Genomic DNA, 70,368 nt, shown 5'->3' on the forward strand with positions numbered 1-70,368 from the left:
AGGCGGAGGGGGTGAAATTCCTCCCTCAGTTGAGAAGGGTTGGGGTGGGGGGAGTGGGACAGGCGGAGTCTGGGACTCTGCCTGAAGGGGTAGTAGAGAGAGAAAAAACATTCTTTTCATTAATAAAAACAAACACACTTTAGGTAACAGAAACATAGGGACCTGGATGAAGAAAGTGGGGATGAAACTGTACCTTGGTTAGCACCGACACGAGGGGCCGAATGGCTTCCTTACACACTGATAAATGTTGGTGAACCTCAGGAGTGTTTAAATTTGAATTGTGTTGGGGAGGTGCAGGAACAGAGACAAACTATTAGACAATGTATTATTGCAGAGAGGGGGTTTTGAGGATAAAATAAAATCCTCTTAAGTTCCGGAGTTTTTTTTGAATTTGATGACCTTCAATCGCAAGAGAAGGCGGAGGTGACATCAAATTGAAAGTGAAAGACTTTCTGATTTCCCCTCCCTGCTTGTCCCGAGTGAGAGCTGGAGGGGCTCCGGTCCCTTTATCCATTCCAGTCGGTGAGTCTCTTGTTTATTTCAGCCCGTGTTAATTTCAGTCGGTGCAGAGAGAGCGGCTGTAACTCAGACTGAGACAGAGGGGGGGGGATTTATATCCCACAGACTGGGAAAAGCACCACACACACACACACACACACAGGCATCGGCAGGAGGTTAGGGAGGGGCTGGATTGCTCCATGAAAATTTAGAGTCTTTTATTGAAGCAAGGGCTCTCTCATATCCCACTCTTCCCGAGAGGAGGATCTGGGGTATCAGTGAGGGGGTAAGAAGGACCTGATCGGGGTGTAGGGTAAGTAGGAAGGAGCTGACTCAAAACAACAGCTTCTTCTCTGTTGCTTTTGCGTGGACCTGTGGCTCATTTCCTACATCCTGTAGCACTACATTCTGCACTCTCTCCTTCTCTGTACACCGTTTTCTTTGTATACCCACCAAAAAAAAACTTTTCACTGTATCCCAATACCTGTGACAATTATAAATCAAATCAATTTGGGCATAGATTCAAGGAGGAGGGGATTTGAGGAAACATTTATTCACTCAGAGGGTGCTGGGAATCCAGAACTCACTGCCTGAAAGCACGGGTGAGATGGAAACCTTCACAACATTTAAGAAGCGTTTAGGTGAGTGTTTGTAATGCTGCGGTGTACACAGCTACAGACTAAATACTGAAAAATGGGATTAGAATCGATAAGTGCTGGATGGCTAGCATAGACATGATGGGCTGAAGGGCCTTTTTTGTGCCACAAAGCTTTGTCTTCTCATTAGGACCAGGCTGACCCCCCCCCCACCCCAACGTGGGATATTCTCCCGGTCTTTCCCAGACTTTTCCTTAAAAAAATTGCTACTGCCTCTGAGAGCGGAGGTTGTGAGAAGGGCAACTTATCAGGAATATTGAACAGCTGAGGAAAGGCAAAGTGGTGGCTGCTACCTCAGAAAATTGTGGATTCAAAGTCCCACTCCAACACAAAAAAAAATCTAGACCAAACATCTCACTGAGCAGAAGCTGAACTGGACTAGCCGTATAAATACTGTGGCTACCAGAGCAGGTCAGAGGCTAGGGATACTGTGACTCTTCTGACTCCTCCAAGCCTGCTCACACCTACAAGGCACAAGTCAGGGGAGTGATGGATCAGTGTAGCTCCAACACTCAAGATGCTCAACACCATCCAGGACAAAGCAGCTTGATTGCTACTCCCTCCACACAAGCCCTCAGCCGTGTGTACTGTCTACAAGATGCACTGCAGGAACTCACCGAGGTTTCTTAGGCAGCACCTTCTAAACCCATGTCTAGAAAGATAAGAGCAGCAGATACCTGGGAACACCAGCACTTAGAGATTCTCTTCCAAGCCACGCGCCGTAGATAAAGAATCGGAAAGAAAAAACAGAAACTGCTGGAAAATCTCAGCAGGTCTGACAGCGGGAGAAAGAATAGAGCCAGTCTTTCAAGTCAAGGTGAGCTCAAGTCACTCACCATCCTGACTTGGGAATATATTACTGTTCCTTCACTGTGTCAAAATCCTCAACCTCCTTCCCTACAGCAGTACCTACACCTCGGTGACTGCAGCAGGTTGAAGGAGGCACCTCACCACCACCTTCACAGGGGGAAATTAGGGATGAATAATCAGTGCTGGCCTAACCAGTGACACCCACATCCATAAATGAACTGAGGGAGTGTGCACTGTCATTGATGCTGTTTTTCAGTTGAGGCATTTAGACCAGGTCCGACTTCCCTCCTGGGGGTGGATATAAACAATGACATAGCCACTTTTTCAGAAGAAGGGGAGTTAGATCCTAATGTCCTGGACAACATTCAGCCCTCAATCAAATTCCCAAAGAATAGATGACCTGCTCACGATCACACTGCTGATTGTGGGAGCCTGGTGTGTGCGCATTGGCTGCCGTGTTTAAACGTGACAACATTGGTTAAGGACGGTTTGGCATGGTGTGAAAGGTGCTATATAAAGGCAAGGCTGGAATTTTCCAGAACCCCCCCCTGCAAGATGTTATAAATCCAATCCTGCCACTAACAAATCCAGTTGGAAATACAGGTGAGAACTTGGAACTTACTGACACGAGAGGGTCGATGAATGTCAGGTGGAGTATAATTTAGATAAATGTGAGGTTAATGCATTTTGGTAGATGGAATCGGGGCGGGAGTTATTCAGTTAATGGTAGGGCATTGGGGAGAGTTACAGAACAGAAAGATCTCAGACGACAGGTTCATAGCTCCTTGAAAGTGGAGTCACCGGTGGACAGAGTGGTGAAGAAGGCATTTGGCATGCTTGGTTTCATCGGTCAGAACATTGTCTACAGAGTTGGGACGTCTTGTTGAAGTTGTACAAGACATTGGTAAGGCCACACTTGGAATATTGTTCTAGTTACCCTATTACAGAAATGATATTATTAAACTAGAAAGAGTGCAGGAAGGATTTACTAGGATGCTACCAGGACTTGATGGTTTGAGTTATAAAGAGAGGCTGGGTAGATTAGGACCTTTTTCCCTGGAGGGTAGGAAGCTTAGGGGTGATCTTATAGAGGTCTATAAAATAATGAGGCACATAGGCTTGTACTCGTTAGAGTTTAGAAGAATGAGGGGAGATCTCATTGAGACATATAAGATGATGAATGGGATGGATAGGATAGAGGTGGAGAGACTCTTCCCGCTCAGAAAGGACAGTAGGACTAGAGGGCACAGCCTCAAGATAAAGGGGGGGGCAGTTTAGAGCAGAGTTGAGGAGGAACTTCTTCACTCAAAGGGTGGTGAATCTCTGGAATTCTCTGCCCGTTGAAGTGGTGGAGGCTGCCTCGCTAAATATTTTTAAGACGCAGGTTGATGGGTTTTTGATGAGAGAGGGGATTAAGGGTTATGGGGAGAGGGCGGGAATGCGGAACTGAGCCACGACAGATCAGCCATGATCTTATTGAATGGCGGGGCAGGCTCGAAGGGCTAGATGGCCTACTCCTGCTCCTATTTCTTATGTTCTTATGTTCATAGATGAGGTAGATAGTCAACATCTTTTCCCAAAGGTAGTGGAGTCTAAAACTAGACGGTATAGGTTTAAGGTGAGAGGGGAGAGATACAAAAGGGTGTTGAGGGGCATCTTTTTCACACAGAGGGTGGTGAGTGTCTGGAACAAGCTGTCAGAGGCAGTTTAGAGATGGGTAAAATTTTGTCTTTTGTACAACATTTAGACAGCTACGTGGGTGAGATAGGTATAGAGGGATACGAGGCAATTGGGACAAGCTTAGTCGTTAAAAACTGGGCAGCATGGACAAGTTTCCACGCTGTGAACCTCTATGACTATGAGAGTGGCTGTGGTGCGTTGTACAGAGAACATTAAGGGGGAATGAATGGTGATTGGGCTGAATGAAGAGAAGTTGGACTAAATTCTCTGTCCCTGTGCTACTTTGATCTCGTACTGCCCACAGTTTTACACTACTAATCCTTGCTCTCACTATTCCGTTTCTCCAGCAATTGCTGCAGCTTTTACCATTTCCGCTCGTACCTGTCTGTGTGTCTGTCTGTGTCTTTAAATTTATTTATTACTATCACAAATAGGCTTACAGTAACACTGTAACAAAGTTACTGTGAAAATCCCCTAGTCGCCACACTCAGCGCCTGTTCAGTTACGTGGAGGGAGAATTTAGCATGGCCAATATACCTAACCAGCGCGTATTTTGGACTGTGGGAGGGAACCGGAGCACCCGGAGAAAACCCACGCAGACATGGGGAGAATGTGCAGATTCCACATAGTCAGGAATCGAACCCGGGTCCCTGGCGCTGTGAGGTAGCAATGCTAACCACCGTGCCACCATGTCGCACTAGTGTGTTAGTGATGTCAAACGTCTGGGATATTTTAGGATGTATAACCCCTGTGAGAGAAGGTGTGCAAGTGTCTGTACCTTACTGATCTCAGATATCTGGGCATATTTCAGATAAGGACAATGCATCGTATCCTGCAAGTGCTGGATATCCGGATTTCCAAAATATTTCTCCTGCTTCAGATTCTTCTTTGGATCTTTCATGGTAAGAATGAAAAGTCTTGTACATTTCATGATAAGTAATGACTTGTTTTGCATTTTGCCTGGTGGGGTGGATCGGTAACTTGTCCAACTCTGAACTGCTAAATAATCAAGGAGCAGAAAGGTGGGGGGAGGAAATAAATCAGTAAGAATCACTGGAGAAAAAGGAACCAAGTAAATAATGTGGCTAAAGTCCCCTGGAACTGATGGATTACATCCTGGGATATTAAATACCATTTATATATTATATATATAGTATATATATTGATATTATATACCATTTATATAGATGATCTGGAGGAGGGAACTGAGTGTGTAGTGTCGAAATTTGCTGATGACACCAAGATTGGTGGAACGGCAAATTGCACGGAGGGTGTGGAGAGTCTACAGAAGGATCTAGATAGGCTGGGCGAATGGGCCAGGAACTGGCAAATGGAATTTAATGTTGGCAAGTGCGAGGTGGTCCACTTTGGTAGGAAGAATGGTAGGAAGGACTATTACTTACGTGGCGAAAAACTGCAGCAGGCGACGGTGCAGAGGGACCTCGGGGTCCTTGTGCATGAGTCGCAAAAACCCAGCTTGCAGGTGCAGCAGGTGGTCAGGAAGGCGAATGGGATGCTGGCCTTCATAGCGAAGGGGATTGAATATAAAAGTAGGGAGGTCTTGCTGCAGCTGTATAGGGCATTGGTGAGGCCGCAGCTGGAGTACTGTGTGCAGTTTTGGGCGCCGCACCTGCGCAAAGATATTTTGGCCTTGGAGGGAGTGCACAGGAGGTTTACTAGGCTGATACCGGAGTTGAGGGGGTTGAGCTATGAGGAGAGGCTGAATAAACTAGGCTTGTACTCGTTAGAGTTTAGAAGAATGAGGGGAGATCTCATTGAGACGTATAAGATGATGAATGGGATGGATAGGATAGAGGTGGAGAGACTCTTCCCGCTCAAAAAAGACAGTAGGACTAGGGGGCACAGCCTCAAGATAAAGGGGGGGCGGTTTAGAACGGAGTTGAGGAGGAACTTCTTCACTCAAAGGGTGGTGAATCTCTGGAATTCTCTGCCCGTTGAAGTGGTGGAGGCTGCCTCGCTAAATATTTTTAAGACGCGGGTTGATGGGTTCTTGATAAGAGAGGGGATTAAGGGTTATGGGGAGAGGGCGGGAAAGTGGAACTGAGCCACGACAGATCAGCCATGATCTTATTGAATGGCGGGGCAGGCTCGAAGGGCTAGATGGCCTACTCCTGCTCCTATTTCTTATGTTCTTATGTTCTTAAAGGGTGTAGCTTCAGTGGATGCACTGGTTGGAATCTTCTAGTAATCCTTAAATTCTGGAAAAGTTCCAAAGGCTTGGAAAGCTGCCAATGGAACACTTTTATTCAAAAATGGATTGAGAGGAAAAATCAAGTAACTATTGGCCAGTTAGCTGAACTAAATTAAGTGTGGAAATGTTAGAAGCCATTGTAAAGGGTATAATGGTGTGGAGATGCCGGCGTTGGACTGGGATGGGCACAGTAAGAAGTCTCACAACACCAGGTTAAAGTCCAACAGGGTTACTTAGCAGCACGAGCTTTCGGAGCGCTGCCCCTTCTTCAGGTAAGTGCAGGATTTGGTTCACAAACAGGGCATATATAGACACAAACTCAATCGCACGATAAAGATTGGAATGCGAGTCTTTACAGGTATAGACAATGTGAGTGGAGAGAGGGTTAAGTACAGGTTAAAGAGGTATGAATTGTCAGGACAGTTAGCGAGATCTTGCAAGCCCAGGCCAAATGGTGAGTGTGACATGAACCCAAGATCCCGTTCCTCGTGTGCGGAATTTGGCTATCGGTTTCTGCTCGTCCATTCTGCATTGTCATGTGTCTTGAAGGCCACCTTGGAGAACGCTTCCCTGAGACTGAATGCCCGTGACTGCTGAAGTGTTCCCCAACAGGAACGGAACACCCCTGTCTGGTGATTGTTGAGTGGTGTTCATTCATCCGTTGTCGTAGCGTCTGTATGGTCTCCCCAGTGTACCATGCCTCAGGACATCCTTTCCCTGCAGCGTATCAAGTTGGCGGAGTTGTACGAGTATGTACCGTGTACCTGGTGGATGGTCACATGAGATGATGGCATCCATGTCGATGATCCGGCATGTCTTGCAGAGGTTGCTGGGGCAAGGCTGTGTGGTGGATATAACGGCAGAGCATTTAAAAATGCCTAACATAACCAAGCAGCGTCAGCATGGCTTCACAACTATTAGAATTCTTCGAGGTAGTAACACAAGCAGGATAGATGAAGGGGAACCAGTAGATGTAATATACTTAGATTTTCAATAAGTGTTCAGTAAGGTGACACATAAAAGCCTACTTAAGAAGAAGAGCCAATGGTATTGGAGTGATATATTTGCATGTTTAGAGGATTGGCTAACTGATAGAAGACAGAAAGTTGGGATAAGAGAGGTATTTTCAGAATGGCAGCCTGTAATTAGTAAAGTGCCTCAGGGACCAGTGTTTGGGCCACAGTTATTTACAATATATATTATTAACTCGGGAAAAGGGAGTGAATGTACTATTCCCAAGTTTTTGGGTGACGTAAAAATAGGTGGGAGTGCAAGTGCTGAGGATGACACAGAGGGCCTCACTCGTCACGGTGGTTAGTGCTGCTGTCTCCCAGCACCAGGAATGTGGAGTTTGCATGTTCTCCCCATGTCTGCGTGGGTTTCCTCCGGGTGCTCCGGTTTCTTCCCACATTCAGAAAGATGTGCTGGTTAGGGTGCATTGACCCGAACAGGTGGCCGGAGAGTGGCGACGAGGGGAATTTCGCAGTAACTTCATTGCCGTGTTAATGTAAGCCTTACTTGTGACGAAGAAATAAATTTAAAAACACACCATAAAATCCCAAGATCTTCCCGTTGTTTTGTCTCTCGCCCGATCCGATTCCCGTGGTGGGTGGGGTGGTAGAATTCCAGCCAGAGAGTCTACGGAGGGATATAAGCAGGATAAGCGAGTGAGCAAAACCTTGGCAGATGTAACATAATGTTGGAAATGTGAAATGATGTAAATTGGTGGGAAGAATAAAGGAGCTGGGTATTATTTAAGTGGAGAAAGACTGCAGAAAGCTGCAGCGCAGAGGGATCTGGGATCCTTAAATCGCAAAAAACTGCCATGCAAATTCAGCAAGTGTTAGGGAAGACAAATAGAATACTGACCTCTCTCTCTCTCTTACTTTCTCCCCCATCTTCCCTTCCTCCCTCTCTCGCCCACCTTCCCTCCCTCGGGCTTCTCTCTCCCGGACGCCACAGAATCCCTGCTGTGCAGAAGGAGGCCATTCGGCCCATCAAGTCTGCACTGACAACAATGCCACCCAGGCTCTATCCCCGTTACACCCCATATATTTACCCTAGCTAGTCTCCCTGACGCCAAGGGGCAATTTAGCCCGGCCAATCCACCTAACCAGTACATCTTTGGAGTGTGGGAGGAAACCGGAGGAAACCCACGCAGACACGGGGAGAATGTGCAAACTCCGCACAGACAGTGACTCGAGCCAGGAATCGAAGACGGTGCCAACCACCGTGCCACTGTGTCGATGTAATAATCTGAGTGATGGATCTGATTCTCTCTCTCTGTGTTGGTTGTTATAGATACGGCAGCGGATTTTGTGGTAACGGCACCACCGGAGCCAGTTGTGGTGGCGGTTGGCAGGGACGTGGTCCTGGACTGCCAGTTGGTGCCAGCCAAAGATTTGGGCAGGATGGAAATCCGCTGGATCAGCAAATTCGGCTACGCTTCCCCGGTCCACATGTACAAGAACGGGATGGAGGATCTGACGCACCAACCCCCGGAGTACCGAGACCGCACCGAACTGTTCCTCGACCAGATCGGACGGGGGAACCTCTCCCTCAAACTCAGGAATGTCCGTGTCTCCGACAAGGACGTGTACAAGTGCTTCGTGGCGTTTGCCAGCAAGCACGACGAAGTCAAAATAACCCTCAACGTGGCAGGTCAGTGGCCGTTTTGAAAGGGTGGTCTCAGGCTGAGGGGTTTCGGGCAGAGATCTTTGGAATTCTCCACGTGAGAAGACAGGAAAGTGAGGCACGAGTGGGCCATTCGGCCCATCAGGCTAGTCCACCATTCAGTGAAATCGTGGCTGATCTCGGACAGCAGCTTTACTTGTTCCTGGTTTTATAAAGCGGAGGTAGATCTCTCCCTCCTGAGAACTGACATTGAAATACCCAGAGAGGAGTAGCTCACCCGATCATCGTGTCTGAAGTGATGTGGTTAAATACTAAATAAATCCCTGACACTCGCTGTAAAATCAACACATCACAATTTACTTATCGAACTGACACTAAACTATTGACAAAGCGAGTAAAAGAAGATTCTGATGGAATGCTGTTGAGATAAATACAGTTTCCACTCATTAACAAAATGGAATGTAATCACTCTCACAATTACAACCAGGTTTTGCGCCTTCCAGGATATTCTGGGCCTTCTCTGTTGATCCTTTTGTCTCGAGCTTCTTTCTTCTTTGGTACCTTCGCTATCAAAATAGTGCTTTCTCTAAGATACAAGTAAAGCTATGAAAGCCAGCAGCTAGCTAACTATCTCCCCCTCTCTTTCTATCTCTCTCTTTCGCTATCTCTTTCTCTTGTTCACACACTCTGTGTGTGTGTGTGTGTGTGTGTGTGTGTGTGTGTGTGTGTGTGTGTGTGTCTCTCTCTCTCTCTCTCTGTGCCTGTGTGTCTCTCTTTTTCTCTCTCTGTATCTCTCTCTCTCTCTGTGTCTCTCACTCTCTGTGTCTCTCACTCTCTGTGTCTCTCACACTCTCTCTGCCTCTCTCTCTCATCCTTTCTCTCTCTCATCCTCTCTCTCTCTCATCCTCTCTCTCTCTCATCCTCTCTCTCTCTCTGCCTCTCTCTCTCTCTCTGCCTCTCTCCCTCTGTGTCTCTCTCCCTCTGTGTCTCTCTCCCTCTGTGTGTCTCTCCCTCTGTGTGTCTCTCCCTCTGTGTGTCTCTCCCTCTGTGTGTCTCTCTCTCTGTGTCTCTCTCTCTCTCTGTGTCTCTCTCTCTCTGTGTCTCTCTCTCTCTGTGTATCTCACTTTCTCTCTGTGTCTCTCACTCACTCTCTCTCTGTGTCTCTCACTCACTCTCTCTGTGTCTCTCTCTGTCTCTGTCTCTCTCTCTCTATCTACCTGTCTGTCTCTCTCTCTGTCTGTCTCTCTCTCTGTCTGTCTCTCTCGCTGTCTCTCTGTCTGTCTGTCTCTCTGTCTCTCTGTCTGTCTGTGTCTCTCTGTCTGTCTGTCTCTCTCTCTGTCTCTCTCGCTCTCTGTCCCTCTCGCTCTCTGTCTCTGTGTCTCTGTCTGTCTGTCTCTCTCTCCCTAATGCCCCCTTTCTTTTATATCCCTGATCACATATCAATATTTCCCACAATACGATTGGTCCAAGGTGATCAATCTTTTTTGGCAAAACCATTGAAGTAAATCAGATGAACTGAGGGGACCTCAAAAGGGGCAGTGCCCCCCCCCCCCAAAAAAACAAGGAAATCGCCCAAAACAAAACCCAAAGTAGAAAGGAAACTTAAAATATCAAATTAAAATGTAACTAAAAGGGTCAGGAATACACAGCAGCCCCTGCGGTGCCCAGCGGGCTTGGAAGGTGTCCAAGGTCGTCAAAACCATCAGACTTAAATTTTATAGGTTCTTGGTATCTAAGCACCTGATTGGCTAAATTCAAAAGCCTGTTGTCTTGGTAACATTGCTGCTTGGCCTTTCGATAATAATGTTTCAGTTTGGGCTCTCTGCATACTTGCATTTTTTTAACACAGAGAAAAAGACCATCTTTTAACAGACTGTGCAATCCTTCACCCTTACCATTTTACAATTTAGAAACACCGGTTCGAACTTTCAACTTCTGAATCTCCAATTACTCGACTCAACTTTGCAACACCGGCCATTCCTAATTCCCTTCAAAAATCTGTGGCGCTCTGAGTTGAATGTAGTGGATCCCCATCCCTCTGGGATAGAGAATTCCAACAATTCACAGCCCTTGTGAATGAAGAAATGCTCCCTCAAAATGGGCAACTCATCCTGACAGTGTGACCCCCTCCCTTGTATTCTGGATCCTCAATCCTGGGGCGGGGGGGTGGTATGGGCTCACCTCTTATCCCCCCAAACGCCAGGCAGCCCCACTCAGCTTTTCCTTGTGGGATAATCCCCTCATTCCTGGATCATTCGACTGAATGAACTTTTCCGGAACTCCCTTTTTGTTCTGGCTGGATAATTTCCGTCCCTCAGGGACCTGTGTACGCTCGGTTGTTGGGAATGTTCAAGGAGGAGGTGGATAGAATCTTGGATACTGGGGTGGGGGTTCGAGATGGGCGAGGGGTAAGGGGTGTTGTGGAAAGTGCAGGAAGGCAGGTTGGTTATGAACCCAGTGACCACCAGAACAGGCTTGAGAGGCGGAAGGGCCACTTCCTGTTTCTATTTGACTCTCCTTGTGATGTACGGGACTGGTGGAACTTTCTAGTAGTTTTCTGTCTCTCTCCCCGTTGGCGTTTTGAACTCTCTCGGTGTGGCTGGGCTGAGGACGATGCCAAATCCTTTGCCGGCGAGCGGCCAAGTTGAACTATTTCTGGGAATTTGGGGGAATCGGGTTCAGGGATTTATCCCTTTTCCCGCTGGGTTTGCCACCTCCCCTCTCAAAAACCTCGGGATGGAGTTGTTTCTGTGCCAGGAGCGACACTGTCAATCCGGTCGCGATAAATTGTCCTAAAACTGGGCTTGGTGTCTGAGTTGACTGATTGTGGGCCTGGTTCCTGCTTCGACTCCCTCACTCAGTGTGAAATAAGTGACCAGGCCTGCCCAGCGAGGAACACATCCGCCACCAGGAATAAGAACTTCCAGCCAGAGAGCGGGGCTCCAGTTCCTGTGACTAACCTACTTTCAAATCACCAGAAATATAACTTTGAAATAGCAACAGAGAACCATTTGATGGTGGGCCTCAGGCCTGTAGTCAACTCAATGTGTTTTTGAACATTTAAAACCTTCTAAAAGGCGCCTAAAGTAAAAAACTAGTCTTTTAAATGGAATTTAATGTTGGCAAGTGCGAGGTGGTCCACTTTGGTAGGAATAATGGTAGGAAGGACTATTACTTACGTGGCGAAAAACTGCAGCAGGCGACGGTGCAGAGGGACCTCGGGGTCCTTGTGCATGAGTCGCAAAAGCCCAGCTTGCAGGTGCAGCAGGTGGTCAGGAAGGCGAATGGGATGCTGGCCTTCATAGCGAGGGGGATTGAATATAAAAGTAGGGAGGTCTTGCTGCAGCTGTATAGGGCATTGGTGAGGCCGCAGCTGGAGTACTGTGTGCAGTTTTGGGCGCCGCATCTGCGCAAGGATATTTTGGCCTTGGAGGGAGTGCAGAGGAGGTTTACTAGGCTGATACCGGAGTTGAGGGGATTGAGCTATGAGGAGAGGCTGAATAAATTAGGCTTGTACTCATTAGAGTTTAGAAGAATGAGGGGAGATCTCATTGAGACATATAAGATGATGAATGGGATGGATAGGATAGAGGTGGAGAGGCTCTTCCCGCTCAGAAAGGACAGTAGGACTAGGGGGCACAGCCTCAAGATAAAGGGGGGGCGGTTTAGAACGGAGTTGAGGAGGAACTTCTTCACTCAAAGGGTGGTGAATCTCTGGAATTCTCTGCCCGTTGAAGTGGTGGAGGCTGCCTCGCTAAATATTTTTAAGATGCGGGTTGATGGGTTTTTGATAAGAGAAGGGATTAAGGGTTATGGGGAGAGGGCGGGAATGTGGAACTGAGACACGACAGATCAGCCATGATCTTATTGAATGGCGGGGCAGGCTCGAAGGGCCAGATGGCCTACTCCTGCTCCTATTTCTTATGTTCTTATGGAGCCTCCTCAAAGGCCCAAGAGCCGATACTGTTGGTGGAAACATGCCCTAGGGATCAATTTGATCTTGGGTAGTTCCCACCTGGACTGCCCACCCCCCTCCCCCCTCGATTGGGGTCGTTCCCGAACTCTTTTGACCCTGATAACCCCCTCAAGCAGGGGGAGTTAGCACAGGTAACCCAGCGCAGGCTTTGCGGCCTACTCTCCTGCCTAATGTCAATCTTGTTGCAGGTACGGGGCAGCAGCCACAGATCGGGATGGAGGGTTACACGAGCGATGGCGTCAAGCTGGGCTGCCGATCGGCGCGCTGGTTCCCACAGCCGCCTGTGCGCTGGGTAAACGGGAAGGGAGAGAGTGTTACAGGCCAGTCGCAGACCCAGTATGAGGGGGACGCGCAGGGATTGTTGGCGGTTCAGAGCTTCATCGAGGTCTCCAGGCAGTCCAGCAACGAGTACGCCTGCGTCATTGACAACAAAGACCTGAAGGAGATGCGAGAGGCCCACATCCGGATCGCAGGTCAGTCACCAGGAGAGCTTCCAGAAAGATCCAGCAATCTGGGGGGGGGGCACGGGGGACACGGGACGGGGTGGGGGGGGCCGTGCAGAGGGGGGGCATCAATATGATTGAGGATGAATGTGAAAACAGGAAGAATTAGTGTCATTAACACCAAGCGAGGCAGTGACACAGCGGCACGGTCACAGGGAGGGGGAACCGGTTCGGGGACAGTGAGGGAGGGGAACCGGTTCGGGGACAGTGAGGGAGGGGGAACCGGTTCGGGGACAGTGAGGGGGAGGGGGGGAACCGGTTTGGGGACGGTGAGGGGGAGGGGGGGAACCGGTTTGGGGACGGTGAGGGGGGGGGAACCGGTTCGGGGACAGTGAGGGAGGGGGGAACCAGCTTCCAAACGGCTAACTGTTTTTCTCTTTTGATTCAGACGTCTTCTTCCCTCATGCTTCTGGGTGGATGGTTGCCTTCTGGGTCCTGTTCTTCCTGGTACTTGCTGCTTTCGGTTTCGTGTTTTGGTTCTATCGAAAATTACAGAGTAAGATCCAAGGTGAGATCTTCAGCTTCAGACATTGAAAGCTCGGATTAACTGTGTGCAGAGACTGATAATCCCTGACCCAGGATCACATCACTAAATGTGGTCAGCCCTCTGCCTGTCTGAATTATCTATCAGTGGATTTCACTAAACTATGAAGCTGGGCTAGCGCTTAATATAAAAAAGGATAGCAAGAGTTTTTATAAATATATAAAAAGGAAGAGGCTGGCTAGGGTGAACGTTGGACCCTTAGAGGATGAGAAAGGGGACCTAGTGGTAGGGGATGGGGATATGGCTAAGGTCTTGTATAACTTTTTTGTTTCTGTCTTCACGGAGGAGGACGTGAATAATTTGCCGGGTGTTAGAGATGGAAAGGTGGTAGGACTGGAGGGTCTCAATGACATTACTGTTACTAGAGAGGCGGTGCTCGACAGACTGGAGGGGCTGATTGTGGACAAGTCCCCAGGACCGGATGGAATGCATCCGAGGGTTCTGAAAGAAATGGCGGAGGTGATAGTGGATGCCTTGGTGGTTATTTTCCAGACGTCGCTGGATTCCGGGGAAGTGCCGGAAGATTGGAAAACAGCTAATGTTACGCCGTTGTTTAAGAAGGGTGCCAGGCAAAAGGCGGGGAATTATAGGCCGGTTAGTTTAACGTCTGTGGTAGGTAAAATGTTAGAATCCGTCATTAAGGAGGAAATAGCGAGGCATCTTGAAGGGAATTGCTTGATAGAGCAGACGCAGCACGGTTTCGTTAAGGGGAAGTCGTGTCTGACAAATTTATTGGAGTTCTATGAGGATGTGTCTAGGGCAGTGGATAGAGGAGAGCCGGTGGATGTGGTCTTTCTAGATTTTCAGAAGGTGTTTGACAAGGTACCTCACAAGAGGTTATTGCAGAAGGTCAGGGGACTTGGAGTTGGGGGTAGGGTGTTAGCGTGGATAGAGGATTGGTTGTCAAATAGGAGGCAGAGAGTGGGGGTCAACGGGTGCTATTCGGATTGGCGGTTGGTGACTAGTGGAGTGCCCCAGGGGTCGGTGCTGGGGCCTCAGCTATTTACCATTTATATAGATGATCTGGAGGAGGGAACCGAGTGCAGGGTGTCAAAATTTGCTGATGACACCAAGATTGGGGGAACGGCAAATTGTGCGGAGGGTGTGGAGAGTCTGCAGAAGGATCTAGATAGGCTGGGCAAATGGGCCAGGAAATGGCAAATGGAATTTAATGTTGGCAAGTGTGAGGTGGTCCACTTTGGTAGGAATAATGGTAGGAAGGATTATTACTTACGTGGCGAAAAACTGCAGCAGGCGACGGTGCAGAGGGACCTCGGGGTCCTTGTGCATGAGTCGCAAAAACCCAGCTTGCAGGTGCAGCAGGTGGTCAGGAAGGCGAATGGGATGCTGGCCTTCATCGCGAGGGGGATTGAATATAAAAGTAGGGAGGTCTTGCTGCAGCTGTATAGGGCATTAGTGAGGCCGCAGCTGGAGTACTGTGTGCAGTTTTGGTTGCCGCACTTACGCAAGGATATTTTGGCCTTGGAGGGAGTGCAGAGGAGGTTTACTAGGCTGATACCGGAGTTGAGGGGGTTGAGCTATGAGGAGAGGCTGAATAAACTAGGCTTGTACTCGTTAGAGTTTAGAAGAATGAGGGGAGATCTCATTGAGACGTATAAGATGATGAATGGGATGGATAGGATAGAGGTGGAGAGACTCTTCCCGCTCAGAAAGGACAGTAGGACTAGGGGGCACAGCCTCAAGATAAAGGGGGGGCGGTTTAGAACGGAGTTGAGGAGGAACTTCTTCACTCAAAGGGTGGTGAATCTCTGGAATTCTCTGCCCGTTGAAGTGGTGGAGGCTGCCTCGCTAAATATTTTTAAGACGCGGGTTGATGTCTTTTTGATAAGAGAGGGGATTAAGGGTTATGGGGAGAGGGCCGGAAAGTGGAACTGAGCCACGACAGATCAGCCATGATCTTATTGAATGGCGGGGCAGGCTCGAAGGGCTAGATGGCCTACTCCTGCTCCTATTTCTTATGTTCTTATGTTTGATTGAGGGGGAGTGCTGGGAGAGTCACGATGCCTCTGATACTAACTCAGTGATTATCTTTTTTTTAACAGGGTTAGAGAAATCTTCGGGCTTGCTTGGTAAGTGATGTTTAATGAGACTGTGGGATTGAAATCACTATCTGTCTCCGTGTCGATTTCCCAGTTTGGAGGATCTCACATTCTGTCCCCCGACCCTCCCACCGTACCTTCCTGTGCTCACCCTCCCACCCGGAGGGCCGGGGACCCTCTATCCTCACCTCTGTCACACAGCGTAGTGTTACTGTTTCAATACCTCCTCACCGCCCCCCCTCGTTCCGTGGTTTATTTCCCTTTCGCTGTCAGACTGAGACAGTTCCTGCCATCTGGGGTGAGGGGCAGTGGTGTGGGATAGCAGATGGTGTGAGGGCTGAAGGGTCTCTTCTGATTTAATGCTGTTCTTTTGTCCTGTTACAGAAAACTGTAAACTGCGGGAGGAAATCGGTGAGTAACCATTAGTAACGGAGAGGGGGGGTGAATCAGAAGCCGGTGATGTGGAAGTGAGGTTGTGGTGTTGGAGGGAAGACTGTCGTCTGGAGGCTAGCGATGTAACTGAACTATCTCAGTCTGAATGTCTCTGGGGAGATTCAGAAACGTTTGCATTTCTGTAGCAAGACTCACGTCCACAGGATCTCCCAATCCATTTTGCAGCCAGTGTCAGAAGCAAGAGGCCACTCTGCCCTTTGAACCTGCTCTGCAGTTCAATACTATCACAACTGATCTTCCCAAGCGCACTTCTCCTCTATTATCCTGGAAATAAGATACTGCCGAGCTCTGCATCTGTAGATGCGTTTGTCTGGATGAGTACTGAGGCAGTGCCGTTGTCACGGGGGACGCTGGTGTGGAGCGCCGGGGCATCCGTTGTGACGAGGAGTGCCCCTGGTTCAACCGCTCCGTGTGTGCCCAGCTTCTGTAGGAAGTCAAGAAGCTTAACACCATCCAGCCCACTCGATTGCAGGAACACACCAGTGTTCCTTAGGCAGCATCTTCCAAACGTATAAATACTTCCATGTAGAAGGACGAGGGCAGAAGCTGCCTGGGAATACCACCACCCGGAGCTTCCCCTCCAAGTCACACACCATCCTGACCGATCGGCCATTCCTTCACTGTCGCTGGGTAAAAAATCTTGGCATTCCCTCCCTAACAGCACTGTGGGTGGACCTACTCCTCAGGGACTCCAGAGGGTTGAAAGAAGGCAGCTCACCTTCTGGAGGGGTAATTAGAGATGGGCAATAAATGCTGCTCCAGCCAGTGACACCCACATCCTGGAATGAACTCAGAGATGGCTGATCCACATCCGCCTGCGGAAGAGAGTGCCAAAGATTCCGAGCACTTACAGCTCTGGAATGGGAGAGTTGGACGGGATGGGGAGCTGGGATTGGAGGTGTAAAGTGGCAGGAGGATGTTAACGTTGAGGGGCCCAGTTTGTCTGTAAGTCAGTCAGTGAGGCCCAGCCTGTCTCAGTCAGTGAGGCCCAGCCTGTCTGTGTGTCAGTGAGGCCCAGCCTGCCTGTGTGTCAGCGAGGCCCAGACTGTCTGTGTGTCAGCGAGGCCCAGCCTGCCTGTGTGTCAGCGAGGCCCAGCCTGCCTGTGTGTCAGTGAGGCCCAGCCTGTCTGTGTGTCAGCGAGGCCCAGACTGTCTGTGTGTCAGCGAGGCCCAGCCTGCCTGTGTGTCAGCGAGGCCCAGACTGTCTGTGTGTCAGCGAGGCCCAGCCTGCCTGTGTGTCAGCGAGGCCCAGCCTGCCTGTGTGTCAGTGAGGCCCAGCCTGTCTGTGTGTCAGTGAGGCCCAGCCTGCCTGTGTGTCAGTGAGGCCCAGCCTGCCTTGTCAGCCAGCGAGGCCCAGCCTGCCTTGTCAGCCAGTGAGGCCCAGCCTGCCTTGTCAGCCAGTGAGGCCCAGCCTGTCTGTGTGTCAGTGAGGCCCAGCCTGCCTGTGTGTCAGTGAGGCCCAGCCTGCCTTGTCAGCCAGTGAGGCCCAGCCTGCCTTGTCAGCCAGTGAGGCCCAGCCTGCCTTGTCAGTCAGTGAGGCCCAGCCTGCCTGTGTGTCAGTGAGGCCCAGCCTGCCTGTGTGTCAGTGAGGCCCAGCCTGCCCTGTCAGTCAGTGAGGCCCAGCCTGCCTGTGTGTCAGTGAGGCCCAGCCTGCCTGTGTGTCAGTGAGGCCCAGCCTGCCTGCGTGTCAGCGAGGCCCAGCCTGCCTGCGTGTCAGCGAGGCCCAGCCTGCCTGCGTGTCAGCGAGGCCCAGCCTGCCTGTGTGTCAGTGAGGCCCAGCCTGCCTTGTCAGTCGGCGAGGCCCAGCCTGCCCTGTCAGTGGGGTGTGACTGTGGGATCTTGCTGTGCAATAATTGTGGGATCTTGCTGAGCGCTGATTGGCTGATTCCTTTCCTACTTGATGCCAGTGACTGTGGTTTTATTTCTCGGAGGGATTCGGATGCTGGGAGACACTGTGCCAACACCAACATTCCTCCTCAGAGTTTCCCGCTCCTTCTCTCACCATTCTCCCTTTCTTTCACTTTCAGAAAATGAGAAGTACCGATCAAGCCAGGGTAAGTGAACAGAAACCGGGCGTTCGGGTGGTCACATTCTGCTCTCAGCTCGATAAGCAGCAGGTCAGGCCTGGAGAGTGACTCTGAAATCAGAGAATTTAAACAGATATTTAATTTGTCATTGAAATAAGGAGTTTTCACTTCTTTTTTCCAGAGTGTGAACGACTGCAACAAGAGATAGGTAAGAATTTAAATCAACAGTGTGTCAGAGAGAAGGGGAAACCCTGTGGTAAGAGAGTGATGGAGAGAGAGAGAGAGTGTGTGTATCAGAGAGAGAAAACCCTGTGGCTGAGAGAGTGACAGAGAGAGAGAGCGAAGAGCCTGTGGGTTAGAGAGAGAGAGTGAAGAGCCTGTGGGTTAGAGAGAGAGAGTGAAGAGCCTGTGGGTTAGAGAGAGAGAGTGAAGACCCTGTGGGTTAGAGAGAGAGAGAGTGAAGAGCCTGTGGGTTAGAGAGAGAGAGTGAAGACCCTGTGGGTTAGAGAGAGAGAGTGAAGAGCCTGTGGGTTAGAGAGAGAGAGTGAAGAGCCTGTGGGTTAGAGAGAGAGAGTGAAGAGCCTGTGGGTTAGAGAGAGAGAGTGAAGAGCCTGTGGGTTAGAGAGAGAGAGTGAAGAGCCTGTGGGTTAGAGAGAGAGAGTGAAGAGCCTGTGGGTTAGAGAGAGAGAGTGAAGAGCCTGTGGGTTAGAGAGAGAGAGTGAAGAGCCTGTGGGTTAGAGAGAGAGTGAAGAGCCTGTGGGTTAGAGAGAGAGAGAGAGTGAAGAGCCTGTGGGTTAGAGAGAGAGAGTGAAGAGCCTGTGGGTTAGAGAGAGAGAGTGAAGAGCCTGTGGGTTAGAGAGAGAGAGTGAAGAGCCTGTGGGTTAGAGAGAGAGAGTGAAGAGCCTGTGGGTTAGAGAGAGAGAGAGTGAAGAGCCTGTGGGTTAGAGAGAGAGAGTGAAGACCCTGTGGGTTAGAGAGAGAGAGAGTGAAGACCCTGTGGGTTAGAGAGAGAGAGTGAAGAGCCTGTGGGTTAGAGAGAGAGAGTGAAGAGCCTGTGGGTTAGAGAGAGAGTGAAGACCCTGTGGGTTAGAGAGAGAGAGAGTGAAGAGCCTGTGGGTTAGAGAGAGAGAGTGAAGAGCCTGTGGGTTAGAGAGAGAGAGTGAAGAGCCTGTGGGTTAGAGAGAGAGAGTGAAGACCCTGTGGGTTAGAGAGAGAGAGTGAAGAGCCTGTGGGTTAGAGAGAGAGAGTGAAGAGCCTGTGGGTTAGAGAGAGAGAGTGAAGACCCTGTGGGTTAGAGAGAGAGAGTGAAGAGCCTGTGGGTTAGAGAGAGAGAGAGTGAAGAGCCTGTGGGTTAGAGAGAGAGAGTGAAGAGCCTGTGGGTTAGAGAGAGAGAGAGAGTGAAGAGCCTGTGGGTTAGAGAGAGAGAGTGAAGAGCCTGTGGGTTAGAGAGAGAGAGAGTGAAGAGCCTGTGGGTTAGAGAGAGAGAGTGAAGACCCTGTGGGTTAGAGAGAGAGAGTGAAGACCCTGTGGGTTAGAGAGAGAGAGAGTGAAGAGCCTGTGGGTTAGAGAGAGAGAGTGAAGAGCCTGTGGGTTAGAGAGAGAGAGAGTGAAGAGCCTGTGGGTTAGAGAGAGAGAGTGAAGAGCCTGTGGGTTAGAGAGAGAGAGTGAAGAGCCTGTGGGTTAGAGAGAGAGAGAGTGAAGACCCTGTGGGTTAGAGAGAGAGAGTGAAGAGCCTGTGGGTTAGAGAGAGAGAGAGTGAAGAGCCTGTGGGTTAGAGAGAGAGAGTGAAGAGCCTGTGGGTTAGAGAGAGAGAGTGAAGAGCCTGTGGGTTAGAGAGAGAGAGTGAAGAGCCTGTGGGTTAGAGAGAGAGAGAGTGAAGACCCTGTGGGTTAGAGAGAGAGAGTGAAGAGCCTGTGGGTTAGAGAGAGAGAGTGAAGAGCCTGTGGGTTAGAGAGAGAGAGTGAAGACCCTGTGGGTTAGAGAGAGAGAGTGAAGACCCTGTGGGTTAGAGAGAGAGAGTGAAGAGCCTGTGGGTTAGAGAGAGAGAGTGAAGAGCCTGTGGGTTAGAGAGAGAGAGTGAAGAGCCTGTGGGTTAGAGAGAGAGAGAGTGAAGAGCCTGTGGGTTAGAGAGAGAGAGTGAAGAGCCTGTGGGTTAGAGAGAGAGAGAGTGAAGAGCCTGTGGGTTAGAGAGAGAGAGAGTGAAGAGCCTGTGGGTTAGAGAGAGAGAGTGAAGACCCTGTGGGTTAGAGAGAGAGAGTGAAGAGCCTGTGGGTTAGAGAGAGAGAGTGAAGACCCTGTGGGTTAGAGAGAGAGAGTGAAGACCCTGTGGGTTAGAGAGAGAGAGAGAGTGAAGAGCCTGTGGGTTAGAGAGAGTGAAGACCCTGTGGGTTACAGAGAGAGTGACAGAGAGAGGGGTAACTCCGTTGGGTGAGTGAGTGACACAGTAAGGTTGGAGGGGGATGTTCTGGTTTGGGATGGGCTCTGGATGGGACGGAACCACTTGTGTATCGAGACGCTGAGTGACTGCAGATTGCTGCCTTTCACACTCTGTGGATGCAGATGGTGTCAGTCACAGAGTGAATGTGTGTTCCTGTGGAGATCTCCGTCACTCTGGGAGTGTCGGATGTGTGCCCGCTGGCTGCCCTGTATCACACGTGCTGTTTATTTTTTGTTACAGCTCAAGTCAAGAATGCGGGGAAATTAGGTGAGTTATCCTGTGTTCAGTGAATAACCGCAATTATTCAGGTTAGAATATTTTGATTTGGTCTCAGACTGCCTTCATGCAATTTAAAAAGCACCTTCCCGGTTTAAAGTTTATTCATTAGTCACAAGTAGGCTGACATTAACACTGCAATGAAGTTACTGTGAAAATCCCCTGGTCACCACACTCCAGTGCCTGTTGGGGTACACCGAGGGAGAATTTATCATGGGCCAGTGCACCAGCACATCTTTTGGACTGTGGGAGGAAACCTATGCAGACACGGGGCATTGCACATGACAAATAATCTCCTCACCAAATCGCACTCGTGCTCCGTACTCCCCACTCCTGCGACCCCAGGCACCAGGACACGCACACGTCTCTTTCAGAGAGACGAGGGATCTTTATCCAGCCGTCTCACACAATCCCTGCTGTATACAATTTGACGACGTTTTCTGTGGCCTTGTCTCCGGATCTCTGTAACCTCCTCTGATATACAATCCTCCAGGAGATCTGTGTTCGTCCTCTTCCGGCCTCTCGCGTATCCCTAAATTGAATCGCTCCTTCATTGGGGGCTACGCCTCTGTTTTGGTCCTAAGCCCTGGAATCCTCTCCAGAAAGCTCCTCTTCCCCCCCACCCTATCCCTGCCCAATTCCCCTCCTTCAGACATTCCTTCAGACTGACCCCTTTGCTGAGAATCACACTGTGTTTTACAGTGAGCCTGGACAGCAGTGTCAGACTCTGCAGTTATTAATTAGAGATGCAATGTTTTATAATAAACAGAGAACATACCTGACAAATCAGCAGAGACATACAGGGTCCTCAAGAGTAACAGCCGCTAAAAGGAAACCCTTTCTCATTTACGAAGCAGGCTCCTGTTAAAAATATTTCCAGCTGAACCGTGTTTACATTTTCACTTTATTTCTGGTACAGTTAATGTCATTGTTTTAAATTACCCGGCTCCCTCTCTGACAGTTTTCTCTCTCTATTTTTCTCGACAGAACGTGAAGCTCTTCAGCAGGAGTTTGGTAAGAGAGTATTGCTGAAAGCTCCAGTCACTGGGACTTCAGATTAAAACTGCTTTATTTATTAATGTTGTGTGTCCATGAACGATGAAAACTACAACCACAGCATTGTGGCTGGACCCACACCTCAGGGACTGCAGCGGCTCAAGAAGGCAGCTCCCATCGCCACCTTCTCACGGGCAGTTAGAGATGGGCAATGAATGCAGTCTAGCCTCGCGTTCTAACCCCGTGCTGTACCTGTCCTGGGAGTGTTTGATGGGGGGACAGTGTAGAGGGAGCTTTACTCTGTATCTAACCCTGTGCTGTACCTGTCCTGGGAGTGTTTGATGGGGGGACAGTGTAGAGGGCGTTTTACTCTGTATCTAACCCCGTGCTGTACCTGTCCTGGGAGTGTTTGATGGGGACAGTGTAGAGGGAGCTTTACTCTGTATCTAACCCCGTGCTGTACCTGTCCTGGGAGTGTTTGATGGGGGACAGTGTAGAGGGAGCTTTACTCTGTATCTAACCCCGTGCTGTACCTGTCCTGGGAGTGTTTGATGGGGGACAGTGTAGAGGGAGCTTTACTCTGTATCTAACCCCGTGCTGTACCTGTCCTGGGAGTGTTTGATGGGGACAGTGTAGAGGGAGCTTTACTCTGTATCTAACCCCGTGCTGTACCTGTCCTGGGAGTGTTTGATGGGGACAGTGTAGAGGGAGCTTTACTCTGTATCTAACCCCGTGCTGTACCTGTCCTGGGAGTGTTTAATGGGGGGGACAGTGTAGAGGGAGCTTTACTCTGTATCTAACTGGGTGCTGTACCTGTCCTGGGAGTGTTTGATGGGGACAGTGTAGAGGGAGCTTTACTCTGTATCTAACCCTGTGCTGTACCTGTCCTGGGAGTGTTTGATGGGGAGACCGTGTAGAGGGAGCTTTACTCTGTATCTAACCCCGTGCTGTACCTGTCCTGGGAGTGTTTGATGGGGGACGGTGTAGAGGGAGATTTACTCTGTATCTAACCCCGTGCTGTACCTGTCCTGGGAGTGTTTGATGGGGGGGACAGTGTAGAGGGAGCTTTACTCTGTATCTAACCCCGTGCTGTACCTGTCCTGGGAGTGTTTGATGGGGGGACAGTATAGAGGGAGTTTTACTCTGTATCTAACCCCGTGCTGTACCTGTCCTGGGAGTGTTTGATGGGGACAGTATAGAGGGAGCTTTACTCTGTATCTAACCCCGTGCTGTACCTGTCCTGGGAGTGTTTGATGGGGGACGGTGTAGAGGGAGCTTTACTCTGTATCTAACCCCGTGCTGTACCTGTCCTGGGAGTGTTTGATGGGGGGACAGTGTAGAGGGAGTTTTACTCTGTATCTAACCCCGTGCTGTACCTGTCCTGGGAGTGTTTGATGGGGGACAGTGTAGAGGGAGTTTTACTCTGTATCTAACCCGGTGCTGTTCCTGTCCTTGGTTTTCTGTTCCTGATAATGCAGGAGAATTTTAAGCTTTGTGCTCTGACACATGGCCACAGACTGTTGCGAAGTTAGTGAGGTTTTGTGACTGGGTTAACTATAGGCTTGAGGATGGTAGTTTGAATGTGAGAGGGCTGTTTTGGGGCAGGATAGTATCAGACTGTTCCAGTGATGAGTTCCTGGTCTTCTGGTCTCCTGGCAGGGATGGGGGAGGGTGGGTGGTGAAGGATTTTGGATAATACGGCTCTGTGAGAAATACAGGTTCCACCGTCACATCCCTGGCAATGAGTGTGCCTGGGGTGAACGCAGTTAGACTGGTGCTGTACCAGGCTCCGCGTGGCACAGACAGTGTTGTGGATGGGTGAGCTATGCCAGCACTTGTGAGGGGGGCAGACAGGAGCCTCGGATCTGTAACTGATGCCCTGCTCTGTGTGTGAGTGTAAACCCTTCCGGGCTGGCTAAACAGTGGGAATCTCAGCAGGGGTCGGGTTTCGGGGAACCCACACACGGTGATATCGCCTTCCGGAAGGTTCTACTCTTTAACACCTATTTTTTTTTCTCCCCCCCCCTCCCTTGTACAGAGACGGAGAAGGCAGCCATTAAAGCAGGTAAGAGGGGGAATGGGAGTTTCCTGGTGGGGGGTCGGGGGGGCAGGGTCCTGGGTCGCCAACTCTGGGGGTGCATTCCTGGCGGTTTCATCACATGACCTCCAACCAATCAAACTGCGCTTCCTAACCACCATGTTGTCTTACAACGAGAGGTATTTGAAGAGGCCACACACAGCTCCCCCGCGCCCCCCCTGCTCCCCCTCTGCTCCCCCGCGCCCCCCTCTGCTCCCCCGCGCCCCCTCTGCTCCCCCCGCGCCCCCTCTGCCCCCCCGCGCCCCCTCTGCCCCCCCGCGCCCCCCCTGCTCCCCCGCTCTTGGAGACTGATCGTAGTGTCCCCATCATTGACTATTCATTCCTGGGAGCTGGTACAATGCCAGGAGAAGGTGGGCAGTGACTATTTGCTGCTTCCTGGCTGGGAGATGCCAATGATCTCTTGGGGGTCTTTGGCCTCTGGGTCACACTCTGTGTTCAGGAGGTTAATGGAAGCTACTCAGGATTGAACTGACCCAGTGGAGCTTCTGAGATTCGATTCCATGTCTCCTAATGTGGGCAAGCTTTCACAGTGGCAACAGCTGGCACAGAGTGCCAGTCCTATTCACCGTTGGGGAGGGCACAGTGGTTAGCACTACTGTTTCACAGCGCCAGGGACTCGGGCTTAATTCGGGTGACTGTTTGTGTGGGGTTTGCACATTCTCCCCGTGTCTGCGTGGGTTTCCTCCGGGTGCTCCCCTTTCCTCCCACATCTAACTGAATGCAGGTTAGACGGATTGGCCGTGTTAAATAGACCCTTCGTGTCCTTCGGTGGATTAGTCTTGGTTAAGAATGTGGGGCTGAGTGGGAGGGTGAGCCTGGGTAAGATGCTCTGTTGGAAAGTCGGTGCAGATTGGATGCGCTGATTGGCCTCCTTCCGCATTGTGGGAATTCTCTGGTATTCCTGGTTCTGGTTTTATTTCACACGGGCAGAGTGAGGGCAGGTCATATAAACACTGACCCCTGTTCAGAGAGAGCAGCTTGGAGGGAAACAAGTGCTGAGAGGCAGGAAGGGGGAGAAATGATCTTGTTTATAATTGATTACTTTCCCCGCTCTGTTACAGAACACGAACAATTCAAGGCAGAAGTTGGTAAGTCAAATAATCAAAGTCTACATCTGTGAGCACCTCACATCTCCCCGTGGCTGTGTCTCCAATAGCGTCTCTGACTCTCTGTCTGTGCCTCTCTGTCTCTCCGTCTGTGTCTCTCTCTGTCTCTCTGTCTGTGTCTCTCTCCCTCTCTCTCCGTCCGTGTCTCTCTCTCTGTCTCTCCGTCCGTGTCTCTCTCTGTCTCTTCGTCTGTGTCTCTCTCTGTCTCTCCGTCTGTGTGTCTCTCTCTCTCTCTCCGTCCGTGTCTCTCTCTGTCTCTTCGTCCGTCTCTCTCTCTGTCACTTCGTCCGTCTCTCTCTCTGTCTCTCCGTCCGTCTCTCTCTCTCTGTCTCTCCGTCCGTGTCTCTCTCGGTGTCTGCGTCTCTCTTGGTGTCGGTGTCTGTCTGGGTGCGTCTCTCTGGCTGCGTCTCTCTTGGTGTCTCTCGGTCTCTCTGGGTGCCTGCATGTCTTGGTGTTGTGTCTTGGGGTGTGTCTCCATGTCTGTGTTTCTCAGTGTGCGTCTGTCTGTCTCTCAGTGTGCGTCTGTCTGTCTCTGTCTCTCGGTCTGGTCGATACATCTGTCCTTGCCTGAAGCATTCTGAATATAGTTCTTTCTGTTGATTGGTCTGAAGATATTTTTGATAACACTGAATAAAGGCAGTGTGTGTGTTGCTGCTGTTCAAACTTCTTCAATCTTCTTTTCCAGATAAAGAGAAGGCAGCAGATGCAGCAAGTATGTAACCCAGAAAGGAGGGGGATTTCACTCCTCACTTCTCACTGTTATCTTTGCAATGGGGGGGGAGGTGGGGGGTGATCTGCGGGACACTAACGGGGAGTAAATGGAAATTCGGGAACAAACTGCAAATATTTCTCTGCACATCTCTCTCCTTCTGTTTTTCCACTCTCTATCTCTCATTCTCACTCTCTTTTCCCCTTCTCTCCCCTTCCCCTCTATCTTCTCCTCTCTCAGTCTGCCACAATCCTTCTCTCCCTCACCATCTCTGTCCCCCCCCTTCCACTCTCCACCTCTCCTTTCTTACTCTCCGTTTCTACTTTCCTCCTCAGCCTCTCTCTTCCCCCTCTCCATCTTTCCCTTGCGATTCTCTTTTCCAAACTCCCTTATTCTCTCCGCTCTTTCTTTCTCTCCACTTTCCCTGTCTCTCACTTCCCTCCTTCTCTCTAACTTTCACTTTCCCATCCCCTTCTTCCCCCCCCCCTCTCTCTCTCTCCCTATCTCTATCCTCTCTCCCTCTCTCTACTCCCTCCCTCTCTCCCTCCCTCAGTCCCCTCTGTCCGTCCCTTCCCTCCGAACCCTCTCTCTCCAGTCTGTCAACCCCTCCCCTCACCCTCCCCTCACCCCTCACCCTCCCCCTTGCCCCCCTCCCCTTTGCTCCATTGCCCACTGCCCCTGCCCCCCTTACCCCTCCCCCTCCGCCCCCCCCAGCTCGCCCCCATCCCCAGCTCCTCGCCCACTCCCCCTACCCCTTGGCCCCTCCCACTCGCCTCATCCCCCTCACCTCCCCATCTCTCCCTCACACCCTTTCCCACTCCCCCTCCGACTCCTTGCCATCCCCCTCGCCCCCCCGTCCCCTCTCCCTCGCCCTGTCCCCCTCGTACCCGTCCCCTCACCCCTGCCCCCTCATCCCCACCCGGTCATCCCACCCCCTCATTCTGCCCCCTTGCCCCATCTCCTTGCCCCACACCCATGCCCCCACGTCTCCACACACCGCCCTCGACCCCCGGCCCACCCTCCCGCCCACCGCCTCCTCTCTCCTGCCCCCCTCGCCTCCTCCCCCTTGCCCACTCCCCCTCGCTCCCTCCCCCATGCCCCCTCCTCCTCACACCCACACCTCGCCCCCTCCACCTCACCCCCTCCGTCTTTTCCCCTTCCTCTCGCCCCTGCCCCCACTCCCTCGCCCCCCTGCCCCGCCCCCTCACCTCGGTCCCCTCGTCCCTCCACCCCCTCCCCCTTGCCCCTTCGCCTGTCACCCCCTGCCCCACCCCCCTGCCCCCCTCTCCCTTGCCCCCGCAGCCTCGCCCCACCCCGTCGCATCCACCCCCTCCCCTCTTCCATCTGCCCTTCCCTCTGCCGTCCCCTCTGCCTCCCTGCCCCCTAAACCCCCGCCTGCCCTGTCTCTCTCCCCCTCTGACCCCAGCCCCTCTGACCCTGTGCCCTCTTCTCCCTCTATCTCACTCTGTTCCCTCTGTGCGCTCTATCTCCTTTTCCACTTGCCCCTTCTCCTTCTTCCTTCTCCCTCTATCCTCTCTCTCTCCCTCTATCCTCTCTCTCTCCCTCTATCCTCTCTCTCTCCCTCTATCCGCTCTCTCTCCCTCTATCCGCTCTCTCTCCCTCTATCCTCTCTCTCTCCCTCTATCCTCTCTCTCTCCCTCTATCCTCTCTCTCTCTCCCTCTATCCTCTCTCTCTCTCCCTCTATCCTCTCTCTCTCCCTCTATCCCCTCTCTCTCCCTCTATCCCCTCTCTCTCCCTCTATCCTCTCTCTCTCCCTCTATCCGCTCTCTCTCCCTCTATCCGCTCTCTCTCCCTCTATCCTCTCTCTCTCCCTCTATCCTCTCTCTCTCCCTCTATCCTCTCTCTCTCCCTCTATCCTCTCTCTCTCTCCTCTATCCTCTCTCTCTCTCCCTCTATCCTCTCTCTCTCCCTCTATCCTCTCTCTCTCCCTCTCTCTCTTCTCTCTCTCTCCTCTCTCTCTCTCCCTCTATCCGCTCTCTCTCCCTCTATCCTCTCTCTCTCCCTCTATCCTCTCTCTCTCCCTCTATCCTCTCTCTCTCTCCCTTTATCCTCTCTCTCTCTCCCTCTATCCTCTCTCTCTCTCCCTCTATCCTCTCTCTCTCCCTCTATCCTCTCTCTCTCCCTCTATCCTCTCTCTCTCCCTCTATCCCCTCTCTCTCCCTCTATCCCCTCTCTCTCCCTCTATCCTCTCTCTCTCTCCCTCTATCCTCTCTCTCTCCCTCTATCCCCTCTCTCTCCCTCTATCCCCTCTCTCTCCCTCTATCCTCTCTCTCTCCCTCTATCCTCTCTCTCTCCCTCTATCCGCTCTCTCTCCCTCTATCCTCTCTCTCTCCCTCTATCCTCTCTCTCTCCCTCTATCCTCTCTCTCTCCCTCTATCCTCTCTCTCTCTCTCCCTCTATCCTCTCTCTCTCTCTCCCTCTATCCTCTCTCTCTCCCTCTATCCTCTCTCTCTCCCTCTATCCTCTCTCTCTCTCCCTCTATCCTCTCTCTCTCCCTCTATCCTCTCTCTCTCCCTCTATCCTCTCTCTCTCCCTCTATCCTCTCTCTCCCCCTCTATCCTCTCTCTCCCCCTCTATCCTCTCTCTCTCCCTCTACCCTCTCTCTCTCCCTCTATCCTCTCTCTCTCCCTCTATCCTCTCTCTCTCCCTCTATCCTCTCTCTCTCCCTCTATCCTCTCTCTCTCCCTCTATCCTCTCTCTCTCCCTCTATCCTCTCTCTCTCCCTCTATCCTCTCTCCTTTTTCTCCTTATTTCCCTCTTCCCCCTCTATCCTCTCTCCACCTCCCCCTCTCTCTCTCTTCCCCCTCTCTCTGTCCTCTCTCCACCTCCCCCTATCTCCCTCTCCCCCTCTCTCTGTCCTCTCTCCACCTCCCCCTATCTCCCTCTCCCCCCTCTCTCTGTCCTCTCTCCATCTCCCCCCTCTCTCTGTCCACCTCCCCCTATCTCCCTCTCCCCCCTCTCTCTGTCCACCTCCCCCTATCTCCCTCTCCCCCCTCTCTCTGTCCACCTCCCCCTATCTCCCTCTCCCCCTCTCTCTGTCCACCTCCCCCTCTCTCTCTGTCCTCTCTCCAGTTTCTCCTGTCTCTCTGTCTCTCTATCGCTCCTGCCCAGCGGTAAACTGGGTTGTTGAAGACTCCATTGAGAAGATGCTGCAGTGTTGGTGGAGGGAGAGAGAACGTTTCCCTTCAGTGTTGGTAACCTGTCAGTATCTGGCAGTCCTTTTGAGGAGTATTGAGAGGGGGTATGTGTAAATGTGGGGCTCTTCCTGATTGAAATCAGTATCTGTAACTGACTGAAAGCAAATTACTGCAGACGCTGGAATCTGAAACAAAGAGTCTCAGCGGGTCTGACACAGCCTCTGTGGAGGGAGAGAATAGAGGCAACGTTCCGAGTGTAAATGACCCTTCCTCAGAGCGGTGGAAAACTGACTGAGACACAGACTGAGTGTTATTACTGAAACAGGCTTCTCTCTATTTTCACACTCTGGTGGGGGTCAGGTATTTAGTAAGGTGATTAATCATTCCAAGATGTTAACCATTTGATTTTAACCCATTTCTCTGATTACTTTTTGCCTGCAGAATATCAGAAGCTTCACACTGAGTTTGGTGAGTTGCTTGTCAGTACAAACCTGGTTTCATTTTGGTTACAAACACTTGGATGCGTAGCGGTGTTGTTACGGTAATCCCAGGGCCCAGGATTAATGTTCTGGGACACCGGTTCGTATCCCAGTGTGGCTGTTGGCAGAATTTTATTTTGTTTTAACTTAAACTCAACTAATAAATCTGCTTAAGTAGAAAGCTTGTCTCAGTACCGGTGACCATGTAGAAACCCATCACTTTATGCCACCTCGTAATCAAGGGCTAATGTCCTTTAGGGAGGGAAATCTGCCATCCTTACCTGGTCTGGCCTACCAGAGCCAAAACAATGTGGTTGATTCTTGAGTGCCCTCTGCATTAGGGTTCGGGGCCTTGCAAGGGCAGTTAGTGCTGGACAACTAATGTTGGCCATGCCAGCGATGCCCACATCTCATGAAAGAATAAAGAAAAAGATTCAGTTTAATTTAAACGTGAAATCAGACTCAGTTCAGTCTGTTCTGGGCCATTTCTTGACCTCGATTGGGGATTACATAGCAGGCAAGGTCCTATCTGGTGTTACAAACAACATGTCCCCTGAGCTAGACTGGGGTAGAAAGCTCTAGCCCCCTCAGGCTCTCCCCTGATGATTGGACCATCTAATTGGACAAGGATTGCCATGGTGAATGAAGGGCAAATGGTTTCTCTCAAACTTTAGTTTAATGCTCCTTATGTCGGCAAAGGAGAGGGTCCTGTGTGCGGATAAATGTAGCCTCTAGCACACATTAGTGAGCCCACACTGCATGCCCGAATGATCGTCTCAAAGATAATCGACCTGCCCGGGGGCCTCGGGTTCGAATCCCACAATGGCCGCAACAAAAATCTGGAATTAAAATTCGAATGGTGACCACGAAATGATTGTCGATTTGTAAAAACCCACCTGGTTCACTAATGTTCTTGAGAGCCGGCGATGGCCGAGTGCGATTATTGCTGGGCTATTAACTCAGAAACTCAGCTAATGTTCTGGGGACCCAGGTTCGAATCCTGCCCCGGCAGATGGTGGAATTTGAAATTAAAATAAAAATATCTGGAATTGAGAATCTGCTGATGACCATGAAACTGTTGTGGATTGTTGGAAAAACCCGCATGGTTCAGTAATGTCGTTAAGGGGAGGAAATCTGCCATCCTTACCTGGTCTGGCCTACATTTGATTCCAGATCCACATTACAGTGGTTGACTCTTAACTCTGAAGTGGCAGAGCAAGCCACTCAGTTCAAGGGCAAATAGGGATGGGCAATAAATGCTACCAGCCAGCGACACCCACGTGCCACACATGAATACAAAAAAATCTTCTGTCTTTACCTGATCTGCTCTACCCGTGACTTGCATGTGGTTAACTGCCACTCAGTTCAAGGGCATTTTGGATGGCACTAAATGCCAACCAATCTGCACTCTCTTCCCATGCAATACAAATTGTTGTTTCTTTACTCTTGACATTTGTCCTGATGAGTGCAAGACAAAAACAATCAGTGCCCAAATATCAGGACGTTGATGGAAGAATGATAGAAACTTACTCCATTGAAATGCTGGCTGGCCAGAATTACACTGTGACTGTTGACATGTAAAAATTGAACAGAAAAGTACTGACGTAGCAATTTTACAAAGGCGGTCAGAAATGGACGGCGCGCCAACAGATTTTCTTTATTGCTGCCATGAATTTAAAAATCTTGTTCATGAAGAAAAGCTATGCCATGAAGAGGAAGGTCTGTTTGTAACATCAAGTGTGTTGAGTGAGTTTTATTCATACTTTTCAATCTCTGTTTCCTTCTAGAGCAATGGAGACCTCTCGTTCTGTCAGGTACGTTCCCCAGTCTGAATGCACATAGAATCCCTACAGTGCAGAAAGAGGCCATTCAGCCCATCGAGCCTGCGCCAACAACAATTCCACCCAGGTTCTGTCCCCGTAACCCCACATATTTACCCTGCTACTCCCCCTGACACTAAGGGGCAATTTAACATGGCCAGTCCACCTAACCTGCACATCTTTGGGGTGTGAGAGGAAACAGGAGCACTCGGTGGAAACCCATGCAGACACGGGGAGAATGTGCAGACTGCGCACAGATAGTGAGCTGAGGCTGGAATTGAACCTGGGTCCCTGACGCTGTGAGGCAGCAGTGCTGACCACTGTGCCATTGTGCTGCCTTAGGGGTGTTCTCTTATTGGCATTTATGTATTACACTGAGCCAAAGAGAACAGGAAGACCAAACATTGTCAGAGCATTGTATATGTGTACGTACGTGTGTGTGTGTGTGTGTGTGTGTGTGTGTATACACACATGGATATGCATGCATATATTGTAACTGAATCATAGGAGTTTGGTGTGAGAATGAAGCTCACAAACATTATGGTACGATGGGTGATCCAGCCTGAACCACATCCCCAATACCAGAGCTCAATGTCCTGTCTTTATTCTAACCCGTTGGCCTGTCTTGCTTGGCTGGTCCTAAAGGAAGTTATGTCCTCAGTGGCTCTCAGACTCCCGGGACATAAACCTCCTTACCTTATCAAGGGGTAGCCCCCCTCTCCAAATCATGGTTCCCACCCTCGGGTCCTTGAGTCACTAAACTGGGATGTACTTTAGCTATTGCCCAGAGTATTAAAGGTTACTAATCTTCTGTCTGCTGTGTTTTTTGTTGGCAGAGTGGAAGAGGATAGAGAGTTATGCAGGTAAGACACTCACACAGCACTCTGTACATCTCACACGGGGCTGTCCAACTGCAATCCAGGCACCAGGGGTGGGGGTTAACACAGTGCAACAACTTGACTTTCACTTTTACTGACTCCAGATATTTACTTTTGATTGAATTCAAATTCTCAACCTGCCCTGGTGGGGCTCGGACTTGTCTTCGCTGGATTGTGATGCAGTAACTCAATGGCCGTATTTACACAGCGTTGTTCAGAATGTCTCGCCGCATTTCACAGCCAAAGGATTGCATTTGACGTAGGCAAATGGATCAGTGGGGAGGTGGTAGTGTAGTGGTGTTGTTACAGGACTAGGAATACAGAGACCCAGGTTAATGCTGTTGGGTGTATGGGTTCAAATCTCGCTACATTCTTGTCTCAGTGTTAATTTTGTGATGTCGAGATGCTGGCGTTGGACTGGGGTAATAAGCACAGTAAGAATTCTCACAACACCAGGTTAAAGTCCAGCAGGTTTATTTAGTAGCAGGAGCTTTTGGAGGGCTGCCCCTTCATCAGGTGAGTGATAGGTTGACGCACGACAACACAGAATCGCTGAGCAGAAACTGATAGCCAAGTTCCGCACACATGAGAACAGCCTCAACCAGGATCTTGGGCTCATGTCACACTATCTGTAACCCCCACGATTTGCTGGGTTTGCAAAATCTCACTAACTGTCCTGGCTGGAGACAATACACATCCCTTTAACCTGTGCTTAACCCTCTCTCCACTCGCATTGTCTGCACTGTAAAAACTTGAGTCCAACCATTATCTTGCAACTGAGTCTGTACCTACATGTCCCCCATTTGTGAACCAAATCCTGCACTTACCTGATGGAGAGGCAGTGCTCCAAAAGCTTCTGCTACCTGTTGGACTTTAACCTGGTTTTGTGGGACTTCTTAATATGTTAATTTCATCGATTGTTGTTTAAAAACCCATCTGGTTCACTGATACCCTTGAGGGAAAGAAGTCTGGTCTACGAGTGACTCCAAAGCCACAGCAATTCTTAACTCTTAACTACCCAATTGCCCAGCAAGTCGCTCAGTTGAATTAAATGAATGCTGGCCTTGCCAGCGATATTCACATCCCGTGAAAGAATAAGGAAAAACATCACAGTAAACAGTGGAGGTTTCAGATAAGGATGAATCAGAGCATCGGGTAGAACCCGAGCTTGGTTTTAGTACCTCACTTTAGCAGTGCGGCGCTGGGTAGGTCAGCTTGGATTTCTGCGTTAAGGTGTTAAATGGTTACACTAATAAGACGTCTACTCGTAGTTATTTGTCCACCGTTAAAACAGGCAACAGGTGGGATTCGAACCCACAAACCTCTGACCCAGAGGTGAGAACTTCACCCACTGTGTCTGGGTTTCCTCACACTGTGCTCCATCCGGATTGGCACGTGCCACCTCTAATCTGCTCTTGCCCTGGCACGTTGGTTAGAAGACTTGGGCAGAATGTGGGTCCAGAGAGCAGGAAAATGGGAGGTGGCCTCATTGTAAGGTTTTTGGGAGGCTCGAGAGGGCGGGCACTGCATTGATGTGTCCCCTGGGCAGACGGCCTAGGCCGAAGGGTCAATGTCTGAGAATGATGTTGGCGAGTTCATACAGCGATGAGGAGAGAGATTCCTTCATCCAGAAATTTTGGAATTCTCCGTCCTGGAGAACAGTGGACACTCAATTGTTGGGGATATTTCAGACGGAAATTGAATTTTTTTACATATTAAGGAAATTAAGAGATATGGAAATAGTGCAGGAAGGTGGAGATCAGGGAGAAAGTTGGCCATGGTTGTATTGGACGGCTCCAAGGATGTTTGTGTGGTCCACTCCATCGCCTAATGCTCATACTCTTGTCTTCTTTGCTAGCTGCTGTGAAGATAGACCCCTGGACAGCCAACGCGAGTCTGACCGTCTCCCCGGATGGGCTGACTGTGAAAGGTGGAGAGACGCTGCAGGTCCCTGACAATCCAGAGCGGTTCGACTCTGTCCCGTACGCGCTGGGCGAGGGTGCTTTCACAGAGGGCACGCACTACTGGGTGGTGCAGGTGGCAAACAAGACCTACTGGGATGTGGGCGTCGCCAATGCGTCAGTCCAGCGGAAGGGCATGCCCAACCTGTGCTCGGACGCTGGCTTCTGGACACTCGGGCGGGACGGTGAGCCGCACGGGATAAGTGATCCGAATCGCTCCCGCATCAAAGTGACGGACAAACCTCAGAAGATCGGAGTGTTCCTGGAACTGGAGGCGGGTAGAGTGTCTTTTTACAACGCTGATACCATGTTCCATCTCTACACGTTCAACGCCAACTTCTCAGACAAAGTCTACCCGTTCTTTTGGCCTGGCTGGGATGACGCACCTTTATCTGTCTGCCCGGTCAAGAACTAGTTGACCGACGCCTCATTGGTTAAGGACAAGTTAGTGACTAGCTAACCAGTCCCCTGGAGACATTTGTACCTATTACAAAGTACCTTTCAAGTGGTTTTGCAATGGAAACTTGGGTTTCCCACTGAAGTATTGACCCAAAGTGAGTCTGTGTTCCAGACGCTTTGCTGTAGACAGTCGCTGATACAAGGAAGCAATAGCGACAAACTGCTCAGACCTTTGGCCATTGGAGGCTGAAGTGGAACCTATGGATTCTACTGAAAATGTCACAACAGAGACTCTCTGTCACCTTCACAAGCCAAGGAAAACCTCATTAGCTCTTTGGGCAAAGTCGCCCAGCCTTTATCTCCTTGTGTGTGCCTGTTGGGAAGCTTCCATACAAGGACATTTTATTCCTGAATAATAAAATTTTTTTTTTGATGCGTTGTGAAAAAGAAAGATAACATTGTAATGAGAACAAGCGCATCGTGAGTTAGATTAATAAGGGTGCCTCAAGATAACTCAGTATTTTGTATTGTGAAAAAGAGAAAGGAGACATTGAAAAGTTACCATGTTGATCTTTCCCTACATCCTACCTATGATTGTAACACTACATTCTGCATTTTTTCATTTCCTTCTCTATGATTGGTATGTTGCCTGTATAGCATGCAAGAAATAATATTTTTCACTGTATACTAATACATGTGAAAATAATCAATGAAATCAAATTAAGCTTGCTGGTAATAACACGTGGAGCACTGCCTCTTAACTTGAGCTGTTTGTCATCCAGTATATTGCGAAGGATGGGACAGATTCATTAATTTCTCTTGCACTTTTTACATTGCTAAATATTAACCAGCAAAGCTGTTTTGTTTTTTTACCTGAATTGTTCATTATTTTGAATGCCTCTTTGAATTATTCTTCCAATCTCCTCTGCAAATTGCGTAGAAGGCGTGGAATTTGCAGAGAGATCTGGATAGGCTGAATGAGTGGGCGAGGACCTGGCAGATGGAGTATAATGTCACTAAATGTGAGGTTATCCACTTTGGTAGAAATAATAGTGGGAGGGATTATTATTTAAAGGGTGAAAAGCTGCAGCATGCTAAGGTGCAGAGGGACCTGGGGGTCCTTGTGCATGAATCACAAAAACTCAGTCTGCAGGTGCAGCAGGTGATCAAGAAGGCGAATGGGATGCTGGCCTTTATAGCGAGGGGGATTGAATATAAAAATAGGGAGGTCTTGCTGCAACTGTACAGGGCACTGGTGAGGCCGCAGCTGGAGTACTGTGTGCAGTTTTGGTCGCCGCACTTGCAGAAGGATATATTGACCTTGGAGGGAGTGCAGAGGAGGGTCACCAGGCTGATACCAGAGATGAGGGGGTTAGCTTATGAAGAGAGATTGAATAGACTGGGCCTGTACTTGTTGGAGTTTAGAAGGCTGAGGGGGGATCTTATAGAGACATATAAGATAATGAAGGGGCTGGATAGGGTAGAGGTAGAGAGATTCTTCCCACTTAGAAAGGAAACCAGAACAAGAGGGCACAGCCTCAAAATAAGGGGGGGGGGGATGCAGTTTAGAACGGAGTTGAGGAGGAACTTCTTCACTCAAAGGGTGGTGAATCTCTGGAATTCTCTGCCCGTTGAAGTGGTGGAGGCTACCTCGCTAAATATATTTAAGTCACGGGTAGATAGATTTCTGATAGACAAGGGAATTAAGGGTTATGGGGAGAAAGCGGGAAAGTGGAACTGATCCACTTCAGATCAGCCATGATCTTATTGAATGGCGGGGCAGGCTCGAAGGGCTAGATGGCCAACTCCTGCTCCTATTTCTTATGCTTGATTCAGGACAATACTCCTTTTCTCAAATTGCTGCAGTCCTGGATCCTGGCACTATTAATCTCCTCTGCAGAGTTTGATGCAGTGCCCAGAACCAGCCCACATACTCTTGCTCGAATCTGACCAATCATTTCTAAAAGTTTAGGATTAACTCCTTTGTCTTTGTGTCCTCAGTGTCTTTTTTATACAACTTACCCGGAACACTGCCTCCAAAACTATGTGTCTCTGTTACTGAACTCTGGTTAATATTGTACTTTTGTACAAAGTACCATACTTATTGCCCATAAAGTGATAAAACCTAATCATTTTATTACCCTGATTCCTAAATATGTTATCATAGTGAGAAATGTAAGTGGTTTACATTACGCTATTTACCCTAAACCCCCAATCATAGTGCATAACTTGTGATTATTAAAGAAGTGGAACAGGACGATAGGGGAGATGATGGTGCAGTGGTATTTTCTCTAGACTAGTAAGTCTTTTAGGATTATATTCACTGGAGTTTAGAAGAGTGAGAGGGGATCTCCCAGAATGCTATGAGATTCTAACAGGGTTTGACACGGCAAGTTCAGAAAGAATGTTCCCAATGGTGGGGGAGTCCCAAACTAGGGGTCAGAGTTTGAGGATACGGGTAAACCTTTTAGGACTGAGGTGGAGAGAAATTCCTTCACCCAGAGTGTGGCTGAATGTGCGGAATTCACTACCACAGAATGTCGTTGAGGGCAAAACTTTGTGTGATTACAAGAAGAAATTAGGTTGGGACGAAAAGGGATCCGGGAAGATGGGGAGAAAGTGGGATCGGAATTTGAAGATCAGTTATGATCGTAACGAATGGCAGAGCAGTCTCGAAGGGCTGAATGGCCTGTTTTTATGTTTAACACATTGTGCAGTGATCCTACACCCAGTCCAAGGTGTAAAGATTTTCACAGTATCGCACTTGGTGTTTACCACATTTCCTGGTTCCATGCTAAATTTGAAATCATTGCTGTTAAGTCCAAAGCAGTAACTTTAAGATTGAGTTGTAATAGTGTTTGAGTCGCTGTTGTTACTCTATGTGTCAATAAACCCTGGAATTTAAATAAATGCTAATATTTAAATAAACCCTGGCGTCTTAACTGTTATGAATGAATGGTGTTGTCACTGTCTCCCCCCCCCCCCCCATTGACCAGTCACAGGACAGAATGTTCAGACATCATCACCGTGATGTAACAATGGCTGAAACCACGGCGACGGAATCTTCTACCACCCTCTCGGCTGGAAAGGTAACCTGGAGCCACGGTGACAGGAATGGGAGTCATTCCAGCCGTCACTGCCCACAGTGTCACAGCTCTTCACCGACTCAAAGAGGGGACGTGGTCCCATTCCCGACCAAGTGAGTGTCGCTGAACTTCGCCGTGAGCTTTGCTGGTCTTAGAAGTGAGGGGGGGGGTGGGATTTTCCGGCCTCACTCGTCCCGAAATCTTGCTTGAGGTCAACAAACCTTCCCACTCGCCAACTCCCGTGACGGGCAGGATGGTAAAATCCCAGCCCTGCTATCCAATCCCGGATGCTGCACTTTGTGAAGGTTCTTTAGTCTCCTGATGGCATCGGGAGGTACGGTGTTGGGGTTAATCCGGTTTCAGTGAAGTCCCAGTGTCATCCTTCACCACAGTTACCAAAACACCGAAAGAAATCTTAGGCCAGGTTACCCAAAGCTTGGGGATTGTCTGAAAGGAGAGAGGCAACACTAAAATCACCACTGTCCCTTCTGTGAATCTGAGTAAGGCTGAGATGAACAGATGGAGTCAAGGCAGAAGTCTGTCATGATTTTTGAGTCACAGAAAAGCTTGTGTGCTGTGATATTACTGCAGCTTCCATTCCTTTCCCACTACTTGTTCAAAGTTGCATCTACAGGATGTGGGTGTCACTGCCCATCCCTAATTGCCCCTTGTAGAGGTGCGGGTGAGCTTCCTTCTTGAACCCCTGCAGTCCCCGAGATGTAGGTACACCCACAGTGCCGTTAGGGAGGGAGTTCCAGGATTCTGACCCAGCGACAGTGACGGAATGGCAATGTATTTCCACATCGGGATAGTGAGTGACTTGGAGGGGAACCTCCAGGTGGTGGTGGTCCCAGGTATCTGCAGCCCTTGTCCTCGGTGGTTGGGTTTGGAACATGTTGTCTAAGGAGCCTCGGCGAGTTCCTGCAGTGCATCTTGTAGGTACTACACACAGCTGCCACTGTTCATCAGTGGTGGAGGGAGTGAATGTTTGTAGATGGAGATTGCTTTAGCCTGGATGGTTTTAAGGTCTACTTATTAGTGTTACAAGTAAGCTTACATTAACACTGCAATGAAGTTACTGTGAAAATACTCTGGCACCTGTTCAGGTACACACTATTTTCTCAGGAGACGAAGGAAATTTGGCATGTCTGCTGCAACTCTCACCAACTTTTACAGACGCACCATAGAAAGCATTCTTTCTGGTTGTATCACAGCTCCTGCTCTGTCCAAGACCGCAAAAAACTACAAAGGGTCCAGAACAAAGCTCAGTCCATCACACAGACCAGCCTCCCATCCATTGACTCTGCCTACACTTCCTACTGCCTCAGAAAAGCAACCAGGATAATTAAGAGCCCCACACACCCTGGACACTCTCTCTTCCACCTTTTTCCATTGGGAAAAGATAACAAAAGTTTGAGGACATGTACCAACCGACTCAAAAACAGCTTCTTCCCTGATGCCATCAGACTTTTGAATGGACCTACCTCGCATTAAGCTGATCTTTCTCTACACCCTAGATATAACGATAACTACATTCTGCATTCTCTCCTTCTCTATGTATGGTGTGCTCTGTCTATATAACACGCAAGAAACAATACTTTTCACTGTATCCTAATACATCTGACAATAAATAAAAATCAAATCAACAACTGAGAGAGAATGTAGCATGATTAATGCACCCACCAACACATCTTTCAGACTGTGGAAGGAAACCCACGCAGACATGGGGAGAACGTGCAAACTCCACACAGACAATGACCCAAGCTGGGAATTGAACCTGAGTCCCTGGCGCTATGAGGCAGCAGTGCTAACCCCTGTGTCACCCCAATGGTGTTGAGTTTCTTGAATGTTGTTGGAGCTCTGCTCATCCAGGCAAGTGGAGAATATCCCGTGACATTCCTGACTTTGTGATTTGTGGACAGGTTTTTTCTTTTCGGTGGAGCAGAGATGGTCGGGAGGAGAGTTACTGACTGCAGATTTCCTAGCCTTGGCCCTACTTGGTAGCCACAGTGTTTATATGGCTAGTCCAGTTCAGTTTCTGGTCACGGTAACCCTCAGGATGTTGACGTATTGCACTGGATTAAGGGGCCCACATTCATAGTTACCTTTCTGCAATGTTTAGATTCTCGGCACTTGGGACTGAGGGGGCAACAGGGCGGGAGAATAGTTTAAAATTTCCAACAAGCGAGCTTGCTGAGTGTATCCTTTTCACTGAGATCATGCACATTGGAAAAGACAGAACTGAGCTCTCAGCAATTGTGTAGAACAACCCCTTCCTCACTTTGTCTGAGGACAGAGAGAGGAAGAGAGTCGGTCAAATGTTATTAGTGTAAATCAATCATTGGTTCAATTCATGTAACATCCTGCCTCCATTTTCCTCTCCTATTGGATGAACCATCTTGACATTGATCTTGGTAGCCTGATTGGTCAAACATTATGTCAATCATCTAGTTTTATCAATTCACTATTCACTATTTGGACGTCCCCATTGTTTTCTAGGGCACAGTGGTTAGCACTGCTTCTTCGCAGGGACCTGTGTTCAACTTCTGGCTCGGGTCACTATCTGTGTGGAGTTTGCACATTCTCCTTGTGTCTGCATGGGTTTCATTCAGGTGCTCTGGTTTCCTCTGACAGTCCAGAGATAGAACATAGAACACTACAGCACAAACAGGCCCTTCGGCCCACGAGTTGCGCCGATCACATCAATACCTACCAATCTATAGACCTATCTATAACCCCCAATCCCATTAAATCCCACATGCTCATCCAGAAGTCTTTTAAAAGACCCCAGCGAGTTCGCCTCCACCACCTCTGACGGCAGCCGATTCCATTCACTCACCACCCTCTGAGTGAAAAACTTACCCCTAACATCACTTCTGTACTTGCCTCCCCGCACCTTAAATCTGTGCCCTCTTGTAGCGACCATTTCAACCCGGGGAAATAGCCCCTGAGAATCCACCCTATCTATTCCACTCAACATTTTATAAACTTCTATCAGGTCGCCTCTCAACCTTCGTCTCTCCAGGGAGAAGAGTCCCAGCTCCCTCAACCTATCTTCATAAGGCATGCCTCCCAATCCAGGCAACATCCTTGTAAATTTCCTCTGTACCCTTTCAATAGCTTCTATGTCCTTCCTATAGTGAGGCGACCAGAACTGCACACAGTACTCCAAATGAGGTCTGACAAGGGTCTTATAAAGTTGCAGCATTACCTCCCAACTCTGAAACTCAATCCCTCGATTAATGAAGGCCAGTACACCATACGCCTTCTTGGCCACATCCTCCACCTGCGAGGCCGATTTAAGAGTCCTGTGGACCCGGACCCCAAGATCCTTCTGCTCTTCAACACTACTAAGACTCCTGTCCTTGATAGTGTACTCGTTCATCCCATTGGTTCTGCCAAAATGGACGACTACACATTTATCCGCGTTGAAGTCCATCTGCCACTTCTCCGCCCAGTCCTGATGTGCGGGTTAGGTTGATTGGCCATGCTGAAATTGTCCCTTAGTGTTATGAGATGTGTAGGTTAGAGGGATTAGTGGGTAAATATGTGGAGGTAGGGCCTGGGTGAGATTGTGGTCAGTGCAGACTCGATGGGCCGAATGGCCTCTTTCTGCACTGTAGGGTTTCTATGATTTCTGCCCTCAAGTGAACCAGTGATTTAGCTGTACTTGTATTCTGTATTCACAACCCCTTTCACTGAGGGCTGACCCAAACAGAGACTGGTTGACGTCTTTCCCAGACACCTCTGTTCCGACTGCAAGCACCACCCGGAATTTCCTGCCTCGATGACATTTTCATTCCCTGCCTGGTTCTCCCAGTTCCCCCCCTCTCATCTCATTATCACCACCAGCACTGTTCCGATGCACCACACCATATAATCTCAAAGCACAATATCCCTCATTTGACAATGATCTAGAATCAATATGGAGCCCAAACAATTTTAGACTCTGTCCGCCATCTTGTTTCATTCCCTTTTTGCTGGTTTTGTCTGGTTTCTCCATGGTTGTTTGCTTTTGGACTGCATGGGTCAAGATTCTTTTAAAATTCTTTTTAAGAGGCGTCTAGACAAATACATGAATAGGGTGGGACTGGAGGGGTATGCTCCCCGGAAGGGTAGGGGTTTTAGTTCAGTCAGGCAGCATAGTCAATGCAGACTTGGAAGGCCAAAGAGCTGTTCCTGTGCTGTATTTTTTTTATCCTATTTGTTCTTTTATTCTCATGCTTCTTTTCGAATTCTTTACCCAACCACTCCCCCCATCTTCTGTAATCTCCTCTAATCCCACAATTTTCCGAAGTACGAGAATTCCTCTGATTCTGGCCTCCCGGATTTTTATATCTCAGCAGTTGGTGGCCAGGCCTTCCTTTGCCTAGGCCCCAAGCCCTGGAATTCCCTCCTCAACCTCTCTACCCAGCTTTCCTCTTTTTTAATGCGCTCCTTAAAATCTGCTTCACTGAGCTATACCTTGTTTCTTTCGTCAAACTTTGTTCTATAATGCTTCTGCGAAGCATCATGGGATATTTCACGACAATAGCTCCAAGTAAAGACGTAAGTTGTTGCTGTACGTCAGTGTGGATTGTGAGCTCGGGCCTATAGGGACTTGAACCCACAGCCTTCTCACTCTGGGAGTGTTAGCAAGAAGTACAGACCCAACCTTTTTAATCTTTCCTCGTACGGCAGTCCCTCCAAACCTGGGATTACCCTCATAAATCTCCCTCTATACTGCCTTCCAGTGATAATATGGCTGGAATTCACCAGCTGTTCACATCTGGCCACCGCTGTCCGCCAGAACAGAGAACTTGGCGCTCAGCCGACTCTCCGTTCACTGCAGCGGGACTGGAAAATCCCAGATGTGGGGCGAGGTCGGGAAATCCCGGCCGCAGCCTCGTCCTGTCCTCCCTGCTTCTGGGAAATTATCCAAAACCATCCCTTTCAGTCTGATATTTGATTCCCTACCCTAGACTCTTCATTGCCCCCTTCATTGTGCCCATAGCCCCGTCCTTTGAAGCTCAGAACGAGGCCGTTCAGCCCCTCTATTCCATGCAAGGCTCCTTCCCCAAGATGGGGCGGTGATTGTCTCGCATCATCGCGCAACTCATTTACCATGTTTTCTAAAAATTTGTTTTCAGAGTCTAGAGCAATGAAGCGGAGGAGGCAGAGGTGTAAGACACGGAGGAGGCTATCGCTGAGGCAAATACCGGTGAAGTTAACCTTTCAGCCATGGCGGCTCCCCCTCAGGGACTCCCTTGTGAAGCCGCTGCTGTCGGAGAGGGGGGTGCCGGGTGTGAGGCCTTTTACGAGCAGGGCCCTGCTACCCAGTCGCTGCCTGGAGGTGAGGGGTTCGCGGCTAAAGGTGGAAAGGAGGCTGCGGGAGGTCAAAGTCAGGAAGAGGACTCAAAGGAGGAGGCCTGGCAGTAAGGCAGCCCGGAAAATGCCAATGAGGTGTTTCCCCAGAGGTGGCTCTTTGACATTCCCGAGGAAGAGGCCGAGGCTCAGGAATATTACCCAGGAGCCATCTGTCCCAGCTCGGAGATCCCCAGCCAGCATAAATCTTCTCTATGCATCTTAATATGGCGTTTACTGCAATAGAGCATTATATGACAGGCCAGCCTGTTAAATTCTAATTGTTATTGAATTATAAAGAGGAATAAAGGCTTACAATAAATCAAATTGCATAATATTCTGACTGATTTAAGTGTCTCAGCGGAAAACAGGAGTAGGCCCACTTGTTCCTTCGATCTGCTCCCACACAAGATGAGGGATGATCTTCCAACTTAGCTTTCTCTTCCCACATTTTCCCCATTTCCCTTAAGTTCCCTGAGCATCTAAGAAATGTTTAAAATCAATTTCCGATCGCAATACTCTGACGGGCCAGCCCAACCCTTGGAGGTACAAAACTCCAAAGATTCTCAACCTTCTCCAAAGATGTGCGGGTTAGGTTGGTTGGCCATGCTAAAATGGCCCCCTAGTGTCCGGGGATGCGTAGGTTAGTGGGATTAGTGGGTAAATGTGTAGGGATGTGGGGATAGGGCCTGGGTGGGATTATGGTCAGTGCAGACTCGATGGGCCGAAGGGCCTCTTTCTGCACTGTAGAGTTCTATGATTCTATGACTGATTCTCACTGAAGACATTTCTCCTCACCTCAGCTCTAAAGTGTAAACAGTTTCGATCTCCTTATTAAAGAAAAAATATAGGATCGGATTCTCTGATCGCGCCTGCAGCTGGGATTCTCCATTCCCGCTGCAGCGAACGGAGATTGGGCTGTGCGCCAAATTCTCCATTCTCGCTGGCGGATTCAGAAGAGGAGCAAAACATGAACATATTTCTTATGTTTGCAAAGGAATTTTTCTCTTATAAATGTATGTTACTTCTAGCAAATGTGAATGAATCACATTACCAACTCAACTGGTTACTGGGGGTCAACCGGGGGCAATATAGCGGCACCATTGCTTCACAAAGCCAGGGACACAGGTTCAACTCCAGCCTCAGGTCACTGTCTGTGGGGCGTTTGCACATTCTCCCCGTGTCTGCCTGGGTTTACTCCAGGTGCTCCGGTTTCCTCCCATAGTCTGAAAGACGTGCTGGCTATGTGCATTGACCCAAACAGCCGCGGAGCGTGGTGACTAGGGGAATTTCACAGTAACTTCATTGCATTATTAATGTAAACAACTTTGAACTTTAATTTAACTTTACCTTAGATTGCTTGTCAGTGCAGCTACTGGCACACTCAGCATTGTTCAGTGAGTGCTGCCCATTAGAGGAACCACATCTGATTATCAACATTGTTTAGGTTTTGTAAGTGTCGGCTGGTTGATTATGATCTGCATTTTGCCTGTTACTAACAACTAAAAGGTTGCATTCAAACAGCCACAGGGAAGCATTCTCTACAAACACAAGGAATCTATTGCCCTTGTTCCTCTTCTGAATTCCCTGCAAGCTGCGTAGACCATAGCTCTCCATTGCTTTCTACATGGCAACATCTTGGCCAATCAGAGTCAACTTGCCCTTTTCCCCCCCAATAGTAGAAATTGTTGTGATGGTTTGAAACTTGGCACTCTTGTGTTTGTCCTGATGAGTGCCAGATGAAATGTTTTGGCAATGTTTGCACATTCTCTCCGTGTCTGTGTGGGTTTGCACATTCTCTCCGTGTCTGTGTGGGTTTGCACATTCTCTCTGTGTCTGCGTGGGTTTGCACATTCTCTCCGTGTCTGTGTGGAGTTTGCACATTCTCTCCGTGTCTGCGTGGGTTTGCACATTCTCTCCGTGTCTGCGTGGGTTTGCACATTCTCTCCGTGTCTGCGTGGGTTTGCACATTCTCTCCGTGTCTGCGTGGGTTTGCACATTCTCTCCGTGTCTGCGTGGGTTTGCACATTCTCTCCGTGTCTGCGTGGGTTTGCACATTCTCTCCGTGTCTGTGTGGAGTTTGCACATTCTCTCCGTGTCTGTGTGGGTTTGCACATTCTCTCCGTGTCTGCGTGGGTTTGCACATTCTCTCCGTGTCTGCGTGGGTTTGCACATTCTCTCCGTGTCTGCGTGGGTTTGCACATTCTCTCCGTGTCTGCGTGGGTTTGCACATTCTCTCCGTGTCTGCGTGGGTTTGCACATTCTCTCCGTGTCTGCGTGGGTTTGCACATTCTCTCCGTGTCTGCGTGGGTTTGCACATTCTCTCCGTGTCTGTGTGGGTTTGCACATTCTCTCCGTGTCTGTGTGGGTTTGCACATTCTCTCTGTGTCTGTGTGGGTTTGCACATTCTCTCCGTGTCTGCGTGGGTTTGCACATTCTCTCCGTGTCTGCGTGGGTTTGCACATTCTCTCCGTGTCTGCGTGGGTTTGCACATTCTCTCCGTGTCTGCGTGGGTTTGCTCCCACACTCTGAAAGACGCACTGGTTAGGTGCATTGACCCAAACAGGCACTGCAATGTGGTGATTAGGGAAATTTCACAGTAACTTCATTGCATTGTTAATGTAAGCCTTACTTGTGATTAATAAATAAACTTTTATTTTTAAAGTGCTGCGTTGAGGATGTGAAAGGCGGTATACCAATGCAATTCTTTTTCACAGATCAACAATTGTCAAATTCATTTAAACCAGAAGTGCATCTTTTTCCAAGGGGTACGAACAATAAGAATAAAATAATAATAATAATAATAATGGTAAATAAATAAAAATCAGGGTGAAATTTCAGTCTCCGGCAGCAACATGTGGACTCCAACCTCTCTGCTGCAAACGCAACCTGTCAATCAGAAACACGTCCGGCAATGCCATTGGTCTGTTCTCCTGTCAGTCACCATGGATGTGCCTCTAGTCCAATTGGAAGGACTCTAGGGGCAGTAGTCCTGCAGGGCCCCGCCTCCTACCTTCGCCAATCAGCAGCCGACCCGGTGTAAAGGGGCGGTCCCTCTGTCCGGCCTTCCTCCCTCCCCCTTACCCGATTGGACAGCAGGAGCAGGAAGCAGACCCAACCCCCCCGTGACGTCACGCGTCTTCCAACGGTCGGGATCGGTGGTTGCCCTGGTGACGGTGCGAGCCGCATTTTTTGAATCTGACAGCGGGAGCGGCGGCTGGAGACAGGCGGCGGGGCGCAGGCGCGGGGCTGCAGGTGAGCAGCGGGGAGAGGGTACAGGCGGTGCTCCAGGTGAGCTGTTCCCAAGTGAGCCGTTCCCAGGTGAGCTATGTCTAGGCTTCACCGGGTTAAATGTCCCTGGCAGCGTGGGGGAATTGTCAGATTGGGCACTGGAGCTGTAGGGGACTGGGGCTGAAACATTAGTTAAATATATCAATATAAAAGTTCAGGTAGGTTCGATTCCCGGCTTGGGTCACTGCCTGGGTGGCATCTGCACCTTCTCCCCGTGTCTGCATGGGTTTCCTCTGGGTGCTCCGGTTTCCTCCCACAGTCTGAAAGATGTGCTGGTTAGGTGCACGGGCCATGCTAAACTGTCCCTCAGTGTACCCGAACAGGCGCCAGAGTGTGGCGACCAGGGGATTTTCACAGTAACTTCATTGCAGTGAAGCCTACTTGTGACACTAATAAAATTAACTTTAAACTAAACTTTGTCTTGCAGCAAATGTCATACTTTAATATTCGATTGCACTTGCATCATAACAGCCATTCCTATCTAGCTCTGCTTCCTAGATTTTGGTTTATTTTATTAATATCATCAAAATCAAAGCAAAACAGTAGGCTTACATTAACACTGCAATGAAGATAGTGTGAAACTCCCTTAGATGCCACACTCTGGTGCCTGTTCGGGTGCACAGGGAGAATTTAGCATGACCATTGCAATCTAACCAGTATGTCTTTCGGACTGTGGGAGGAAATCCATGCAGACACGGGGAGAACGTGTAGACTCCACAGAGACAGGGACCAAAATTGGAAATCAAACCTGGGTCCCTGGCACTGTGAGGCATGCTGTGCCACCGTGCTGCCTTTATAAACCTTTGGGTAATTGTGGTGCAGACCAGCTCCTTTGATCAAGTTTCTCACAATTCAGTGTGAACTGTTGCTTTTTGCCCCATTATTGAGACATAGATTCTCATGGACCCTGACAGGGCAGATACTGAGAGGTTATTTACCCTTGTGGGAGAGTTTAGGACCAGAGGGCAGACAAGGATGAGGAGAGTCCCGTCAGACGGTCAAGTATCAGTGGAATTCTTTACTGCAAAGGGCAATAGAGGCTGGATCATTAACTATGTTCAAGACTGAGATAGACAATTTTTATTCAGTAAGGGAATCAAAAGTTATGGGGATAACGTGGGAAAGTGGAGTTGAAGATTATTATATCAGATCAGTAATAATTACACTGAATGGCGGAGCAGACTGGATGGGCCAAATGACCTACTTCAGCTCCTACATGTTGTGGTCTGATTCTCCTCAAAGCCCACCTGTTTGGAGAAACCTTTAAGTCATCCGCCTGAATACTTCTTGTCACTTCTTGTTTGAGAATCTGCTTGTGTGAAGTGTCTTAGGAATGAAAAAGGCACAAGATGTTGCTGAAGCGTGGTAAAGGTCTCCATCCTGATGCTAACAGGAATGCATGGGGCCAGTGGTGGAATGCGGGCAGCCCTATCTGCACTCTCAGGTGGGTGTGCGAGATCCCTCAGCAATGTTTTGGAGAAGGAGCAGAATTGTTTTCCTCAGTGTCTATGCTCAATGTTCATTCCCCAAGTCAGCATCACTACAAGACAGATGATTTGGACATTATTACGTTGCTGTTTGTTTGACCTGTCTGCTGCCTAAATACAACAGTGACGACACTGCACAAGATACATCATTACAATGTGCTGGGGTTGTGAAAGAAACTGTCAAAGTACAAGGCCCAAGAACGGCTAAAAATGAAGCACTTGGAGATAAGATTTCACATTGATGCAGTCTGTATCTTCCTTTTCTCAACCAACAGTTTAATTTCTTCAACTTTTCATCGTAGATTGCAACAATAATGACTGGGAGACCTCAAGGAGCTGCCAGACGGAGGGGACCGACGCCAAGGAGGCGATCGCCATTGAGAATTTCTCCTGCAGTCTCGCCAGACAGGAGAAGACCACCAGCCAGGGCTTCCCCTGAGAGGTCTCCTGTAAGGAGAAGGACAATCACCAGACCCCGGAGGAGATCCCCAATTAGCCCACAGCGAAGACCAAGTAAGACAGTTTGAGAGCTTTTTGTTTTCCCCCCCTTTTTATCTCCCATTCCTGATGAGTTGAGATGACTGACCACACCGTTTCCGAAATAGGACTTAGAGTGAAAACCAAAAAATCCAGTATGGAAGGATTCCCTAAAATGACCAAGCCAGCTTGAGAGTAGGAAAAGGGACAGGAACTGGAGCAGAAATTGGGAAGGAAGAGATGCAAAACTGAAAATCAACGACAAAAATTAGTGAGTGGGTATGGAATGCCCAGAAACTACAAGTTAGAAAGTAGGGAATAAAGAGGTTCAGTGATGACTGGATTACATACTTCGATCTGTGAATGAGGGACCTGAGCTGAGAGTACAATAGACACTTGGAAGTATGCTGTCACAGCTATTAATGAAATGTGGCTTAAGGAAGGACAGCCATTACCAAGGCAGCTCACTTTCCTCATATTTGCTGACAGGGTAGAGAGAAGGATAAAAAAGGAGTAGGCCACAATATTTATTCTAGAAATAAACAAATCTGTGCTTGATGGATTTATTAGAGTTCACTGAGGAATTAATAAACAGGATGGATAAAGGGGAACCATTGGATGTGGTATACTCGCATTTTCAAAGGCATTTGAAAAGATGCCATGTTAAAGGTTTCTAGATGAGATGAGAACTCAGGGCATTGGTAGTAATATATTAGCATGGATAGAGGATTGAACAAAGACTTGGGATACATGGGTTGTTTTCAAGACAGAAAATGAACTAATGGAGTGCCACAAAGATCATAGCCTCTTCCTGCACTGTAGGGATTCTATCTGACCCATCGAGTCTGCACTGGGTATCCCACCCAGGTCCTATCCCGTCCACCCTGTCTCTGTAACCCCACGCATTTACCATGGCTAATCCACCTAACTTACACATTTTTGAATATGAGAGATTATCTATCATGGCCAATCCACCTAACTTGCACATCTTTGGACTGTGGGAGGAAACCAGAGCATCTGGAAAAACCGTGGAGACATGGGGAGATTATGTAAACTCCACATAGACCAGCCCTGTAAGAACTTTTACATGTTGCAATTAGATTCCCTGTCATTCTTCTAAACCCCAGTGAATACAGGATGAGTCAATCCAATCTCTCTGCATATGACAATCCTACCATCCCAGGAAACGATCTGGGGAACCTTCGCTGCATTTTCCCGATGCCAAGTATATCTTTTCTTGAGTAAGGAGACAAGATTGCACACGCTGCCCCAGTTGTGGTCTCACCAAGGCCCTGTACAGCTGCAGTAAGACATCCTTGCTTCTGCTATCAAGTTCTCTGAGAATGAAGGCCAATGTATCATTATGTCCTAACTGCCTGCTGAACCTGCATACTTGCTTTCAATCCTCAGAGGTAGCGAATTCCCAAGATTCACTAACCTTCGAGTGAAGACATTTCTCCTCATCCCCTGTCCTAATTAATCTTCCTCTTATCCTGAGACTGTGACCCCATCTTCTAGATTTCCCAACGGGGACAAACAACCTCAGTGTTTATCCTGTCAATCCCCATTCAGGATCTTGTGTTTCATTGAGATGTCAGGATCCTATCTGGTGAAGAGCAGGGGAGATTCTCTCAGCCAGTATCATTGGAAAGGAAATCAGTTCCCTGGCTTTTCTCCCGTTGCGGTTTGTGGGAGTGTGCTGTGTGCAAATTGACTGCTGCGTTGTCTGACAGCAGGTACCATACTTCAACAAGGATTTCAGTAGCTGGAAAGAGTTTTGCAATGTCCTGAGGTTTGGAATTATTTTTGAAATAATTTTTAAAGTTCATTCTTGGGATTTGGGTGTCACTGGCTCGGCCAACATTCATTACCCATCTCTCATTGTCCCAAGAAGGTGGTGGTGAGCATGGGGTGGCACAGTGGTTAGCACTGCTGCCTCACAGCACCAGGGATCTGGGTTCAATTCCCAGCTTGGGTCACTGTCTGTGTGGAGTTTGCACGTTCTCTCCATGCCTGCATGGGTTTCCTCCGGGTGCTCCGGTTTCCTCCCATTCTCCGAAAAACTAGTGCTAGGGAGGGAGCTCCAGGATTTTGACCCAGCGACATGCAAGATCCTTCCTCCTTTACTTGCATTTTGCTTTGTTATATGTAACATATTTGATGTTTTCTCTCTGCCCTGTATAGGTGTGAATTATTGATCGAATGGTCAGTATAAAGATCACTGCTCTTGTTCACTGGATGTGAGCATGAGTGGTGTGCTGCTCTCAATTTGATCAGCAGGTCTTCAAGGCACCTTGTGACATGTTGGCATCTCAAAGAATGAGGCCAAACTCCCTGAACCTTTCCACAGAAACTTTATTAGCAATGCCAGCTAAGCTTCCCTGGATTTGGGTGCTAGGCCAACTAATACACGCCAGCATGCTGCCTGGAGGTTACTTTGTTCTTGTGATGGGTGTTGTAAAGGGAGGCTTGCTTCTCGCTACCTGTCTAGTGAAAAATATATCTGTCTATCTGCAGGAGTTCTGCCAACTCCCCAACGGAGACGGTTCCGCCCGGGCACCAGGGCTCTGATGGAGATCCGCAAGTATCAGAAATCCACGGATTTGCTTATCCGCAAACTGCCATTCAGCAGAGTGGTGAGTGGCAATAGAATTTGCGGCTGAAGGACAGGGGTCCAAGTGGGTCAGTCCCATGCGATGTGTCACAACGTGTTGCAAGGAATTCCAGTCACATGGGATCCAAATTTGGGCGTCGGGGGCAGGATATTAACCTTCTCTTCACTGGTGATTCAAAGTGATATATCAGGAGAGCTGTCTCGAATCAGCAAATCATACAGCTGGGTGTTCAATTCAGTTTAACAGGAGAAAAGTGACCAGAATTTGGAAGGAATGGTAAAATTTCCAGAGAAACTGAGGAGCAGAGAGGCTGAAAGGGAATTGAGATATGCACGACTCTTAAAAGCAGGAAGGCTAGGATGAGTATTCCTCAATCCTACATTTTATTAATAGGCGCCAGAGGTTTAAACAGAAATGTAAATGCTGAAACAAATGGAATATGATGTCTAGTTTTTGGAATGTTCCGCATTCAAGAAGGGTAGCCACATCTTGTAGAGGGAACCGTGGAGATTATAAAGAAGATACCACCAGGGATGATAAGCTTTAGATATCAGGAAAATTGGCATGGGTAGAGGAGCTAAAATTGTGAGTGCCAAAGGGATGTATAGCATTGAAACATGCCTTTTGGCCCAACTCGTCCATGCCAACCAGGTTTCCAAAACGGAACCAGTCCCATTTGCCTGCGTTTGGCCGATATCCCTCCAAACCTTTCCAATCCATGTACCTGTCCAAATATTGTAATTGTCCCCACCTCTACCACCTCCTCTGGCAGCTCATTCCATATATGCACCACCCTCTGTGTGAAAAAGTTGCCCCTCAGGTCCCTTTTAAAACTTCCCCTCTCACCTTAAACCTACACCCTCTAGTTATGGGCTCCCCTACCCTGCGGAAAAGACCTTGGCCATTCACCTTCCCTATGCCCCACATGATTTGAGTACAGGAGAAGAGTAGGACGCTTGGCACTTCAAGCCTGATCCTGTCATTCAGTAAGATCAATACTGATCAAGTTGTGGTCTCAACTCCACTTTCCTGTCTGAATCCTCTGTTCTCCCACCTCCTGAATGAAAATTCAGTCTAACTCCACTTTGAGGGCCTGGATAAAACACAATGAGAGAGTCGGTGCAGACTCGCTGGGCTGAATGGCCTTCTTCAGCACTGTAGGGATTCTATAATTGATTAGTGGCCCAGCCTCCGCTGCTTTCTGGCAAATAGAATTTCACACTAATGGCAGAGATAACAAATAAATTCTCCTCACCTCCGTCCTCAAAGTGAAATCTCTTATTTTCAATCAAAGCAAAATACTGTGGGTGCTAGAAATCTGAAATAAAGACAAAAAATTCTGAAAAAACTCAGCAGGTCTGGTGGAATTTGTGAAGACAGAAAGAGTTAACATTTTGCACTAGGTGACACGAGGAAGAAACAGAGTTAATGCTTCAGATCTGTGTGGCTCTTCTTCAAGACTTAAGAGTTATTAACTCCTTCCCCCTTATCAGGAAGCTTCCTCCCACTACCCACCCTGGCAAGCCCCTTGGATGGACGAAGCTGGAAAAGGGATAAGGAGCACGGTGGAGAGAGAGCTGGGGGGTTGGGGGGAGGTCAGTCAGTGCTTGAAAACAAATGGTCTTTTTGAATCCTTTCTTTCCAGGTTCGTGAAGTAGCTGCTCGTTTCACCCGAGGCATTGAGTTCAGATGGCAAGCCAGTGCTTTGCTGGCATTGCAGGAGGTAAAAGCATTTATCAAACCCGTGTATCTTGATTTATAGACAAGTTTTTCCACTTGTACTCATGAGAACAAATACAAGAAAATCAAATTTCAAACAATCACAACAACTGACATTACAGGATAACTGTGTGCTGATTGGTTAATGAGTGGTTCTGATTGGCTGATGTGTTGCCATGGAGAAAGCAATGGGGAGCTATAGGCCCACCCCACCCCCCCCCCCACTCCAAGCTTTTGGGTAAGTAAAAATGAGTGAAAAGGATTCTAATTATTTTTCTAAATCTTAATTTCTGATTACAATCTTTATTTTCTTTATAATGCCCAAAAGACAAAAAAGTTAAGGAGCAGTCTGAAATATTTGCTTGGCAATACAGAACTTGAAGATTGTGGAAAGGAGAGACATTTTGCTCAAGTTTTTCATCTTGCACTCATCAGGACAAATGCAAGAATGCCAAATTTCAGACCATCCCTACAATTTATACCGTAGGGAATTTATGTCGCAGGTTGGCAAGTTGACTGTGATTGGTCAAGGCAAATATAATCTCCCAAAGATCATTTAACTTGCTTGAAGCGACCTATAGACAAGGAGCCATTCTCTGCAAAGAAAAAGAATATGTTCTTTTTGGGGAATTGGGTACATTTTTTTAAATACCCAAAAGCTTGGGGGGCCTATAGTTCCCCATTGCTTTCTTCTTGGCAACACTTCAGCCAATCAGAATCAACTCACTGATCAATTAGTACTCTTTCCATTGTAGCATAGATCATTGTGATGGTTTGAAATTTGGTATTCTTGTATTTGTTCTGATGAGTGCAAGGGGAAAAAACTTTGGCAATATTTTCTTTTCTTCAGCAATCTTGAAATATCTTTGGAGGGAATGTAGTAATGTTGAGAATCACAAGTTTTAAACCATAAGAATGGACTGAGCAGTTCTAGTGAGGGGCGGAGTGTGTGAGAGTGTAAAAACAATTCAAATGGCTGTACAAGAAGCAAAGCTCAGGAGGGGCACAGAGGGATTTGGGGTTAGTGTAGGAAGGTGGGCTTGAGCTGGAAGATCTGCCTTGATATTATTGAAAGGTGGAGCAGGCTTGAAGGGTTGAACAGTCAACTCCGGCTCCTATTTAACGTGTTCTTAAGCATTGAAAGAGGAGGGAACATTGAACAAGATAGCGACCAGTCACTCCTGTCCTGATATCTCTCACCAAGGCTGTACCTGTGCTGGAGAACCTTCCTAGGTCTCACACAGATGTAATGGTCAAACCCACATTGTGAAGCACTGGAAAGAGAAGGCAGTGTTAGAGGATCATAGAGACCTGCAGTACTGGAGGAGGTCACTCAGCCCCTCATGGCTGTGCTGGCTCTTTTAAAGGCTGGTTGTGCTTTGTGTCCTATCACTGAAGTTCCTCATTGAATCTGGTTGGTGTCAGGACTGCATTACCAATAAGTGATGTGGCGATGCCGGCATTGGACTGGGGTAAATACAGTAAGAAGTCTCACAACACCAAGTTAAAGTCCAACCAGTTTATTTGGTGGCAAAAGCCACTAGCTTTTGGAGCACTGCTCCTTCGTCAGGTAAGTGGGATTTCTGTTCACAAACAGGACATATAAATACACAAATTCAATTTATCAAATAATGGTTGGAATGTGAGGCTTTACAGGTAATCAAGTCTTAAAGGTACAGAGAATCTGAGTGGAGAGAGGGTTAAGCACAGGTTAAAGAGATGTGTATTGCCTCCAGCCAGGACAGTTAGTGAGAATTTGCAAACCCAGGCAAGTGTTGAGGGTTATAGATAGTGTGACATGAACCCAGGATCCCGGTTGAGGCCATCCTTGTGTGTGCGGAACTTGGCTATCGGTCTCCGCTCAGCGACTCTGCATTGTCGTATGTTGTGAAGGCCACCTTGGAGAATGCTTACCTGAAGATCAGAGGCCGAATGCCTGTGACCGCTGAAGTGTTCCCCAACAGGAAGAGAACACTCTTGCCTGGTGATTGTTGAGTGGTGTTCATTCATTTGTTGTTGTAGTTTCTGCATGGTCTCCCCAACGTACCATACCTCAGGACATCCTTTCTTTTATGGTACCAAATAAACCTGTTGGACTTTAACCTGGTGTTGTGACACTTTTTACTGTGTTTACAACAAATGCCCAGTGAGTGGCACTGCTGAGCTGCTGTGATAAATGCGAATGGTTTTTTTCCCCTCAGTCTCTGTGTTCCGGTGTCAAATCTTTGATTTGATTTTATTATTGTCACATGTATTAACATACAGTGAAAAGTATTCTTTCTTGCGCGCTATACAGACAAAAGATACCGTTCATAGAGAAGGAAAGGAGAGAGTGCAGAATGTAGTGTTACAGTCATAGCTAGGGTATAGAGAAAAATCAACTTAATACAAGGTAAGTCCATTCGAAAGTCTGACAGCAGCAGGGAAGAAGCTGTTCTTGACTCGGTTGGTATGTGTCTTCAGATTTTTGTATCTCTTTCCCGAAGGAAGAAGGTGGAAGAGAGACTGTCCGGGGTGTGTGATATCCTTGATTATGCTGGTTCATTTTCCGAGGTAGCAGGAAGTGTAGGCAGAGCCAATGGATGGGAAGCTGGTTTGCCTGATGAATTGGGCTACATTCACAACGTTTTGTAGTTCCAGAGTGGGATAATTCACCCGGATAGATCAGCATTCCCAGATTCCTATAGAATTGATAAATACACCAGTGTAACTATTTAAAAATAAATAATAATCAGGATGAAATGTTGGGCACCTGGAAACAGCAAAGACAAAACTCTGTGAAGAAGCTTTATGTTTAAATGGAGCTAAATTTACTTTTCTTTAAACTGTATTATGTATTTCCAGCACTTTCTATTTCCCTTTTTCGGGTTGCTAATTGTCCAGGATTATCCTGCAGTCTCCAGGAATTTAATCACCTGAATACAGCTGTGAGCAAAAGTTAAGAGATGTGTTTTTCTTTCTGTATGTGTGCAATTTCTATAAGATAGTGATTCTCGAGGGAATGAATATCCGAGGTGGCCATATGATGATAAAACCTCCAGAAATAGGCTCAATTAGAGATGGCAACCTCTCCTGTGTGTCATTGTAACCCTGAGTGATGGGATTAACATAAAAACTGTTCTAAAACCTGTCAAAGTTTATACTAAGGAGACACAAACTCCTGTGTAGAAGAGCTGGGGGTTCTCCCTCAGTGCTCAGATCAAAGTTTATCCCTCCAACATGACACTGTTTAAAATAACACAATGCATTACTTTGTCACCGTGTTGCTGTCTGTGGGATCTTGCTGTGTACATATTGACTGCTGCGTTTTTCCACCTGACGGCAGTGACTGCACTTCCATTAACTGCAAAGTGCTCAGGGATGTCCTGAGATTGTGGAAGGCGCTACGTAAATGCAAGATCTGTCTTTTCCAGTTTTCCCTTCAATCCTCTTCACTTCTCTCCTCAAAAACCACATCCTAATGTCCCCCCTTGGGTTTGTTCTTCCTCTTGTTTCTCCCTAGGCCTCTGAAGCGTTTCTGGTGCTGCTCCTGGAGGATTCCTACCTCTGCGCCCTGCACGCCAAGAGAGTGACCCTGTTCCCAAAGGATGTGCAGCTGGCCCGGAAGATAAGAGGCATCCAGGAGGGTCTGGGCTAAGGGAACGAGACAGACAGACAGAGAGAGGGAGAGTTCTCCATTCAACTTTGATCCTTTGCTGCTGTCTAATCCTCAAACTAACAAAACTGTACAGTGGAGGTAGAGGGCTATGAGAGTTGTGGTCTGGCACTGTGACCTGCTTAGCGTCCCTGCCATCCGACTCTTACACACACAGAGCCCATTGCATTACTGTAATGTAGCTCGTTCTGGACTTGTGAATTTTAATCTTGCTATATTTTTGTACTGTCGCTCCGCTTTGCCAATGGAAGCACCATTGAGCAGCCTATTTGTTATTTAGTGTAGCCTCAACACCCTACAGTCTGCAATTCCCCTGTCTGATTTGGTGGCCCACTGGTTAGCATGGCTGCCTCATAGCACCAGGAACCCAGGTTCAATTCCAGCATCAGTGATTGTGTGGAGTTTGCACATTCTCCCCATGTTTGCGTGGGTTTCCTCCGGATGCTCCAGTTTCCTCCCACAGTCCAAGGGTGTGCAGGTTAGGTGGATTCGCCATGCTATATTGCCACTTAGTGTCAGGAGAGTTAGTGGGGTAAATGTGTGGGGAGACAGGGATAGGGCCTGTGGTCGGTGCAGACTCGATGGGTTTGAATGGCCTCCTCTGCGCTGTAGGGATTCTATGATTTTCTGGTTCCCTACCCCCTTGCTCTGCCCCTGCACACACCCACTGCTGACCCTGCCCAGTCTGGAGCTGTCACTTGTTGATCTATGGTTGTTGGGGTGCTGCTTGCCCTGGGGGCTGGGGGGGGGGGGGGGGGAGGGGTGAGGTGATCACCTGCCAAGCATTCGTGTCTTTAACCAGTGGTCAGCTTTGGCTGCAGATCTCTCCCTTCCTGCTGCCTGAGTTTTGTCTGTACCAAGGCAAAGCACTAAGTGTACAAACTCTCGATTGCTTTTGCTTCCAGCTGGGCTGCCTTTGATCCCAATGTAAATCAGGAACGGATAGGTTAAAGGATCAGAGCTCTGCTCAGTCCACAACCACCAACGTGTAAATCTTCATAGAGGTGGAGAGGGGAGGGGGATGTTTACATCACTGTTTTAACCCCACACCACCTCTGAGCTGAGTTAACTTTGACGCCAGCCCTGTCACCGTTCACACTGACCTTTCCTCAGCGGCTGGAGGAGGAAGTGATAGGGGTGGGGGGAAGAGGGATTTCCAGCTGAGATTATGATCAACATGAAGTAAGTACTGACTGCTGTGTCACTAGATCAGGAGGAACAGAGCCAGAGCCAGCACTGGGAGGGGGGGTGAGAGGGGGGAAGAGGTCAGTTGCTGGGCCGTTAAATGCAAGCCCACATCTGCTTTGCCCTCCCGCCTCTTACACATGTATCGCACCAGCTGCTTCTAACTGCTGGATCTTTCTGTAGATAAACCAGATTTTTAATGTATATTTTTTAAGTTTTGAAGAGAAAGCAGCCTCGAGGACCTGTTGTCTCTGCTTTCAATGCAGGGTTAGTTTGGTGACCTCCAGTGGGAGGGAGCTAGTATTCAGGGAGAAATCCCAGATGGTAAAACCCATCCAAACCGTCAACTTCAGCCACAGGTCTTCCGCTGTCTCCCTCCTCTCCTGTCATGTTCTCTCTCTCTCTCTCTCTCTCTCTCGCATTCCCTCTCTATCCCTCCACCGCTTGTTGGGTTTTAAGTGACTGGGTGTCACTTGTTCTGGCGATGGGATTGGGTGGAGTTCAATAAGTTGGGAGTCACTGTTCTTCTTGGCTGCTCCTCAGTCCTCCTGCTCCCAAACAGAAAGGTCTCAGTAATGTCTCCTTCCACCCCTTACTCCCAACAGTTACAGATCACTTCAAGTTTTAAAAGAAGAACTGCTTAGGGGTGGGGGGAGAGGGCAAGGCAGCGGAGGTGGAGTGGGACAAGGGGGAACGGTAGCTGGGGGGGAGGAGTGAGGGGAGGGGGAAGGGTAGCAGGGGTGGAGCGAGGGAGAGGGAGTTGGGGTGAAGTGAGGGGGAGGAAGAAGGGCAGTGGGGATAGAGTGAGGGGGTGGGGGAAGGGCAGAGGGGGGAGGGGTGAATTGAGGGGGGGGAAATGGGTAGAAGGGGTGGAGCAAGGGGGAGGGGGAAGAGCAGATTGGGGTGGGGTGATGTGAGGGTGAGGGAGAAGGGCAGTGGGGATGGATTGTGGGAGGGGAAGGGCAGTGGGGTTGGGGGGAGGTTAGGGCAATGGGTTGGGGAGAGGGACAGCGATGCTGGAGGGAGGGGGAGGGAGCAGGGATGGGGTGTGGGGAGGTGGAGGGCAGCATGGGTAGAGTCGATTGCAGGGAGGGGGAGGGCAGTAGGGCTGGGGAGGCAGCAGGGGTGGAGTGTGGGGAGGTGGAGGGCAGCAGGGGTGGGGTTGGTTGGGGGGAAGGGGGCAATGTGCTGGAGTGACCCCTGATCTGTGTGATCAAAGACAGCAATGTTGGAAGCTCCCAGCGCTGAAGGATCTGTGAGGCTGTCATTCTGCTCCGACACCCATGGGACTGCACCCATTGTCTGGCGCCTGCAAGGCTGTATGTCTCTCTGGCACCCATGGGTCTACACCCATTGTGGGATAATGAAGAGTACAGATTAAAATGAATACCACAAGGAGTGTGGGTGAAGTATTTGTAGCTTTTTGTTTTGAAAGTATTTGGCAAGTGGAGGAAACCATCCCTCTTCATTTTGTATTAATAAACCTGATCAGGTATCGCTAAAGTAGAAATGAAAAGTCCCACATTAAGCATTTTAATATTTTGGTTTAAACCACCTCTCCTCCTGTCTTTTACAGTTTACTAATTAGTGTTTTTAATTGCTGATTTAACCCTTTTAAAACATACTATGAATCTATTTTTTATATAATTTACTCTTCCTTCCCAACCAAGCACTTTGACCAAACCACCCGGTTTAAAATCCTTCTCCGATTGGCTGAAAACTGTCTTAAAAAGTCTTGTCCATTTTTTCCAGCCAATCAGAAGTTGGATTGCCGAAAAGTTGGCCCAGTCGTGTTGTCCAGGCAAATATATCTGATTGGCTTGCTGGATTTTGTGAGTGACGAAGGATCCAGTGAGATTGCTTCCCTATCAGTCAGGTAGAATTAGCAAAGGGCGGTTGGTGGATGGGAAACAGACTTATTAAAATTCCTTGTGCTCTGGGGTTCAGCTGGTCCGACCTGTTCAGTTTCCCTGGGTCAGAGAACCCATGGATAATTAGCTGTTCATTTTTTTTATATATACATGGCTTGAAGGGAAATAATTAGTAGAATATCCCTGTTAGAATGTCAGTATCTTGTCAATAGAAGATCATGGGCCCAGGCAGTAGGCTTTGCCTGTCTGACCATTCCCATATATCTCCATTTATCAATTGTATATGCAATCTTGTAATTATGTGAAATTTTCAATGATTCCAAAGAAATATGGACTTGAACAACCTTGCCGTGGCCTGCTGAAACCTGGGAGAGTGAGCAGAGAGAGGGGTTGTTCCCATTTGCCGCTTATATCATTAGGGAAATTAAACCATTAATCTTACAACACAGCTCGTCAAACTAACTTTCAGCCAATGTTTGAGCCGTTATCTTTTTCAGGGAGCCACCGGCAAGCCGAGGGTAACCAACTACATTCCAAACACTTGCTGTGTACAAAGTCCCACTTTTTTTTATTTGTCCATGGGATGTGGGTGTCACTGGCTGTGCCACCATTTAATGGCCCATCCCTCATTGCCCTTGAACTGAGTGACTTACTCGGCCGTTTCAAAGGGCAGCTAAGAGTCAGCCACATTGCTGTGACTCTGGAGTCACATGTAGATTAGACCGGGTAAGGAAGGTGGATTTCCTTCCCTAAAGGACATTGTTGAACCAAGTAGTATTTTGCGACTTTTAATTCTATCTCTATTGAATTCAAATCCAGGATTCGAACCTGGATCTCCGGAGAATTGCCTTGGGTCTCTGGATTATTAGTCCAGTGACAATACCGCTATTCTCTATTCCCCCATAACACTGAAAATTTCTGCCATTCACATTTCTATCCCTTTCCCTCTTGCAAGGACTTGTCACAGGTCCTAATGCACATCTACAGCATTACACCTGCTGATAGTTATTGATGCAATTAACTTGTACACAAGTGATTTATTTTACAGAGAGATCTTTCCCTGGATCTCTCTCCCTCCCTCTTCCCCTCTCTCCCCCCACTCCCCTCACTCCTTTTTCCCTTCTCTCCCCCGCTCCCCTCCCTATCCCCTCCCACTCCTCAGCCAGATTTTGACTTCAGAATACTTTCAAAGGGTTTTCCAACAACAATAAAGAGGAGGAATTTGGAATCCGGTAGTAATTGATTAACCCTCTCTCTCTCTGTCTCTTCCTCTCTCCCTCTTAGCTGGGCCACACTGTGTTGGCAGTGAGGGAGGACAGTTTGGCCACCAGTCTGTAACCTGTATGCTGAACAGGAACAGCAGGGCAAGTCCAAGTTAAAGGTGCTCTTACCTCAACTTACTCAGACTGGAAAGTGAGACTGTTCTTCATACAGACAGGGAATCTGTGTATAGTCCAGTATGGAATGTATCCCAAGGACTTAAGTTTATAAATAGCGTTTAAATAATAACTGTGAGATTTTGTTACTAAGTGAATTGACGAGGATGGGAGGGCAGGGTAAGATTGTTGTGGGAATTCTGTATTTTCTTACTGTGATGAACAATGTAATAAAAAAATTGAAATTTTAAATAGACATTGGCTCAGGTTAGAGTTTTGGGACAATTCTAAGAAGATTTTGTCGAGCCTTCGATATACGGAAACGATCACTTGACCTCAATCTCTCACTGTCAAGTGGAGAACTGTGCTGATTTTCCTTCAAAATATCAATTTAACAAGTTTATTCAGAGGTGTATCCTCTCTTCCTCAACAGGGTATGTTCAAACCAGCTAGGCGCAGGAGAAGGCCGTGCTGTGCCATTCAGCAAGGTGGTGGCCTGATCATCAATCCCATCCTCAGTCCCTGCTGAACACCCACAGCTTGCTGGACGTTGGAGAATTTTAAAGATTCACATCCCTATGTGTGCATGAGGAAGTTTCTCCTTGTTCAGTAGAAACTGACCAGGCACCTACCCTTAGACTCCTATTTTGGGTTAAAACTAATTAAGCCCTTGAACTGAGTGGCTTGCTGGGCTATTTCAGAGGACAGCTAAGAGTCAACCATATTGCTGTGGCTCTGGGGTCACATATAGGCCAGATCAGGTAAGGATGGCAGATTTCCTTCCCTAAAGGACACTAATGAACCAGATGGATTTTTACGACAATCGATAACAGTCTCACCATGACTGAGGCAAGATTTTGATTCCCGATTTATTAATTGAATTTAAATTCCACCGGCTGCCGTGGTGGGATTTGAACCTGGGTCTCTCAGAGCATTAACGTAGGCTTCTGGATTACTAGTAAAGTGATGACATCCAATTAGCCCACTTTCTGAAAATCTTGACCTCCTGATTTTTTGAGGGTGGGGTGTATAAACTAAGATAGGCTGACACTCCAGCACAGTGCCTGTCAGAGCTGCCAACCTCTGAATGAGACGTTTGACTTGGTTTCCTCACTCTGTGTCTGAGTAGCCCTGGCTGACTCTGTGGCCGCATCAGAGTGAGTTGATGGTCTGGCATGCACACTTCCCAGTTCTTCTGCCTAAAGTTAATCCTAAAGCAGGCCCAGGGACTCGCGGAGCCTTCTGGATTTGCATATTCCCTCGGGTTGATGTCAGAGAAAGGAAACCCCATGGGCACAATATGTTGAAATTGTGCAAGAAGAGCAAGGGGGGGGGGTGGGGTAGGAACACTCCCCAGTGCTTAATATTTACCCTTCAACCAAAGAAAAACAATCTGGTCACAACCATAGTGCTGTTTGTAGAACAAAGAAAATTAAAGCACAGGGACAGGCCCTTCAGCCTTCCAAGCTGCACCAACCATGCTGTCCAACTGAACTAAAACCCCCTCCCCTTCCGGGGACCATATCCCCCTATTCCCATCCTATTCATGTATTTCTCAAGATGCCGTCTAAATTGTATCTGCTTCCACTATCTCCCCCGGCAGCGAGTTCCAGGCACCCAGCACCCTTTGTGTAAAAGAAACTTGGGGATGAAGTAGAAAGGTTCGAGAGCTTCAAGGTTTTAGGCATCCAGATCACCAACAACCTATCCTAGCTCCCCCCCATGCCAACACTATAGTAAAGAAAGCCCGTCAACGCTTCTACTTAGAAGACTAAGGAAATTTGGCATGTCAGCTATGACTCTCTCCAACTTTTACAGATGCACCTTAGAAAGAATTCTTTCTGGTTGTATCGTGGCTTGGTATGTCTCCTGCTCTGCCCAAGACTTGCAAAGGGTTGTGAATGTAGCCCAATCCATCACACAAACCAGCCTCCTATCCGTTGACTCTGCCTATACTTCCTGCTGCCTCGGCAAAGCAGCCAGCATAATTAAGGACACCACACAACCCAGACATTCGCTCTTCCATCTTCTTCCTTTGGAAAAAAGATACAAAAGTCTCAAGTCACGTACCAACTGACTCAAGAACAGCTTCTTCCCTGCTGCTGTCAAACTTTTGAATGGACTTACCTTGCACTAAGTTGATCTTTCTCTACACCTTAGCAATGACTGTGACACTACATTCTGTACTCTCTCATTTCCTTCTCTATGAATGATATGTTTTGTCTGTATAGTGTGCAAGAAACAATACTTTTCACTGTAAATACATGTGACAATAACAAATCAAATCAAATCAAAATCCTTTAAACCTTACTCCTCACACCTTAAACCTATGCCCCCAGTAATTGACTCGTCTACCCTGGGAAAAATCTTCTGACTACCCACGCTGTCCATGTCCCTCATCATCTTATAGACTTCTATCAGGTCACCTCTCAATCTCTGTTGTTCCAGTGAGAACAAACCAAGTTTCTTCAACCTCTCCTCCTAAGTAATATCCTTCATACCAGGCAACATCCTGGTAAATCTTTTCTGTATCCTCTCCAAAGTCTCCATATCCTTCTGGTAATGTGGTGACCAGAGTTGAACACTATATTCCAAGTGCAGCCTAACTAAGCTTCTATAAAGTTGCAACATGACTTGCCGATTTTTAAACTCAATGCTCTGGCTGATGAAGGCAAGCATGCTTGTATGCCTTCTTGACTACCTTCTCCGCCTGCGTTGCCACTTTAAAGTTTATAAAGTTTATTTATTTATTAGTCACAAATGAGGCTTACATTAACACTGCAATGAAGTTACTGTGAAATTCCACTCAGTGACCTGTATACCTGTACACCCAGCTCCCTCTGCCTATCAATATTCTTAAGGGTTCTGCCATTTACCGCATATTTCCTATTTGTATTAGACTTTCTAAAATCCAATACCTCACTTTTGTCCGGATTAAAATCCATCTGCCATCTCTCCACTCAAGTCTCCAACCGAGCTGTAGCCTCTGATGGTCCTCACCACTATCTGCAAATCCACCAATCTTTGTGTCGCCTGCAAACTTACTAATCAAACTAGTTACATTTTCCTCCAAATCATTTATATATATTACAAGCACTGATCCCTGAAGAACTCCACTTGTCACCTGCCTTCCACCGCTACTTTCTAACTTCTATGACCGAGCCAGTTTTGTATCCACCTTGCCAGCTCACTTCTGGTCCCATGCGACTTCACCTTGTGCACCAGTCTGCCATGAGGGACTTTGTTGAAGGCCTTACTGAAGTCCATGTTAACAACATCCACTATCCTACCCTCATCAATTATTTTCGTCACTTCCTCGAAAAACTTAATCAAGCTGGTGAGACACGACCTCCCCTTCACAAAACCATGTTGCCTCTCGCTAATGCGTCCCAAGTGGGAGTAAACCCTGTCTCAAAGAATCCTCTCCAGTAATTTTCCTACCACTGACGTAAGGGTCACCGGCCTGTAATTACTTGGATTATTCTTACTACCCTTCTTATACAAAGGAACAATCTTGGCTATTTTCTAATTCTCTGGGACATCCCCTGTAGCCAGTGAGGATACAAAGATTTCTCTCAAGGCCCCAGCAATTTCCTCCCTGGTCTCTCTCAGTATTCTGGGATATATGTATCAGGCCCTGGGGACTTGTCTAGCTTAATGTTTCTCAGGAACCCCAATACCTCCTTTTTGATCTCAACATGGCTCAAACTATCTACACAACCTTTCCCACACTCATCATCCACCAAGTCCTTCTCTTTGGTGAATACCGATGCAAAGTACTCATTTAATACCTCACTCATTTCCTCTGGCTCCATGCATAGATTCCCTCCCCTGTCCTTGAGTGGGCCAAACTTCTCCCTGGCTATCCTCTTGGTCTTTATATATATATAGAAAAAAACTTTGGGATTTTCCTTAATCCTGCTGATCAATGACTTTTCATGACCCTTTTTAGTCCTCCTTACTCCTTGCTTAAGTTTCTTTCTACTTTCCTTGTATTCCACACTTGCTTCGTGTGTTCCCAGCCTCCTAGCCTTGACAAATGCTGCCTTTTTCTGTTTGACTTGGCCTCCAATATCTCCTATTATCCAAGATTCCCAAAACTTGCCAAACTTGTCTTTCATCCTTATAGGAATGTGCCAGACCTGAATCCCTGTCAACTTACACTTGAAATCCTCCCATATGCCAGATGTTGATTTACCTTCAAACATCTGCCCCCAATCTATATTCTTCAGTTCCTGCCTAATATTGTTGTAATTAGTACCTGAACTTAAGGATGACACTTATCTTTTTCCATCAGTACCTTAAAGCTTACTGAATTGTGGTCACTGTTCCCAAACTGCTCCCCTACTGAAACATTGACCACCTGGCCGGGCTCATTCTCCAATACCAGGTCTGGTATGGCCCCTTCCCTAGTTGGACTATCTACATAACTGCTTCAGGAAGCTTTCCTGGATGCTCCTTACAAACCCTGCCCCATCCATATCCCTAGCACTAAGCGATCCCAGTCGACACAGGGCAAGTTAATATCTCCCATCACAACAACACTGTTACTTTTACACCTTGCCAAAATCTGCCTACATTTCTGTTCCCCTATCTTCCGCTGGCTGTTGGGCGGCCTATAGTAAACCCCCAACATTGTGACTACACCCTTCCTATTTCTGAGCTCTGCCCATATTGCCTCGTGTATGAGCCCTCCAAGGTTTTGTCCCACAGTACAATTGTGATATTCTCCTTATGATGTGGAGTTGCCAGTGACGGACTGGGGCGTTGGTCTGTATCTTTAAGACTTGATTACTTGTAAAGACTCGCATTCCAACCATTATTTTGTAAATTGAGTTTGTCTCTTTATATGCCCTACTTGTGAACAGGACTCCCACTTACCTGGCGAAGGAGCAGCGCTGCAAAAACTAGTGGCTTTTACTATCAAATAAACCTGTTGGACTTTAATGTGGTGTTGTGAGACTTCTTACTATATTCTCCTTAACAGTAGTTAGCTTTTACACCCCCCCTCTGTCCCGCCTGAAGCATCTATATCCTGGAACATTAAACTGCTAATCCTGTCCTTCCCTTAACCAAGTCTCTGTAATCGTGACAATATCATAGTTCCAAGTACTAATCCAAGCTCGAAGTTCGTCTGCCTTACCTGTTGTACTTTTCGCATTGGAACAAATGCACTTCTGTCCACCAGACCCTCTTTTATTAGCAACCCCACCCTGCCTGCTCTTTTTCTGAGTCTTTCTGGCCCTACTCTCTGGTTCCCCTTCAGTTGGTTCACCTTTTTTTGGTTCTCACCCCCTTGCCAAACTAGTTTAACTTAGTTGTGGGAGATTGCTGTGCGTTAATTGGCTGCCAGTACTTTTTCTGCCTTGCGTTTTCCTCAGTATGTTCTGAGGTGGCGTAGGGTGTTATATAAATACAAGTCTGTTCATTCATATCCACCTTACAGTTAATGCCACACAGGCTGTGGACAGTTTAATAATGTTGATTGAGTTAAAAGGGCAGTGTGGCGGAGCTGGGACGGGGAGAGAAGGAATTGAGCAAGCCAAGGTGTTTACACTAAAGAGCAAGCAGACTGAGATTAATTGTGTTCGGATTAAATGAAGAGTCAACTACATTGCTGTGGGTCTGGGTCACATGTAGGCCAGACTGGGTAACGATGGCAGATTTCCTTCCCTAAAGGGCATTATTTAATCAGACAGTTTTTTACAACAATAGTATCACGTTCACTGAGACTCAGTGTTTTTTTTTAGTTCAGATTTATTTAATTAATTGAATTTAAATTCCTCCAGCTGCCATGGTGGGATTTGAACCCCTGTCATGGGATCCCTAGCCCGGTAACATCACTGCTGTGCTCCCCTCTGTAGACGGCAATCATTATTTCTTCAGGTTGCTCAGAGTTTGAGACATCACGTGGGCTGATACTCCTAACCTGGTGCCAGTTTGAGACGCAATCGCTTCTCTCCATGGTAACCAGACACTACGAGTAAGGCAGGAATGCCTCAGAGGGATGGGTGGGAGGCTGGGTGGGGAAAGTGCGGGGTGAAGGTTCTTTCTCTCTTGACATGGGCCCTGAATGAGAGCACGGTCCCTAATCTGTCAGAGTGCAGTAACCCGAGCACACTTTGAAAGCTGTTTGTTAAAATTAGACCCTAAAGCAGGTAGAGTGATTCCTAGAGTCAATCTCCCCACCCCCGCTGGAATAAGGCATACTCTGCTTAATTAGATAGTGGCTGCTTTTTGTGGGGGGAGTAACCAGTTTCAGATTTCATAGAATCATAGAATCCCTACAGTGCCGAAGGAGGCCATTCAGTCCATCACACCTGCACAGACCATCATCCTACCCACATCCTATCCCCACAACCCCATGCCTTTATCCTAGCTAATCACCCTGACACTAATGAGCAATTTAGCATAGTCAATCCACCTAACCTGCACATCCTTGGACTGTGCGAAGAAACCGGAGAAAACCCACGCAGACACGGGGAGAATGTGCAAACTCTGCACAGACAGTGGCCCAAACCGGGAATTGAACCTGAGTCCCTGGCGCTGTGGGGCAGCAGTGCTAACCATGCCACTCCCCTCTGAGTGATGAAGTGCTTCCTGATCTTCTCGCTGAATGGCCTCAATGAAATTTTAAAGGTGATGTCTCTTCGTTGTGGACACCCCTCACCACTGCACACATCCAGAGGAGATAGCTTATCCCTCTCTGTCTCTATGCTATCAACACTTCTAATCATCGTAAACACGTCAACTAGATCACCTCTTCACCTTCTGTACTCGAGGGAATTCAGACCTACTTTGTCCTCGTAATGTCAGCCTTTTGGCCCTGGCGTCATGCTGACACCCCAAGGACTGTTTGACCTTGCCTTGTAGGAAATGTTGAGTGTTTCAAGGAGTGTGATGCAAGGCAATAAAACAAAGCCAGGGAGGGGAGGGGTAGCTGATTCTTGATCCTGATTTGGTTCCACATTCTTCCACCCCCTCACTACCCACAACACTCAAGAGGATTGAGGGACAGGAGTGAAAGTTTGTTGTGTTAATTTTCACATCTGGACGTCCATTTACATCACGAAATGGTACTGGAGACTGCGAACGAGCGGCCATTCATCTTTTAGAGATAGGAGGGAATATGGGGAAAGAGAGGTCAGGACATGGACTCTCTCTTTATGAGTCAAGGCATGAAGACAGAAAGGACAGTAGGACAGTAGGACTAGGGGGCACAGCCTCAAGATAAAGGGGGGGCGGTTTAGAACAGAGTTGAGGAGGAACTTCTTCACTCAAAGGGTGGTGAATCTCTGGAATTCTCTGCCCGTTGAAGTGGTGGAGGCTGCCTCGCTAAATATTTTTAAGACGCGGGTTGATGGGTTTTTGATAAGAGAGGGGATTAAGGGTTATGGGGAGAAAGCGGGAAAGTGGAACTGAGCCACGACAGATCAGCCATGATCTTATTGAATGGCGGGGCAGGCTCGAAGGGCCAGATGGCCTACTCCTGCTCCTATTTCTTATGTTCTTAAGATTGGGGGCAGTGGGGTGGGGGGTTTTCAGCCCTTTACCTGCAATGGACTTTGAAAGATTCTAAGGCCCTACACAGGAAAAGGACAGTGACATCTGATTCACATTAAATATACAGAACAGAAACAGTCCATTTGAGCGAGCCAGTTCATGCCAGCAATCTAGCTCCATCCCAGCCTCTTTTTAAAGTTTATTAGTGTCACAAGTGGGCTTACGTTAACACTGCAATGAAGCTACTGTGAAAATCCCCTAGTTGCCACACACTGGCACCTGTTCTTGTACACTGAGGGAGAATTTAGCATGCCCAGTGCACCAAATCAGTGCCTAATCTTTCAGACTGAGGGAGGAAGCCAGAGTACCCAGAAGCAGACATGGGGAGAATGTGCAAACTCCACAGAGACAGTGACCCGAGCATCGAACCTGGGTTCCTGGCGCTGTGAGGCAGCAGTGCTAACCACTGTGCCACTGTCCTCTCATCCATCCTCATCTAGCTCTGTATCAGCTGAGCCCTCTATTCCCTTCTCCTTCAACTCCTTGCTCAGCTTCCCCTCAAATGCTTCTTCCATGTCAGCTACACCCTGTGGAAGTGAGTTTGTAACCTTGTCACTGTCTGGGGAAAGAGATTTCTTCTGAATTCCTATGTATTTTCTTGGTGACTATCTTATATTGATGGTCTCTAGTTATGCTGTTCCCCCCAAGAGGCAGCATTCTCTCTGTGACCTCTCCATCAAAACCTTTCAGAATTTTAAAGATCTCTATTAGTTTATTCCTCAGTCGTCTCTTTTGAAGAGATGCTTTCTGTCAGTCTTTTCTGATGTATAACCTCACAGATCTGATATTATCCTCTTAGATCTATTTCTGCGCCCTCTTGAGTGTCTCTATATCTTTCTTACGATATGGTGGCCAGAACCATACACAGTAAATCTTGATAAAGATTGCGCGAGGGTGGGATACTCCTGCCTAAAGGAGTGATAGAGAGATGAAGGTGACAGAAGAAAGGTTCAATGTCGTGTCGAGTCTGAAATTTATTGAGGTGAGGGTGTAAGGGGATAAAGACAGGGAAGGTCAGAGGGAACATAGCAATGGCAATAGAGGAAGGGAATGGGGTGAGAGGGGAGGGAAGGAGAGGATGGATTCAGTAAGTTAAGAACATAAGAACATAAGAACATAAGAAATAGGAGCAGGAGTAGGCCATCTAGCCCTTCGAGCCTGCCCCGCCATTCAATAAGATCATGGCTGATCTGTCGTGGCTCAGTTCCACTTTCCCGCCCTCTCCCCATAACCCTTAATCCCCTCTCTTATCAAAAACCCATCAACCCGCTTCTTAAAAATATTTAGCGAGGCAGCCTCCACCACTTCAACGGGCAGAGAATTCCAGAGATTCACCACCCTTTGAGTGAAGAAGTTCCTCCTCAACTCCGTTCTAAACCGCCTCCCCTTTATCTTGAGGCTGTGCCCCCTAGTCCTACTGTCTTTTTTGAGCGGGAAGAGTCTCTCCACCTCTATCCTATCCATCCCATTCATCATCTTATACGTCTCAATGAGATCTCCCCTCATTCTTCTAAACTCTAACGAGTACAAGCCTAGTTTATTCAGCCTCTCCTCATAGCTCAATCCCCTCAACTCCGGTATCAGCCTAGTAAACCTCCTCTGCACTCCCTCCAGGGCCAAAATATCCTTGCGCAGGTGCGGCGCCCAAAACTGCACACAGTACTCCAGCTGCGGCCTCACCAATGCCCTATACAGCTGCAGCAAGACCTCCCTACTTTTATATTCAATCCCCCTCGCTATGAAGGCCAGCATCCCATTCGCCTTCCTGACCACCTGCTGCACCTGCAAGCTGGGTTTTTGCGATTCATGCACAAGGACCCCGAGGTCCCTCTGCACCGTTGCCTGCTGCAGTTTTTCGCCATGTAAGTAATAGTCCTTCCTACCATTCTTCCTACCAAAGTGGACCACCTCGCACTTGCCAACATTAAATTCCATTTGCCATTTCCTGGCCCATTTGCCCAGCCTATCTAGATCCTTCTGCAGACTCTCCACACCCTCCGCACAATTTGCCGTTCCCCCAATCTTGGTGTCATCAGCAAATTTCGACACCCTGCACTCGGTTCCCTCCTCCAGATCATCTATATAAATGGTAAATAGCTGTTGTTGGAGTCTGCATATCTAATCCTCATAGCTAACTCTATTCTTGGCTCTGTCCTCAGGATTCTGTCTCCTGTGATCACATCCTTCCTGTGACGTGGTGACCAGAACTGTATACCAGTCTCTCTTTCCAAGTAATTGGTTGTATGTGAGATATTTAACAAGAGCCGCACGAACGCACTGGAAAAGGGCGATTGAATGAACGGAGGCCGGTGTTATTGAGGTTGGTGAG

At 48.2% G+C, this 70,368-nt stretch overlaps 2 protein-coding genes and 1 long non-coding RNA gene across 3 annotated transcripts; all 3 read left to right on the top strand.

Moving 5' to 3' along the window:
• Window positions 1–428: 428 nt before the first annotated feature.
• On the top strand, window positions 429–34,419 carry LOC145337547 (butyrophilin subfamily 2 member A1-like). Its single transcript, XM_080182338.1, has 13 exons — window positions 429–522; window positions 4,456–4,546; window positions 8,158–8,517; window positions 12,655–12,939; window positions 13,358–13,477; window positions 15,577–15,603; window positions 23,801–23,827; window positions 24,922–24,948; window positions 25,652–25,678; window positions 29,276–29,302; window positions 31,101–31,127; window positions 31,970–31,996; window positions 33,870–34,419. The coding sequence occupies exons 2-13, from the start codon at window positions 4,465–4,467 to the stop codon at window positions 34,385–34,387; spliced, it is 1,554 nt and encodes a 517-aa protein (XP_080038464.1). The 5' UTR covers window positions 429–522; window positions 4,456–4,464; the 3' UTR covers window positions 34,388–34,419.
• Window positions 15,918–21,785, top strand: LOC145337575 (uncharacterized). The gene is made up of 5 exons (XR_013885371.1): window positions 15,918–15,984; window positions 18,054–18,080; window positions 18,235–18,261; window positions 20,731–20,757; window positions 21,754–21,785. It is a non-coding gene; the product is annotated as an uncharacterized LOC145337575 (long non-coding RNA).
• Window positions 34,420–45,982: 11,563 nt separating the features above from the next.
• On the top strand, window positions 45,983–56,749 carry LOC145337574 (histone H3-like centromeric protein A). Its single transcript, XM_080182366.1, has 5 exons — window positions 45,983–46,055; window positions 47,881–48,091; window positions 50,573–50,691; window positions 52,316–52,393; window positions 55,892–56,749. Exons 2-5 carry the CDS (start codon window positions 47,893–47,895, stop codon window positions 56,024–56,026), a joined length of 531 nt encoding a protein of 176 aa, XP_080038492.1. The 5' UTR covers window positions 45,983–46,055; window positions 47,881–47,892; the 3' UTR covers window positions 56,027–56,749.
• Window positions 56,750–70,368: the final 13,619 nt, after the last annotated feature.

This window comes from Carcharhinus amblyrhynchos, unplaced genomic scaffold (assembly GCF_965287045.1).
Source record: "Carcharhinus amblyrhynchos unplaced genomic scaffold, sCarAmb.v2.hapA scaffold_52, whole genome shotgun sequence".
Taxonomy (NCBI): domain Eukaryota; kingdom Metazoa; phylum Chordata; class Chondrichthyes; order Carcharhiniformes; family Carcharhinidae; genus Carcharhinus; species Carcharhinus amblyrhynchos.

Coding starts and splice junctions, on each gene's coding strand:
- LOC145337547 (XM_080182338.1), top strand. CDS start 4,465: ATGCATCGTATCCTGCAAGTGCTGGATATCCGGATTTCCAAAATATTT. Junction 15,604..23,800: donor GAAATCTTCGGGCTTGCTTG/GTAAGTGATGTT, acceptor TCCCTTGTACAG/AGACGGAGAAGGCAGCCATT. Junction 29,303..31,100: donor GAAGCTTCACACTGAGTTTG/GTGAGTTGCTTG, acceptor GTTTCCTTCTAG/AGCAATGGAGACCTCTCGTT.
- LOC145337574 (XM_080182366.1), top strand. CDS start 47,893: ATGACTGGGAGACCTCAAGGAGCTGCCAGACGGAGGGGACCGACGCCA. Junction 48,092..50,572: donor TAGCCCACAGCGAAGACCAA/GTAAGACAGTTT, acceptor GTCTATCTGCAG/GAGTTCTGCCAACTCCCCAA. Junction 50,692..52,315: donor AACTGCCATTCAGCAGAGTG/GTGAGTGGCAAT, acceptor CTTTCTTTCCAG/GTTCGTGAAGTAGCTGCTCG.